Below are 72089 nucleotides of genomic sequence, written 5' to 3' on the forward strand. Positions count from 1 at the left end.
TACAAGCGGCGCCCCCTTCTCCTCTTCCCCGCCCTACATAGGCTATTGCGCGTTTTGCAATTACGGCATTGGCCCATGATCGCTTCTGGCATGCAGACACACACACACACACGCCAGGATGGACAGATGCGTGGAAGAGCACGTCACACAACCTCGACTGCTTTTTCTCACTTTCATAAACACATTCACGCTCGCACTCATTGGCAGTCAGTTAGAAACACAAAACAACACCACACACACACACACACACACACACACACACACACACACACACACACACACACACACACACACACACACACACACACACACACACACACACACACACAGCAGTTCAAGGGCAATTGATTTAGAGTTTAATTTCTCTCCTGGTGCTATTGACGCAAAAGGATGCGCCTCCGTCTGACCTTGACTACAGACAGACAGAGAGACAGGGGGAGTTTTGTCTCTGTCGCCAGGCTTTCTCTAAAGCCACTCGGGAAACACGCAAACGCACAAACAAACACGCACGCACGCACGCCTCACCTGGAAACGTCAAAACTTTCCATGTACTATTATAAATGAAACACTTTCCATCTGCTTTCTAATTATAGCCAACACAAGGCTATTCCTAATTTTAGCTGCAGCCGCGAAATAGTCATCTTTTCAATAATTCATGAGTTCAGACACGGAGCCGGCTCCTACTGGCACGCTTATTGCAGGGTGTTGCTCAACCGACTGAAAAACAAGACGGATAGGCCTGTTTTCGCAAAGTGACCGGATAATGGACCGTTTTCTATGAACTTCTAAAGTTCTCAATAATAGGACTGTGAAAACAATCAGACTCACTTGGTGCATTGACGAGAAAAAAGAAAGATTTGACTTGACTTTACCGTGTTCCCAGCTCGACTTAGGCCTAAAGAAAGAAAACATATCATTAAAAAACAAACAAACCAACAAAAAACAGAAAGATGTATTCTTGGGTATTCGACAGTTTGGAGATCAGTACCGCCAGATGCATGACCATGTGCCTAAATTATTTCGTTGAGTAATCCTCACCGGGATGCATTCGTTTTGATCAATGCGGATCTGAGTGAAGCGTGATTTTGCCTACAGCGCTTACATCAATCGAGATGAACAGGGGTTAAAAACGAGTGACTCTGAAGATGTGTTTGAAAGCTCCTCTCATCTCAGCTCGCCATGTGCTCTCACGCACACACATGGGCCCGCGTGTGTGTGCTTGTAGTTTGTGGGTTTCTGTCTTTGTCGCACTTAAAAACTGGTTTGGTGAAGCCTCTTTGTATGCTATAACTAAAAATCTAAATACTAACAATAGTGTGTGTGTGTACTGTGTAGTACTTAACTGTTCATATCTTAACAAAATATCGAGGTTATAGTCCTATTGCATGGTGTAATATTAGCAAAGTGTTTCAATGATTATCTGTAGTCTAAACTCAGTAGTTTTGATTTGGCAATTTTTTGAAAAGTTTGAAAAAAAAGCTATACGCTATACTGTTTAAGTGAAATGCATCTAGAGGCATATTTCAAGTTTACTGATGGGGGGAGTGTGTGTGTGTGTGTGTGTGTGTGTTGGGGGGGGGGTGTAAGGGTCATGGTCGTCGAGGACACAAACACACACCTTGGATCAATGGGAGGCAGGGCAGGAAGGGGGTTGCTCTCTGTTGCCATAGAGACGGGAGGACAGTGGTGTTGGAATCTGTTACTAGGCAGGAGAGGCTGCCTCTGAATGAGGTGAGAGAATGGTTGGGTGGTCTGCTGTGGCGGGTAAACAACATCAGTGCTGAGATGAAGTTATCGGGAATGTCTATATTCCTGCTTGGATTTTTTTTTCTGGTCAAGTGGATTATTGTAATTCTCGCTTTGGGTCAGAAATTCCAATTAGAAACATGTTAAGAAGTATGTTTTACGTGATAGTAAATAAATGATATCAATACACTCCCGAATCGGATTTACTTGAACATTTAATCCAAAACTTTTACGGGCCACTTATTGTGTTATGTTAGTCAAATAAATCAACAACTATTTAGTATCTCACAAGTCTAGTGCACAACCTAGTGGCTATTGTTATGAAGTGCAGCAACATGGTAGATTGTTATTACTTGACCAATTCCAAATTACATCTCTGTTCTGTTTGTGACTGTTTTAATACTCCACCATAAGGCAATTCAGTGCGTGCATTTTGACAGCTTGTTATATTATACAGTACCACATTGACTTTTTGTGTCTGGCTGTATGGTCCAGGTTAACTGAAGGTCATGACAAAACACACATTTCCTCGGAAATCAAAGTATGATTCACTGGCCATAAGCTTAATTCTGGACAAGAAATAACGTCATTGCTATGACGAAGATGTCAATAATTCAAACCACGAGGCCACCTACTGAGTTTTTCCCAGAACAGCTTCTTTTTTCTCTTCTCACCAGTCAGAGAGGCGGATCACTCGCGCCATCTCCTGGAGTAAATCTGTATACCTTCTCTGCTGTAAATAAACAAACCAGGAATAATGAATGGTGTTCAAAAAGTGTGTTTTAGGTATAATAAATAAATTCATATCATGAATGCAAATTCAATCCGCAATTGAACCTCACATGTAGCCTACCTAAATGATCAGACCATTTTCATCTCCTCTTCCATACCTCTGAGCGCCCATTCGCCTAATAGCCTATTTTTTAAACCACAGATGCACATTACGGCGCTGTCCGTGGTGCTTTCCTTGATAAGCGCTCAGCACCGCTGTTCTCTTTCAGCACCACGGAGAGCTCTTTAACAGCAATTTAGAAACATGTTCAACACTGCGGCGTTCCTTCAGTACCACGGACAGCGCCGTCCAGCCAGTTTCATAAGTAGTTCGACAACACATGCCAAGCTAAAGATTTCTGTCTGGTGAGGCAAAATGAGGCAGATTCTGCAATTAACTAACATACTGAAATGCTCAGGCTTTTTGGCATAGCAAAATAGTGACAGCTATGTGCATTACAAGCTTTTGCCATTTTATGAGCCAAAACATGGACACAGATATAGTGTCTTTACTGGTCCTTTAGTTCCAAATAATTTATGGATGTGACACCAAATTATAGTGATGTTTAGGCTATATTCTGGAAAAATATTATATTTTTTATTTACAATTGATCTGGAAGGAAATGGAAATCAGGGATAAATAGTCTATAGATCACACAGAGAGACCCAGAGAAGTGCCTTAAAATCGTCACATTTGTTGCATAATGGGAAATCTTCTCATTATTTGATGTAAGCTCACAAACAGTGCATGGGCTCAAATTAAATGAATAACTTTATAACATTTTACAATTTTCAAAGGAATAGAGGATGAGAGTAAAAGTAGCTCAACATGCAAAATGCTATGTGTTTTGGAGAGCATGCAGATTTGACTCACCCTTTGGGGTCAGCAAGAAGACTTTGTGGAATATGTGAGATGTGAAACCTTGTGATTACTACCAAGTTACCCCAATCTGCAGCTAAGCCAGTGGAACTAGGTCTATCCCTTATGAAATGGTATTCACAAAAGACATATCTGATGTAAGTGTATGCATGCAGTGTCATGCTCTCATGTTAGAGGTTAAGGGGTTGTGTTTGTTTTGTTTGATTAAGACTGCCTGCATGTGACTAGTTAGACTAGTTTTAGTTAGCTAAAAGCTCAGAGTGACAGCTGGATTGTCTTGTGATATTCTGAGGCTACCCACATTGTCTGGAAAGTTTTGACAGAAGTTAAGATTGTATTTCTACTGTGTATTGATGATTCTGACAACAACTTATCTGTAACTCCTTAAACCAACACATACACTCACCTTCACCCATACATGACCCCATGGAAGTGCAGCCACCTACACACTGAGAATTTTGTCCTCACTTTTGTTTTTTATTGCACACTTTAATCATTTAGTAAACAGATCTTCACAGTAACAATGCAACAGCAGAAAACAGAAGCAAATCACTGTGCGGTGCAGCTTGGTAGGTCTTCAAAGTATTTATAGGTATTTACACAGAGAAAATGAAAATCAAAGAGCAGAGCCCGAGGTTATCCCTATTGTGGGATGAGAAATTTTAACCCCTGTATCACCCCCAAGCATGTCTCACACTTGAGTCAGGCTTTACACTGTTTGTAGCTCTATGAATCCTGTCCATACTGCCAACCCAAAAACATTCAAGTACTGTATTTCTGTCATTGCACAGTTACCGGGTTAGCTAATACACAGGACTCTTAGGAGGAAACGGAAAATTGCACTGGCACCACTTCAACAACTTGATGTCCAAAATCGAAAAGCTCTGTTGTTTTTCTATCATCGGTACATAGAAAAACACTCAAAGAAATGTCAATTTAAATAGTGTTCAAATGCTAAAGTACCTAAGGTAAAATCTTCGCAATTTATAACGCATCATGAAATAAAACCATAACCTAGAATTCATTAAACCACTCGCAGTTTTTGTGACGCACCAATAAATAGCCGTTCGGACATGAAATCTTATAAAATAAAACAACATACAAACTATAACATTTTGCATTGCATAAACTGTTAAATTATATTATGGCAGACAATATTTAATATTTCAGGTCTGCATGTAAGAATGACAGTGAATGAACACTAGCCAGCACATATTGTAAGTCTAGTCTCCAGTCCTTTACATTTAACATATTTTTGGTTTGGAAAATAATATTTCAATGTTGTGCTGTCAAACTGTATGTGGCGCAACTTCAACCTGCAGGGCAGATGGAAAACATAAATTAAAAAACAGATACAAAATTGGAATAAGGCAAAGTGAAGGTACTGTTTGAACTACAGTGTGAAATATACTAGAACTCAGCTTTATGTTGTTTAGAAGTATGTATTAACAGTTTTATTCGGTCTGTACCAAGTTTGTGCCAAGACAAAAAGCATATAGAGAGAACACACACACACACACACACACACACACACACACACACACACACACACACACACACACACACACACACACACACACACACACACACACACACACACACACACACACACACACACTATTTGGATACTGTGTTTTTCTCCTAGGTGTAAGTGGTTCGTAGCAAGCCTGGCTTCACTTTTTCTGCTGATGTGGTTGATTGCAAAAGGTGAAAACTAATAAAATATGCAATACAAAAAAAACAATATCCTTAAATTTCCACACTCTTTCTCAACCTTTTTCATATGGTGTGATTATTAATAAAGCTTATTTTCTGACCATATGCTGCCCAGTCAGTCTAACTTCTCATTTGGTTATAATATAATAAAACACTTATATGAAACAGATACCCTCCATATTCAAAACAAACAGGATAAAATAAAAACACAGCAGTGGTTCCTTTATGTCTTATACAACATCTGATAAAAGAAAAATACATTTTTATCTAACAAATACTAAGCCTCTGTTTGAGCATAGTCTTTCATTGTATATGTGGAAAATTTCTCCCATATAAACACACTTAAAAGCAGTTTCCATAGAGGCATTGATGGCAAGTCTTGGAATTCACTGAATTCAGCTTGATATGAGAAGTGGGACTTTTGGTCTGATACCATTGGTTAGACAGCCACAAACGCGGTCCATTGTCCATGTGTCATTGGTGGTTCCTGTCACCCTCAAGCCTCGCCCCCACTACCTGTGGCCTGTGCTCCTGTGGGTGGTTGTGTCCCCGACTAGATCTTCCTCCACAACACCATTGTAGCCTTCTTTCTCTATGCAGCCTGCAAGGACTTGCAGCACCAGCCGGAGCCTGCGGTCCATGGCCTGGAGGTGAGGCTGGATAAGGATGGGAGACAGGCGGTCACGGTGCAGAGACTCCTCCATCAGGGAGCTCAGCTGGAACTCCTCCTTGGCCAACAGCTGGAGACGTAGATAAGTGGACTTCCTCACTCTGGAAACAAAGGACAAAGGATAACTTAGTTATTTTAACTTAAAGCCAAACATTGGCCTGTATAATCTTAATATCATGTAACACCAAGAGATTCATCTGGAGTTCATACGTTTGATTAACTAATGAGCTTATTATTCAGAGGCAATGATGAAAATGTGAAATTTGTCCTAAGGAAAATGGAGAAAGGTAATGGGGTCATTAAAAACAGTTACATGTCCAAGGGGTAATAAAAGCTTATGTTGTGACCAAAATGAATGGGATTAATTCTCTGTGTAGCAATATTTTACTTAGAACATTATAATATAATTTCCCCTTTAGACTTCAAACACCATCCCCAAAGAAAATAACACAACTACAACTGACTAAAACCAACCAAAAATACGGTTATTTACTGAAATCCATACACAAAAGTCTTACCTGCAGCACTGACTGAGAGGTACCAGGATGGACAGCTCATCATGGGAGTGTTTTCCAAACCTACAAGAGTAGGGATTAGGATGGCAAGATTTACTAATAGTTGTTGCAGACATATCCAGACTATGTTGAACATGACTCCTATTCAAACTAATGCTTCAGAGTATATAATATATACTGTAAGGCAGGCCTGTCATGATAAGTAAATAATAAGTTAATATGTATTAGAACTAGATATTAAGAGTGTAAGGCATCATTTTATTTACAGAAAAACCTGAGTCTTTGCAATAAGTAACAACAAGAGAGAATTAGACTATATCAAAACATTCTGGTTGCTATAGCAGTTCAATGTCTTTACCCTCTTCCGTTGTCAAGGTGGATAATGAAAGTGTCATTTCCAAACTTCTCAAAAGTTTCATAATGATGGCGATCCATATTACCTGTGCAAGAAGAGTTAATAATAGCGAGGAAATATTAGCAAAGGTAAAGACAGCATGGTAAATTGTTATTAATAAGAGACATAAATATGACAATTATTCATCTGTAAATGGGATATATTGTTGTGTTGGCACACACAGTTTCTTTTCCTCTTACCCATTAGGAAGTCAAAGATGGTCATGTCCATGACATCCAGGAGTCGAGTGCCCCGGTCATATGGAGGTGTCTGCTTAACCTCATCACAGTAATCTTGGTCCACCTCCCACCTGAGGATACCAGAGAACACAGACAGGTGGATGAGTATATACACTGCAGATGTTAAACTGTGACTGTGTGTAAGCTGTTTCCTTACTCTGCTTTCTTGCGTTTGTGGTAGGAGCGTCTCCAGGGGTTTCTCCAGGTCTTGCGTTTGGCCAGGTTCAGGTCTGGCAAGAAGGCTGCTAGCGAGCCTTCAATCTGGTCCGGTTTACCGCACAGAGCATGCTCAGTAGAGCAGTAGTATGAGCATTCACCGTAGAAGCAGACGTTATTGGCTGAGAGGAATAAAGAAAACACACTGAGGTTTGCGTGTATTGTGCATTTGACGTGTGAATGTGAAGTAAATATGGAGACACTGAAGAGAGAAAAGAGCTAGGCAGGTTATAGAGATGGAGAAGGGATATAATACAGATCAAAGTGGCTGTTCAGGAGGAAGAAAACATTTGAGTTGTACATGTTGTTTCTTCTAATATTAGCAAAAACAAAGACACATAAAACCTTCCATGTTATTTTAAGGAACATTTTTGCATCTACTGCTGTTACATTTTGCCTTTGTAAAAAGAGCTTTGTGCAATATCTCCTGAAGAAACCTAAAGCAGCACATACAGGCAAATCTTTACATTACATATTGAGGAGCTCTTCATGACACTGTGTAAGTGACAAATGTTCTAGTTTGTATAGTATGCCTCTATTGGACACACAATCAGAAATGGTCTTAGCTCAAAAGGAGAATTCAATGAGAGTTTTCCTGTCACTGTATTGCCCATTATCTTGATTTGATTTAATCAGTGGCAGTTTACAACTATAATCTATTAAAACATACAAAAGGAAAATTACATAAAATCAGTGCACCACAAATTAATTGCATTCAATCTCTTCTCTTTAAATCCGTAATTTGAGAACACTAAACTGATTGTTGCTGCACCTGCTTTTCTATTTTTTATTATTTCTGTTTCATCTAATACACGTGGTTACATAAAAGGCCTTTTAATTCTTGCATTGAAGGGTTTTCAAATGTAAGCTTGTCCTACAGTGCCATCATGTGGCAAGTTTTGGCCATGGCTTCATTTATCAGCTCACATACTATATGCTTGCCATCTTCGACCAGGACATGTAAACTCAGACCGCCCTCACTTACAGGTACACACCCACTTTGTAAATTATCCTAGTTTACTTGAAGCAGGGGTGTCTTACAAGTGAAGACAGTGAGATATGGTTTGTTTTATGCTCTGTCCAAGTTGGTTGAGTGATGCAGTCAAGTAGCTACATCACTCTGCCAAGCTGCAGAGAGTGGCAGAATTTTTACCTGGTGAGATGAAGAAAGTCCTCCAGAGCTTCTTATCATGTGTCACATCTCTGATCTCCCTCGTCATGTTGACCAGACGTCCTGCCACTGGGGGCACCCTCCGGAAGTCAAGGACCCTGAAAGACAGAAACAAAGAGACGTGCAAACAAAAGTAAACACTTTGTGTTAAAAACAATGAGGTTATGCTTTTTTTAAAGGACAATGTTTTTTGGCGTTTTTAATTTTTTAATTTTTAATTTTTATTACATATAAATAACTGTGATTAAACTGTTTGTGTGAAGCCCTGAAAATGACCAGTGACATCAAAATTACTGTCTAACACAATGTAGGAGGCCAAGAGAGCTCTGAAATGAGCACCTGCTTGATTTTTGTGAGCTGCTCTGGATTTCTACACTTCACCTGCTTGCATTATCTTCATACACAAAACATATTTTAAACATTCTGTATATGAGATGCATTTGCTGTTATATAAATACAATCCTGTACTGTCAACATAATCTCTTGTTTGAGACTGAGGAGCTAATTTTGTAGCTCAGTACATGTCCATTATTGTATTAAATAAGGATAAAAACAATTCTAGTCATGATTTTCAATCATACCTGTAAGAACAGGGTGGGATGGGATCTGCATTATTTTACAAAATGTATTAGTAATTCATCCACTTTGAAGCTTTTTCTTTTTGCTTGTGTGATTGGCATTCAAAGCAGCATTTATTGTCATCCCATATTCACTTCTATGCAAAAGAAGAACAGAAAGGTCTGTGTCTGTAATTTCTTTCTACTATGAGACTGTTCCGCCAACACACACTCATATGCAGATGGAAAAATACACAACCACACATGACTGTGATTGATTATTAACCTTGTGCCTTCATTCAGAATGGTAGGGATCAGAATAATTCTGCTCGTCCTGGTCTGAAACCTGCATTCTCCCATTCTGTTGCTCTTTTTCTGTATCCATCTGTCTGTCTATTGTCAGAACACTATACCTATTCAGCCCCTGTTTAGCCTTTCTCACTGTATGTTTGCTGTCCAAATGACCCTCACCAGTTTGGGACTAAAACTAAGCCTCCTGGGAGCAGGCAGACACACAGACAAACAGGCTAACTGGAAAACAGTTGGCGAAACTTTAGCCTACAGAGGACAGCATTCAGGAGCTGCAAACTGCACCATCATGTTGGGCCCTGGTGACAAAGGAGCACCTGTGCGTGCGTGTGCATGTGTGTGTGTATTTGAAAGTGAGTGCACACTCAAGCATCTATTTGTGTGCACTCTGCCTGTTGCACACCAGCGGGTCACAAGGAGTTCACAACAGGTGGCTAAATAGGATCACTGAGATTTCTATGTAATTTCTGGAAAGCAGTGATGCTATCTCTTCCCTTAAATCTTCACAATATTTCGGTACATTTAATCAAAAAACAGTCTAGAATTTGACATCAAATTAAAGAAAGTTTTATAGGACAAAACATCCTCCTACTCCACATTCCTGAATCAATATGAAGTCATAAACTAGCAATAGCTCAGACTGGTATCCTGATCTGGCTGAGGTTGGGCAACTGGACCATAATTTATAGTCAGCCCCGCACGTTGCATACAAACTGCGCTTTAGGGGTAACAGGCACTTTACTCCTGCACTAAAACAATGTCCTGCTAGCAATGGCATGCCTGTGATTTCCTGTTTGGCTCCATCTTCCTGCCCACGCAAACACATACAGCACTGACCTCATCTGAGCCCTCCACTAACACTGAGTGAGATTGTGTGTTTGTGAGCATGTGAAAAGTAATTACTATGCCCTCAGCACTACAGACACTACACACTGGTTATCATCCTCCTCCAAAATCCCACACCATCATATTTGAATCTTGTTAATGTTCCCCTGCTGAGAAGTGTTTGTCATCTGAAGTCCATAGAGTAAAAGGATCATGTTGAAATCAATATACTAAGCAGCAAGCAGAGGAGATGATCCCAACGCTCAGTCTCTTATCTAATCCCTCATGTACTAAATCCCATTCAAATGTTAACGGTTTTAAATCCATTATGGCACACCTTTAGTTTTAATGTGTCGCTGTCTGTATGAACGAATATGTGTGACCTGACATTCTTGAAGGGTGATTTGAAAATGCACCTGGAGGGGGAACAGATGGGTCACAAAACATCCCAGGAGTTTGGGAAAATAAAGATGGCAAACCTTACCTGTCCAAATGAAAAGCAGCAATCTCAGCGTTATGCCTCTCAAAGTCGGAGAAGTAGAAGAAGTCTGGAGGGGTTTCCTGCTCCCGGGTCTGCCTGAAGAAGGAGGAGGAGGAGAAGAATAAGAAGAAAACCATAATTAATAATCTTTTTTGTGGTGTTGCCCCAAAACAGTTCTTAATGTTTGAATAAACACTGTCCAATGTATTTTTCCACCTCGTAGCACATTTGATGTGGTATTAAAATTTCAGGATATCTGCATGGTTAAAATCACTGGCTATGACATGGGCTGCTTCAAGATAGGTGCTCTGTTGTGAATTTATACAATCAAGCAGGTAGGCCAAAGCTATGCTAGCACTCAGTGGAATGTAAACAGCTCTGACTACAATAATGATAAGCACATGTAGAAGGTAAATATGCCTGAATTTAACTGTCAGGTACACAAAATTAGAAGATCAGTGTCTGTCTGTGATTTTGGTATTAGTACACCAGTTGTTGTGCATGTAAATGCATAACCCCTCTCCTTAAAATCTGCTAGCTCAGTGGCTACGTCTGGGATAAGTGAGTGTAGCTACGTCTCAGTTTGTTCGTAGAGATCTGAAGATTCTCTGACTCACATGAGTTGGTTTTTTTTTGGCATTTTGGGGCTCTGTCCAGGAAACATGGCGGATTGGAGAATTTTAAACATCCACTTCTTTTTCAGTGATTTCTATTCAATCTCCTCCCTTGAGTACCAAATCAAATGAAAAGTAAAGACAATGGTTATTTATCTTTTAAAAATGTTTTTGCCTTAATTGGATAGATGATAAAACAGAGGAAGACATGGAATAAGGAACATGCAACAAAGGTCCACTACTGAAAACGAACCATGGGAAAAACTTTAGTAAGGTCCTTCAAAATAACGTCTCTACAGCTACCTGGAGTGTTTCTTTAAATCAAGCATGTTTTAATTTCAAGTATGCCGTCGTCTGATTTGACACGTTCTTCCTCCTGTCTATGCAAATCTCTCCAGCTTTCGTCAGATTTTTGTTTCCGGCAGCGTGAAACTCAGCATCTGCGTCCCTTTCTAGGACAGAAGCTGACGCATGAGACCAAAGCCTGTGTGGACACGGTCACTAAAGGGAAGCTGGATGAGATTCTTGTTAACATCCTGCAGTTCCTCCCAACACACACACACACACATAGATGCATGCTCACAGACAGGCATCCAGCAGATGTGAATCTCTGCCAATGAATCCACGGATCTGAGTCAGGAAGTGCTAGAAGCTTCTTTGTGTGTGTCTGTCTGCTTGTCTGCCAGTAGGATATGATTTCTCCACGTTTGCACACTCTTTCTTACAAACGTGCATATATGTAGACACACCTGACATTAATCAGCGCTTCAAACTGCTCTGCTTGCACACAGTCAGCTAAACCATACACACACGCACACACACACACACACACACACACACACACACACACACACACACACACACACACACACACACACACACACACACACACACACACACACACACACACACACACACGTATATGCTGCCACACACTGTATCCCCTCTTGCTCTGCCCTCCTTTATCTTTCCTCCCCTCCTCCACTCCATTAGTGTGGATTGGACTTCAGGGTGGTGCATTATTTTTCCTCCCCCTTCTCTCCTTTTCTCCCCTGTTTTCTTGAGAAAATAACTTGTCCTCCTATTCTTTTCAATGTCAACGAAGCAGCCATTTACCCATAAATCAATTGCTGCTATTGTGATTCCTCCTTTCCCAATGTGAGCAGGGAGGGGGCTAATGGTACTTTTATTTTCAGGGTACAGGGGAGGGGATGAGGTGAGAGCAGAATAAAAGGCAGCAAGAGTTGTGGGTTTTAAAAGGTGACCGTACAAGCTGAAGCACTCAAAGCACCTGTGACACACCTTGTTATCATTCAATATGCCATTACCAAGGTGGCACCTTATCATGTGTAGATAGTCATCTTGCTAAAAAGCTCAGTGGTACAAAAAGATGATGAAGACTGCCATGTTAAATGGAGGCATAGGACAATTTTCCTTATGTGTCTGCCATGTGTGGTACTCTCTGTCCTCAGTCAGTTGCCATAATGATGTATTTTCTTCCAAGCTATTTGGCAATTTATGATTCCCCTGTAACATAAATGTGACTGACATTACAGGCATTGCCTGCTTTGGTTGCCATGGTCACAAGATGTAAAACGCAATTTCCTGCCTAAGAGGAAGTTCCTTAGAATTTTGAATGTGTGCAATAACAGGTTAGCCGTAACACACACTCAGGCTATGAAAAATCAAAATGAACTTCCGTACACACACACACACACACACACACACACACACACACACACACACACACACACACACACACACACACACACACACACACACACACACACACACACTGGTAACAGGGCAGCAGAGACAAACCAAGCGAGAAAAACACTTCTATATTTCCTTTTTGAGTAAAACGCATTCATCCTTTATGAAGGGAAAAGTGAAAGTAAAAGTTGCACGTGGAATAAAAAAATAGAAATAGAAATTATAAAGGAAACCCTATGGTGCATACTCCCATTGAACTAGTGCTGTGATGGCAAATAGACAGACAGACGGAGAGACAAATAGACAGACAGACAGACAGAGAGAGAGAGAGAGAGAGAGAGAGAGAGAGAGAGAGAGAGAGAGAGAGAGAGAGAGAGAGAGAGAGAGAGAGAGAGAGAGAGAGAGAGAGAGAGAGAGAGAGAGAGAGAGAGAGAGAGAGCACATGGGAGATCTGTCATCTATTCATAATCCACAGCAGATTTTAGCCCCCCACTGACAGGCTTCTTTGTTTCTGTCTGGCCCCTCTGTGTTGTGTGTGTGTCAGTGTGTGTGTGTGGCTGGTTGAAAAGACACAGGGAGGCTTTGCCATGAGTTCTGAGTATATGCAATTGCAACATAAAGAATAATGAACATAAAATGTTGGTTACTGGTGACATTAACTTTAAAAAATGTCAGCACCTAACCTAAGATTTATTACAAGGGATAAGAGAAAGCTGCATGTAGCTTACTGTACCTGGAAAGCAGGTTTTCCATAAAAGGAAAAAATAAAAAAGACTTGAGAATATGAGACTCTTTTTAATTTTTTCCTACCTGCTTTGATTTACCAATTTTGTTTGGTTACCATGCAGCCAAATAAAATTCCCTCTCGCCAGCCTGACCCTACTTAACACCAATTATCAAACATCAAGCAGTTTCTCTCCTCTGCTCCTCCTCCCCTTTTTCATCCACTTCTCTTCTGTGCCCTTATCCATGCACGCATCACATCCTCTTTTATTCCCTCTGCAATTTTTCATTTTCCTCCTCAACGGCAGAGTGATGTTTTACAAACAAATTTCACTCAAGTATACCCCCCCCCCCCTCACTTGACATTGATTGGGTTTTCAAAAGACAACAGTATTCCATTTCTGCTGTGGAATAATCCACAGTCTTTTGTTTTTTGTGTGAGTGATTAATATATTCAGGACACTCGAGGGAAAATGGTACCTTGTAGAGTACTCACAATGCCTCTCAAGGTGACAGACAGGTCCTAAGATGGAGGATTTGATAAAAGATTGTGAGATAAAACCTCTTCAGCCTGGTGATTTGTGTCAGAGGGTGCTTGTCTGTCAGCAGCACTACATGTAGAAGTATCAAACAGAGCACTGGCAAAGACTCTGACTATGTCATGGCTGTACCTCTGAATGTGTGTGCTTGTAGTTACATCAGCAGCATACTGTGTGTGTATACATTCTGTGTGTATATTCCTGTCTCCCTGTCTGTTTATTCTTCTTTATTTTTCTCTGCTCATGCCACTTTTTTTGCGTGCTTCCTCCAGCTTCGGTATCAGAAAGGGATCTAAGAATCGGCCCAGGGCCCCAAGGTAGCTGTCTAGATTGAATTTCAAATCAATGTTACACAAGTTGTGTTCTAGCCTCAGCTATTTTCAACACACAGGGTGAGACTTTGCCAGGAGGAAGAGGTAAGTTATCTGCATATGTGGCAAGTAGTATGGGCGATATATTATCACAAGAATGCTAGGAAAAAGACTTGAAGAAGACGATGGCCTATAAATCAGTGCTTCAACTTTAAAGTTATTAGTTACTCATGATTTGGGAGAATATCTATTGATTGATCCTTTATCAGAGGGTGCCCCAGACAGTCTTGTTGTGTCACTAATGATCTGCTTTAAAAGATATGAGTCATTAAAGTTACAGCACATGAAATTATACAATTTGTACCACTATGAAGGAAATGTACTGCACATTATATGTTGGGATGGTTATTAAAAAAAAAGTTTTGTTAATCCTAATTGCTGAATCTGCATCAGAAATCATTTTGTAAGGATTAAAAAAAGTGTATATATCTGCATTGAATATCACATTAGTAAGCTTTTCCTCTTCTCCTCCTTTACTGGTGCATTGGTACCTTGTATGGTCCTTTCTTACCACTGCAGTCTGCGGTTGGCAAAAACGTGTATCACATACGATCAGTGCTCTGCAGAGTTACTAATGGTCAAAAACTCCACAAAGTACCTCTGACTGGTGACATTTTTTTTTTACATTACCAGTGGAGGAGTTTGCTTGTATTAAGGAACTATAAGATAATCAAAGGCAGTTGGCATCCTTGGAGGTTCTTGTCTCTACAGTTATATGAATGCAATTAGGCTAAGATGATAAATCAATCAACAATAAAAGTAAATAGTAAATCATCAGACTTTCTAAAAAAAATAAACTGTAACTAAAGAAGTTACAGTGTGATACAAGCTAGTCTGTAAATTATAAAGAAAGTACCAAACTGTCAAAGGTCAGTGTTACCTCTTTAACCTGACTTTCTCTTTTAAAATCATAGAGTGTTGTGTTCGCTATCTGCTAATTATCTCTTTCACTTTATCGCACTTATCCCTCCTTTCCCAATTAACTCCTCTTCCCTCACTATGTCTTGGCTGTCTGACCTTCTGTTCATAATAAAAGCTGCAGGCAGAAACTGAGTCCTTGAATTTAGAATCTAAATGGACGGCTTGGAGGGAAGCTGCATAGCTGTGGGCTAGGTCACTATCTGTGACCACCAGACCTCTCTGGCAACCCTTGAGATAGATGACAGACACCCTCAGAACCAGTGTAAATTCTGTGTGTGTCTGTGAGTGTGTGTATGTGTGTGGTTGAGTCATGATCGAGAGAGAATGTGCCTATCCAACTGTCTCATCTGGCCAGATGGCTCTGAGTCCCTGTCTGTATATGTCAGGGATCAGACCATGGCTTATGGGTCCACACAGCCTTACTCCTCTTTAACTATCCTCTGTGTATGCAGTTTAGTAGGGTGCTGGAAGCAAAACACAAAAAATACTGTGCGACTACTGAAAGGGTGGTCACACAGTATTGGACACACAGAGGGTGAGATATGGAATCTAAACCTCAATATAACAATATGAACAATGAAAGCTTTGTTCAAATTATGACTGTCAGTGATTAAAAAAACATTTTAATGCACAAAAGAGGATTAGTGCACATACAATAAAATAGATGTAAATCAACCTGCAGGATTGTGTATGTATTTTTCTCATGCTGCTATTGAGACTGAATCTGAATCAGTGCCTTTCGGTCTCTGTGTGTACTCTTCTCTATTCTGCTCCACATTACTCTATAGAGCTAATTTTGAAATGGCTGTGATATTATTTGGCCTTAATTGACTGGTGTGAAATATTCAGCCATGTTCCCCTGGGCTAATCACTACATAGAGTGTAGTGTTTTAAAACCTAAAATCACTATGAAGACCTGATGCAAAGCTAGAGAATTATATCTGGGCTTTTGGGATCCTTCCCCTACAATAATCTTAACATGTTCCCCAGAGTTGCGAGCACACTTCAAATATGTATGAAAAAACAGAAATCTTATTGGTGTTATGGCATATTTTTCATTTTAACAAAGCCACATTTTGTTGGATGCATTAGCGCTTTCCTGTGTCAAAATAAGTGTTGTGCTTGTTACTCAATAAATGCATTCACTGGTGGTGTTCAGCAAGAAGTGCAACCAAATGTCAGCTTTCTGATATCAATAGACTAAATGTTTGATGACTCAACCTCTTTTCAGTTGCATTTCATTCACTCTGAATAATCAGAAAATATTCTTTAATATAGCTTTTGTGACTTAATTATTTTACTGAATATAAATATGGTTAGCATATTTCCCTTTTAAAAATGTTCTTCACACTTTTCACATTAGAGGTATTTTTAACACACACACACACAAACACACAAACACACAGGCACACACACACACACACGCACACACACACACACACACAACACACACACACACACACACACACACACACACACACACACACACACACACACACACACACACACACACACACATATATATATAGAGAATGATAGAGAATACAGAGAAGAATTAGCTCTTACATCTTTTATAATATTAGAAAACAGAAATAACTTACATTTAAATGAACTTTTTGGGGTGCCCTTATAACCTAGTGGTTGAAGGTGCAAACTATGAACTGTAACTTCCCCAGTTTGAGTCCATGTGTCACATTCCTTACATTCCTCATCTCTCCCACCTCATTTCCCATCATCATTATATTATAAACCTCTACAATTACTGAAATATACTTAAATAAAACAAACTTGCATAACAAACTTGCATGGAACTGACTACGGTCTGTGTGTCTCTTTTTTGCAAAATGAAAGAAACAGGGAAAAAAAGCACAACAAATCTAAGGAAATAACAACTGCCATGATGTGCTATCTGACAGTAAAATGTACTGACAGTAAGTAATTGATATGTGACTCATAGCAGAATACTTTCAAGGGAATTCAATTCTGCACATTTCCGTAATATGCATGGCATGAGGTGAAAAAGAGCAATGCAAAGACACAGAAATAGATGATCAAAAACAGTGCAGCATAACAGTGCATAATGTGCATTGACTGTATGTACTTATACTGAAATAACACTGCTGTTTGCATGTATGCACTGCATGTTGTGTGTGTTCACTGAGGGGATTATCTATTCTTATACACTGAATGATGAGACAGGTCTTGATGCTCACCCTTCTTTCTCTCTCTGTCTCTCTCGCTCTCTCCCACACCATCACCCACAACAAACAAAATGCACATTGGTTTATCCTCAACAATCAGAAGTGTTCCAGCAACACACAGCCACACTTGGTCATATTTACATATCTATCCACAGAGGATTAACTGTTTTCAAAAGCACAAGTCTAAGGCAATCCTTCACAGGGGGCACAATTCATGACAGGCTTTGCACAGGATATGAACTATGAATTATGCAGAACACACTCAAACATCAAGGGTATTCTCGGGTCAACAGTGATTAGATGTCAAAATGCACAAGCTTGGGGATGTTTACAACAATAAGCTTCAAGATGTGGCAGAGAGTTTACGCCGACGCTGCATTGGCTGATTGTATTCCTCTCCTGCAGCCTTTCTCCATATATTTGATCCTCAAACATGTTGTATCTTGAACGGTAGTGTTTAATGCCGACCACCTGACTTAAAAACGTCTCCAAGAAATTGACAGCTATACCAAAATGTACATCCGTTTGATGCAATCCACCATTAAATGAGGAACAGTTTGGGGATGTCAGAATGTGGATTGTTGTTTCCCTCTACCCCCCCACCCAAGACTGTCAAAAACGACATTCCCACTACAAACTATTCCAGCAGGAAATTCCTCCAGAAAGCCTCTACCAGTTGTCTCTATCCCTCACAGCTCCACAAGTAGAGAGCTAGAGAGAGGAGGAGGGAGGAGCAGGTGGGGACTAATTCTTCAAAGAGCCTAAAGCCAGATTTGAATTGAATAATGTGGGAAAAAGCAAAATATGGCATCCACTTTGACACTTCTGGACTCAGAGAGGCAACAAAAGATCAACAAAGTCTGCAGTCAACATTACTTCGATAATGAAAACAAACTGGATAGCTTTCAGCTGGGATCAAAGAGGATTTTATGAGATTTCCCTGTGTATGTGTACACAGCCCAGTATCACACCAAAGTGTGTAATACACCCTCTGATCCACTAGAGGATACCATGTCAGTGTCACGTTTTGCCTCGCCTAGGCATGAAAGTACACGCGTATATTCTCAGTGCCAACAACTTTATCTAGCAGCTGTACTAATTACGACCCCGAGAAATGATGCAGTTCAGATGATGTCTATAAGGGGAAACATTTCCATATTAGGATGTGGCAGGTTGAGTTGATGGCTAGATAAATTTGTGGCAAAGAGTGGACTGCAGGAAACTGCTGTTTGCTTCACATTTCCCAACCAAAATTGGGGACAGTAAAAAAAACAAAACTATAACTACAAACTGGTGTTTACTGTTGCCTTAACATGAGGCAATAGCAACCCTAACTGACACCATGTTTCAACTGATCATTTAAACCTAAATCGTGATCATTCCCTATCCCAAACCAAGTGGTTTTTGTACTTAAACATAACCAATCCTTAACCACATCATAAAGAAAAATGTGTTTTAACAGTAATTTGTAATGGTTTTGGAAAGGTGTTCTACACGCTTTGGTGGGATACTGGGTTGTGTTTTTTAGTTTCTGGCCATACAGAAAATCAATGGGCATTACCATGCATCTTCATCTCACAGGGGCTGTGTAACAAGCCCTGATATGTAAGCTGGAGCTGATGAGAGGAGGGGTAAAAAATCCCTGTCTGACTGTGTCAGTAAACTGCAGAACAGAAACTGCAGGGCCAGCAGAAATACACAGACTGTGGAGGATTATGGGAAAGATACTGAAAACAGCTACACTGTAGGGAACCTCATTTCAATCTGCATTCTTTTATTGCCTCAAATTGCTCTATTTTTTCTTTACTTTCCATTCTTCTGCCTGTCATCCCAAACATGTTGGGTAAATAAAAGGGCGGATGCTGCCACGGCCTTAGTTTGACTGCTTACATACCATTACATTGGAAAACTCTTCAAAGCTGCAGCAAGGCTAAGTTTCTAGGACTGCTGCACATTTTCTCTTAGTCATAAAATAAATCTGAGGTTGTAAAAGGCTACACGAAATCTCTGACCCTGGTGAAAATGCAATCATGGCTGAAATCATGTTCTCTTCTTGGGAATCAATTCAAAGCAGATTCCCCAAGTGGAACCTGGCAGATGACTTGGCCAGTATGAGTGCTGAGGAAGAGAAGACTGAAATACCTGCCAAAACCATATAAATAATCCCTTTTTTAAACTGAGAATCTTCACTGAGAGGCTTTGGATACAGGTCCATCCTCTAAACCTTAAACTAGCCCACAGTACAGACCATTGAGAATTTATTTGATTATCGCAAGTAGTTGCTGAACAGCAAACACTAATTAGAGCAAATTATGTTAAATCCTGGGAAGCAGGCACGCACACACACACACACACACACACACACACACACACACACACACACACACACACACACACACACACACACACACACACACACACACACACACACACACACACACACACACACACACTCTCAGATAGGACATGGAGAGAGTGTGTCTGTATGGTTTGAGCCAAAATGAGTTAATTGGATTGTGAGTAAGCAGTTTGGGTGCCCATTATCTTTGCCCATCTGTGGGGGTGAATATCTTGAGGTATCTCATCCAAAACAATCCTATTATTGTGACCCAAAGATAAGACACACTGTACAGACACTCGCTCTCTTCCACATGCAAACACACATACATACACTGCACATATCCTGTGCTGCAGCTGGAGAGATGATCTCCCCATCTCTTTTTGCCCATCCTCAGACTGTGTCCTGAGTGGATGACCCTTCCACCTTAAGGTGCCTTTGCTAAAAACCAACCAGCTACATAAAACCACAAACACATCTCTGTCACTTTCCCCATCCCTCTTTCCTCCTTCTGCTTCTTCTTCTTATTTCCTTTTCCTGAAGGACACTATGGCAGCTAGCCAGTCCCTGCCTTCCCCATCTGTGTTTACTTAAAATTCAACCTGGACACACCACAAAAGCAGATAAAGACTGTCAGATGGAAACACGAACACACACACGCACGCACACACACACACACACACACACACACACACACACACACACACACACACACACACACACACACACACACACACACACACACACACACACACAGATGTAGTGCACACAGCGGCAGATCCAGAGAGGAACTTGGCGGTCGTTTATTTTTGACTATCTCTGAAGACTTTAATCTATAACAGGCCAGAACAGCTTGAAAGACCATTTTCCCCCAATTAGTCCAATGTGAGGCTTGCCAAAATGTCATATTCCAGCAGCCTATGACTGATGACAGAACAGAGTTTGATTCAGTAGAGCTGTCTTTTTCTTTGGCTCCCTAATGAATGCATTTATTAATTGCCTGAGAAGCTTTGGGGTAGTCACCACAACCTCTTCTGTTCAAAGCTTAGAGTTACAAGCTCCTGCAGTTTATACATGACCACATTCAGTTCGAAGAGGGAACAGCTCAATTTTAGCTGTCTGTCAGTTATTTTCAATGCTGCTTTTCTTCACCATCCCAAAATGGATTGCACACCACTGGGTGAAAGCTAACTACATAAAACTCAAAACTTCGATACCTCAACCAAGAAAGCAATCAAAAGTCTTTCCAGAAAGCTATTTTGCGGGCACAGCCCCCAAATCGAGGCTCGGGTGTTTGTGCTCCGCTTCTCCCACAGCTGAACTTTTCTATTTAGACCTGTCAACAGTCTTGTTGTGCTCGGTGGTTTGTGGTCAAATGCCGTTTCCTAAATAGAAACCATCTATCAGAGGCTAAGTGGTGGTTGACAGATATCATTGTGGTCATGAGTGGGTGATGGTGGTGAAGGAGGAAGTGGTGAAACCACTGGAAAAACAATTCTATGGGCTGCATTTATTCTTGTGTAAGAAGCTAGGTGGGATGGAACGAGTTCAGTGCATTTTAGGATAAATAGAATTAATTTGTATGTGAAAGGACTGAGGATGCCTTCATACTGGAACCAGAAATATATTTCTGACAAATGTCTGTATGTTCAGTATCTAAGGGCATCGCTGCAAAGATACATGATAGCACACTTGAAAGTGGTGGTCACAATGCAAGGCAAGGGAATAAAACATTTTTCTTTTCTCTGCACTATTATTGGTCATACAGCATATTACAAGGCAACATCCATGCATCATCTTGTAACGGCAGCATTTTGTAATGTGACCTTTGATGTCACTGCAGACTGTGTCCCAATGCATCATCATGTAATGATGATGTGTTGTTGTTGCATTTGGTTCTCCATCAGAGAGGCACAATAACACAAACATCTTACATCATAATGTAATCCAATGACACCACACCACAAAACACAGCCTCAAAAATGTAAGTAAGGTTGTGAGACTAGCTACAAACAAGTAATATTTATTGTAAAGCTGTTGCACTGTGTTGCATTACATGGCTGTAGGGTTGTCAGTCACTCAGTCCACCACTTTGGTCCAGACTGAAATATCTTAAAAGGATTGGCATGATATTTTGTACATGTTAAAGGACCAGTATGTAGGTTTTCCAAGAAATCTAGCAGTGAGGTTGCAGATTGAACTGAATACTATCCCCACCCTCCTCAAGTGTGTAGGAAAAACTACAGTGGCTGTGATATAATAGATATAAAGGGCTCATTTTAAAGTAATGGAAACAAACTATTCTTATTTTCAGGTGATTATACCCTAATTAAAACATACATTTAAATGTTATATTCTATTTCTGTTCCACTAGATGCTACTAAATCTTACACATTGCACCTGTAATGGTCCCCAGAGGATAAATCCTACAGATTATGTTGATTTCCTGACTCTTAATTTTGCTGCAACAGGGGGTTAACGTTTCAATTTATCCAGTTAAATATCTGAATATCTTCAAGACGGATTAGCATAACATTTTGTACAACTGCACAAGGTTCCCAGACAATGTACCCTAATTTTGCTCAAAGCCCTGCTACAGCCCCACAGAGCTGCTTGCATGGCTGTAGACTGTCTTGAAAATGCTCACCAAGTGAAGCTGGCTCAACAGAAAGGCCACCTCCAACATTTGGATAAAGTTGGATATCTATTCATACTCATGTTGCCAGACTCACCACCTGACCACAGGTTGATGGACAGACTTGAAAGGCTGCTATTACTTAAGATGGCCAGTCTTCTCCTGTCTGTAGATACACACATCTGTCCACATCTAGTAATGTTAGTGTGTTGTAAATCTACAGGGATGTAGAGTGAGGGAATGGTGTGCTAGTTAAACAATCATACAGTTCAAACATGTATAAACCCACATATCAGTCTGTGCTTCTTTGTATCACTGAGGTTCCACTTGTGCTTCTTTGTGAGTGATCTTCTCAGCAGAAGAAACACTGCCTGAGAGTCTCCCTGCACCTCCAGCACAGAGGCTCCTCTGTTTGCATCACTGCTGCCCATAGCTGCAATAAGAACGGTGCATGGGAGGGGAGGGGTGACCGAGGCAAACCCCTGGATCAGGTTCCGGCCTCCTTGGCCCAGTGATACCAGACCTGGCTACTGTAGCCCCCTCCCACATCCTGCCCTGACAATGAGTAAAGCCAGGGAGAACCCTCCTCTGGTTTAATTGGTAGACAATGATTGCATTCTTCTCCTCTCTTCTGGCCTCTGTCAGGGGAAGAGGGGAGTCACACACAGCCTAATTGCCACCTTGCATGGGACAGGCTTAGACAAGCACGGGCCTGGCCCACAATGGATGTATTAACCTCTGTGCATGCAATGACAAAAGGCCCAAGTTACAGAGCCACAATGCTCTCTTTCTGTCTCGCTATCGCAGAACTGATGTTTCATTCATTAGGCTCAGAGAGACATTCAGGTGGACTGTGATAGATCTACCTGGGAAAGGTCGTTATCTAATGACTGAGCTCAGTTGTACGAGGTGGTGTAGTGTGTGTGGTCCCACTGAATGAAGGATATGTACTCTGTCATTTTCAGTGTAGTAAAAGAAAAAAAAGAACAATCCCCTTTATCTGTCTTGCCAAAAACAATTATCGTACTATACATTCAGCAAGATTTTATGTTGCACAGCAAGTTGTTGTCTAATTTGTCACGATAAATTGCTAAAACTTTAACACAGACAGTGGATTCACCAAAGCACTTAGGTGACAATTAGCCATTGAAAAACCCTCTCAATTAAATGCAATGTTCCTGAGTGCTCAAGATAACCAACCTGGAATATTTTGTGTAATGTCAGCAGATACTCCAGCAGATACTCATTTTAGTAGATGCATAAAGCATACCTACTATAAGTCGAAGTTTGGCCCTCTTTCCTTGCCTCATAAAAACAAAGGCTCATTTGGGATGTCTAGAATTTACCTCCTGGAGGAAAAGGAATTTTCAGCATTCCAGACACAGAAACATTCCTAGCGGGAAGCTTAGGAATTCCCCCATATAGTATTTTAGTCTATAATGATATGATAGGCTGAACAACATAACCATGCGAAGCAGTGACAAAGACAGGGTCAGAAACCACAACAAGCATGCACAATTGCAAAAATATGATATGCTTGGATGTGGTGTAACATAGAGGAACATACTGTACATGCTCTGGTCCACACCCACAGGTACGGATACTAAAATGAATGCAAACTAAGCACAGACACGTCCCACACACAATATGTGTGATCATCCTTTCAGCCTACTGTACTGTATGTTTCTGAAATGTGTTTTGACAAAACCAACCCCAGGTACAAGATGCACATGTTTGATGCAAGATGGTGACCCATCATGTCCTCATCACGAAGTTACATAATTTCTTTCAAAGATACACACACACACACACACTCACACCAGTGTATTTACATATATCATAGTTTTTAAGTTTGTGAGTGAAACATTAGAAGAATAATGGCAAAAACTATGGAAATTAGACCAGTGTTGAAAAATCATAGCATGGTGGTTCATAGTATCATCTCCAGCAACTCAGATGGCCTGTAATCATATTATGATTAGGCTACTCACGGCTCTGCCACATTACACTGTGAGTGCATAAACACTTGTTAGACAGAGAGAGAAAATGCAGAGAATCTAAAAATACAGACCAGAGAGGCTCTGAATGGAGGCGAGGGACAAGCCAAGGATTAGTACCGCCTCAGCGAATCAAACAAACAAGTCCAGAAAGGAGCATTGGATGGAAGGTGGAGACGGAGAGAGGCGATGGACAGAGAGAGGGAGTAGGGGGAGGGATGGCAACGAAAAACACCACTACCTCAGGAGTTGACCTAGTAAAACATTCATGAGAGATGTCTTTTGTGAAGAGCGGGGAGGGTGGGAGGGGAGTTTAAGCCTTGGGAGTCTAAAATAAGACAGTCCTCTGTGTTTTTCAGTATCTGTGCTGGGAGTCTGTGTGAGTGCGCCTGTCAAAAAAAAAAAAAAAAGTTATTTGAGATTTGAGATGACATGCAGGCACGTTCAGCGCCAAATGCCACACTGCCGACCTCTCGAATCAAGAATAGACTGAGCCAGAGACGAGCCAGACAAGAGAGAGACAGAGAAAGGGTGGGGGACATAAAAAGATTGAACGTCTTTTAAGCACACCCAACAAATGGAACAGAAATGAGTCAGTGGTAATTATGACAGATGCAAATCAAATAAAATGACTGACTGCAGAATAGCCGAATGTGTGGCTGCACCCAAACACTCATTTTGATGAAAAGACAAAAGTAGATAATAAAAACACATACATGATTGACTCTTCAATTGAACATAACACACTGAAATTCTACAGTAGACTTTATTAAGACTTCCGTAAGATAGTCGTTTTAACTCAAATAGTGTGTGTGTGTGTGTGTGTGTGTGTGTGTGTGTGTGTGTGTGTGTGTGTACTGATAACCAGGCAGATGTGACAAACCACTGAATGCAGCAGGTTACATGACGGCTACAGCATTGCACTAATTAACTGGCTCATCTCACAGCCTACAAGAGGTTAACACATCACAATGCCCACACACTGATTACACTGGACACACACACACAAACACACACACACACACACACACACACACACACACACACACACACACACACACACACACACACACACACACACACACACACACACACACACACACACACACACACACACACACACAGGCATGTAAATGCCTGGTTACCCAGCTATAAAAACATCAAGTTCAAACACATGCAAACAACGCAGATTATTTGCCAACAGTGGTGGAAGTAGTACTCAGACCCATTACTTAAGTAAAAGTACCAATACAGCAATGTAAAAATACTCTATTACAAGTAGAAGTCCTGCATGAAAATCCTACTTAAGTACATGTTTTAGAAGCAAAATGTACTCAAAGTATAAAGTAGTGTTTTGGTCCTTCTGACTGATATATTATTATATATGAAATAATTTGATTATTAATACTGAAGCATCGTGTGTAAGCAGCTTGTTACTATTGTAGCTGATGGAGGTCGAGCTAGATTGAACTACAATTAGCTACTTTAGTCCAGTGGTTCCCAAACTAGGAGGTTGGGCCCCTCCAAAGAGTCACAAGATAAATCTGAGGGGTTGTGAGATGATTAATGGGAGAGGGAAGAAGAAAAAGCAAAGTCCCGATACAGAAATATGTTTTCAGTTTTTGGACTTTTTCCTCTAATCTGTGATTTTTGGTGAAATATTGGATCATTTAAACATTTATTGAAATTAAACCATGTGAGAAGTTTAGAGGGAAAAACTACTATTTGGTAGAGCTGTTAACAACCCATAGACATCTGAACACACTGCTTTTGGTGAGACATCAAAAGCCAAAAAGGTTGGAAACCACTGGTTTCATTGGCTTTTTTAAAAGCTTGTTATATTAATCATTGTGTCAAATCTTCATCTAAAATGTAACTAAAGCTGTAAGATAAAAGTAGTGGAGTATAAAGCAAAATACAAGTACAAGTCCCTCAAAAGCTGGGGGGGTTGTTTCCATGGATGCCCACAACAGGAAAAACATAAATCAGGAGAATACATTAATGCAAAAGATAAACAGAGAAAACTTAAATGCATAGGAGAAAACCACACTGAGACAGTTGAAATTGGACTACAAAATCCTTGTAGTGATAAAGGAGAAGGAGGAGAGATGTAAGGAGAGGATGAAAGAGAAGCATGGATGCTGTGTAAAATGAGCAATCCTCAGCCACATTAGATCAGCTTAAAAAACAAATGAATCCTAAAGACCTGCAGAGGGAGTCAGTAATGCCCAGAGCCTAAAGAAGAGTTGCTGTGCCTGGCCATCTTCAGCTGTATGAGAAACAGATGTTGTGAATGCGTGCGTGCGTGTGTGAGTGTGTGTGTGTGTGTGTGTGTGTGTGTGAGAGAGAGAGAGAGTGAGGGAGAGAGGCAATATAGTGTGTAAGATATCAGTCTGTTGGGTAAGATATTTTAAATTTAATTTATCTGAGTACTACTCCTATACACAACTATATTGCCTGACAACAATGTTGATAGAGGATGATTATACAAAATCTGGAATTATGTTCAATGACATATTTGTTCACTTTTGTCAATGTCCAAATTTTTACGTCTCATTTTCTGCACTATCTGTGCATGCAAGTATGGTTAAGATTAGTGAAAGATTATGGTTATGACAAAAACTCCATCAGTCTGCTTAAATTGCAAAATAAAGAGATAAAATGTTGTGCAAAATAGTCATGTGTAACCTGGATTTCAGTGCACCCAACAGTCAGTTGGTTTTGTAGTGAAATGTTGCACAACACTGTGAGGCAACATTTTACTGTCAACATCCATCAAATACACCACAGTCAGGTTTCTTTTTCACTGCTTCATGCATCTGACATTATATTCCATTTATATCCCTCTTTCTGTTTTTTGCTCTCCCTACACACAAACATATACAAGACAAACAAAAGCATAGACAAATGCTTGAGATACGGACACAGAGAGAATCAAAAAACCCTTATGAGATGAACAGACACTTAAGAGAACATGTGTGTACACACACACACACACACACACACACACACACACACACACACACACACACACACACACACACACACACACACACACACACACACACACACACACAACACACACACACACACACACACACACACACACACACACACACACACACACACACACACACACACACACACACACACACACACTTACTTCAGTTCAAATTATCAAATTCATCCTCTTTTCCATCCCTGCCCACTTGTGAACAAACAACACCTGGTCTGAACAAATTGTCATTGATTTCAATGGCCAGCTCAGACAGATTGCTTGGCATCCTGAACAGCTCTTACCCTTGGCAGGTGATTGATCCTATGTGTGTCTGTGTGACCTGAATGGACTCAATGGGACGACTTAGAGGCCTCTCTGATGCCAGGACAGCACATCAGGGGCTGCTGAAAACCTGAGGAGTCTCTCCTCCTCTGCCAAGCACCGTTCAACCAGAAAAGCTGATGAAGCTACAAAGTTGCACTGCCAAAGTTTACGTAACCTATCAGCATGTGAAAAGAAAGATGTGACAACTCAGCTGAAGGTTTTTATTATGAGTAAGATTCGACTCTTCGTCACATTTTAAGTGGCTTTATATGCTTCAAGGCTTTTTTACTTGTAGAAATCACAGTAGAAATCATCAGGGAAGTGTTAAATGGTGAGTGTCGGGGCTGAATAAGATAGTTTTCTATTGTGTGTGTAGGCAGAGCGTGGGCTTGCAGTCATCACCTTCTGTGTAATATACCCACAGCTCTGAGTGAGCAGCTACAGCTGCGGCTTGGCTTGCTGCTCACAGATATTCCAACACCAGCCCTGGGTGATGGAGGGTGCTTGAACTTCATAACCCCGACAGCATCCTATTCTCTGCAACTTGTGTGTGCATATGTACAGTGAATGTGTGTGCACCACAGCTGTGCGAACAGCTGTCTGTAGTAACATGCTTCATCTGTGTCTCTATACACACACACATACACACACACACACACACACACACACACACGCACGCACGCACGCACGCACGCACGCACGCACGCACGCACGCACGCACGCACGCACGCACGCACGCACGCACGCATGCACGCACGCACGCACACACACACACACACACAGACACACAGACACACACACACACACATCCTAAGATGAGCTCAGACGGTGCCTCTCAAAAGTGTGTCCAACTCATGAGAGCCAGCGGCATTCTTACGGCCCTCGTGGGAGATCTTTGGGGAAACACTGTTTAACATATAACAACCAAAGAAGACGAAAAAAAAAATCCCATCTCAACAACATCTTTTCCCTTCCAGGCCTTATAGTGAAAAAGACATCAGATAAGCCATTGTGAAGAATTCAGGAGGGGATTGTATGTGTGTCTGTGTAATGTATGCATATATTTACTTGCTTATAGTGGTTAATTTACATGAAATGAGACGTTCGGGTTGTTAACAATGGCAGTTGTTTGAATCATCTGAAGCTCAATGTGATTCGGCTTTCCTTACACAATGTGTGGCCATTATTCTTCTACTCTTTGGATTTCACTGGGCTTCTATTCACGATTGTCGCTGACAGAGAGCTTGTGTGACAGACAGGGACAAAGCCATCTGTGGACTTTTATTGTCATTTGGTCCACAGATGCTTGTTATTAGAGTCATGAGTCTTTACAGTTGTGATCATAAAAGTCTTTATGGATGAAGAAGATTAAATGCCAGTGCTTGTATATATTAGATATTTGTACACAGTTGGTGAACTCTCTGGTGTCAAACTCAACATAAAAACCATAATCCATTAAAGACTCTTTATGAATGGCTCCATTTCCTCCTGTCCTTTATATGAATGCATGTAAATCAATAATAAAATCATAAGTTTTTCATGATCAGATCAATAACCAGAGCAGGAAGAGGCTTTCTCCAGGGACATTAGATTGTTTTAGTCCTAATAGAATTCCTCACTACTGAGAGAGGATCCATGGAGAATGTCAGTCAAAACCCAACTGGGGCACAATAGATACAATGAGCCCTCCAATGGACTTGTGGTTATGAAATAGCCTGTAGATAATAAAAATGAAGCAGCCTCTTGGGTATTGCAGGCTGAACGACCAAACCCACTGGCTTTACAAGCGCTAAGAGGCCAGGCTTGTCAAAACCGATCGGGTTCGTCCAGATGAGATACAAGAGGAGGACATATCCTGATTCCCCCACGGTGAATAAACATGGCACGAATGCTAAAGGATGGGAATGCATGCCCTACATATATGTTTTAGCAGACTTGTTTACATGTAATGAACCCTTGGTGCTGATATAACAGCTCATGGCAGGACTGGAGCATGTGCACAACAAACAGGGGCAATCAAAGTCATTCCTGTTATTCTTGCAATGTATAAACCATTTTTGAACCATGAAGCTATCAACAAAATCAGAGCAAGGGGGTTGGAAACAGTCTTGTCAAACAGTGTGTGATGGAGAAATTAATTATTTCTTTGCATAAATAAGACTTCTTACACTTCCTCCCTCAATCTCTCAACCCTCCATCTGACAAATCCAATTAGCATGACATGAACATTATGGTTCTGTGTACACACCACAACCAGGATCTTGGCAGGGAGTGGGTAGGATGGGTACTGGGGACATGAGCCAGACAGACATGGAGGCCTGGCATGGAGGGTCTCCACTCGGCTTGCAGCCTGGTTCCAGCTGGAAGACCCAGTTCCTTGACAGGTTGGCAGTGCTAACTGCTCCCCTGCCCTCTGGACTATCGCTGTTTCTCATCTGTCTTCCAATATCAGCTGTCTCTCTTTTCTCATGCCACATTTTGAGCCCCCTACTTTCCCTTCAATCCTTCTTTTTCAAAGCCATCTGATATTCCTGTCTTTAGTTCAAATTGAATCTATTTCATAGTAATTTCGATTTTCCCACTTCACTGCAAGATTTCTCTGTTTTTCACTCTCATGTAGTCATGACATTATAATTGGTGTAGATACCTGTAGTTTTGCATACCTAGAGGAACCTCCCAAAGATAATTTACAATACCTACAAGTAAAGACCTACAGTTGCATGTTTGTTTGTCAGATTCTTGGAAGGCAATGGATCACAAACACTGAGATATTTTTGTGGGGGAAAAATTCTACTGTAATCTAAAGCTCCAAATTGCAGTTTGAAAAACTAAACAAGCATTTTCTACCTCTTTGTAGGCGCACATCAAACACAATCATAGAGTTAGTCAGACAGATGAAAACAAGCGCCAAACTTTTCTTTCCCAGAGCTGCACAGAGAAAACATAGTGTGGAGGTGTCTGGCAAGCTGTCAGCTTGTGCAGTCTCCTGGCCCATGCCAGTGTACAGATTTGCATTTGGCTCAAAGGAGGCCTGAAACATCAAAGCCTCTTTGAAGCACCACTTGATGCTGCACAGAGGGACAGGTCAAGAAAAACAATACAACACAGAAACGATCTGAACTACTGTACCCAGAATGCACCACCATTCCTAAAATAAAAGTGGGACACATCAAATGCCAGTATAGATGCAGCAAAACTTCATGATGTGCTTTAACAAAAGTAGAACAGAGGTTATTTTTCTACATTATTTGTCTGATATTTTTGTATTTCCGCTCTGAGGACTTTTGTATAGCATCTGTAAACACTGAGACAGATGATTGTGACAGTCAAAGGAAAGGAATTTCAATAAAATATGACAGGCTAAATAAAGAGCTGTGGGAATCTGTAGCATATAATTCAGAAGCTGATGTGCAATTACTGTCAAAATGTTTTTTGACAGCAACTGAGAAAGACTGCTTTACTTATATCTGCTTGAAGAAATCAGACTTTTACATTTTCAAGTTTACTGGACAGTGCCACATATTATACAATCTATGCTGGGTTTACACCATAATTTAAGTTTTAAAAATGAAAGTCAGAGCTCATACCTTAGTCTCATAACTCTGAATTAATCTTTTTTATCATCTGAAGGTAAAACTGGAAAATGTGGCATACTGTTCTATCACTGAAATTGTGCACTGTCACTGAAAAGTTCTGCGATTGCACATATACTATACATGTGAATGATGGAATTTATGAATGTGTTAATGGCTTGTACTTATTTTGTCATGCAGACATTTCACACACAAAACCTTATTCCCAAGGGAGTCATTACCATTATTGTTGTATTTGACAAAGCACAATCTAGCCTACATGTCAAGAACAAGACAATACATGACTGTGGTACCAGCCCAAGACTACACACTCACACATAACAATAATACATGCATGCACGCATATTGTCCAATTGCCCATGTTGCCTTGAAACAGCCCCTGAATGTCTAGTCAAGTCTAATATCAATTCAAATTTACCCACACAAACAAAGGATAATCTATGGTGACTGTGCCTGCTGGGTGCTGCTACTGGCTTGAAAGGTTTGCATGTATGAAAGTGGCAGTTGATGCTCAGATTGCCATAGTTTGGACCGCATTCTCTGAGGCTAATTTTGTAAACAATACTCCATATTCTAGCAAAATTCAGTCATTGACTGACCTTGAAATGAAATGCTGGGTTAGGACACAGAAAAATGACTTTTTCCAATCATGTCCAACTCTGAACTGCCACTGCTTCTGCTTTTTGTATATATATATATATATATATTAAAGAATAAAGGGCCATTGAACTCACGCTAGGTGAATAAACTCTGGATAAACTTTGCAGCCTCTCCATAAATCAAACCCTGACAGTAAAAAGATATTCAGTTGCAACACTTCATCATTCATTTTCAAGCTGATGTAAGACTCACAAGCCTGAACTCTTTATACTCCCACTAATGTGACTTTGGCTGCCATGGTAGGAAAAAAATCATCACAAACTACACCTGTGCCTCTATCAACAACAGACACTTCCCACAGAATCACTCACCCGTGCATGTATAGAAATGCAAACAAACATCCTTCTGTCTGTCTCTACCTTCTCTCCTCTCTCTCTCTCCCAGAATCTAATACTTTCCACTGAGGCTCTCATGTAAAAAAAAACTGCATTTCATAGGAATCAAACCAGGCTCCTGAGCAATTACTTTTGATTGCAGCCCAGTTGGCCTGGACGCTGTTTATCCGTGTTGGCATGGGAATTGGTCAGGCAAAACTCAGACAGCTGAGAGGGTGGGTATTTCTTTTTCATGTGCAATGCGCCTTTGCCAGCATATATGCCTCCCCAAAGACATCTTCACGATGGCTCAATGCTCATTTTAATTAACACATAAGCCTGTTGATGTTAATTAAAAAGCAGACAGACAATTCCTCATCAGAAAAAGATCACATAGAGGAGAGAGCTGTGTATCTGAACGCACTGAGAGATGCAGTGGCAGTGCTTGGCACTAATTCAGATGAGATTTCCTGTAGCCTTCTTGAAATATGTGCATTACAAGTGGGCGCATCAAACCAAGTGTATCAAACAGATTTTTGATGTTAGTTATTTTAGGGGGGAATGCAAATTTGCTGAAATCTGAGGAATGTGTTTATAGCTGAAAAACCCCTATTAATAACGGCACTCCAACAATGGTAACATCTGAAATACCCAGACACTGTGGTGTAGACTAAAATGTAAATGTAGTCTAACTGTGTTATCATGCAGTCAGTTCCGGCGCCACTTACTTCATGGGCTTGAACAGCGCTTGTCCATAGTTCTGGAAAGTCATGATCAACTTCAGCTGGGTGCCTCCTGATTTCATGGCTGGGAGAAAAACAAGTGAGATGTTAGGTCACCATCTAAACTGACTGAAGCATGAACACACATACACACACACATACACACAGAGATTAACATAAACACACACAAATGCACTCGCACGTATGCACAGCTGTTTCATTATTTGCCGATTTGGAAAACACAATTTTGCATGAATGCATAATAGAGCAATCACATCTGCTGACCAGTTTGCCAGACACTATACAATCAAACTGCAATTGTGGTAGTTAAGAGCTGGGGTGTAAGTAAGGGCAAGAAGTGGCATGAAAAGCATCTGCTAACACCTGTGTCTAGTTCTGGTTTGATGGGGAGCTAAACATGGTAATGGACAGAGTGACTGTGAGTTCTTGCAGCGAACATGGTCTTTAGGAGGGTCCATGATGCTTTGAGAAAGATGAGTGAGTGTAGTATTTTAGTATGTAACATCGACAGTGTACAGTCTACCTAAATACCACTTCCCTCTCACTCCCACAATCCGACCTTGTGTACCCAGGAAGAGGAGCCAGGGCACATGTCTCTCTGACTATCAGTCATGATGTCTCCCTGAGGCTGATGGAGACTCACTGTGAGCTCTCTGCCTGCCTCTGTCTCAAACAAAGGGACCGCCAGCCCTGTATAAATGCCTTGTGTTTCTGTCATAATGGACAGGCTTTCGGGGGATTTGCCCATTTATTACAGAGCATTAACTTGAGCATATTACACAACACCGCGCTTCTGCCTAACCCCAATATCAACATAAGCCCCCTGTAGTGGACCCACTTACTGGCTGGCTTGCTGGCTGAGTAGCTGGTTGCACACTACCCCCTGCGCAGAGCTGTCTTTTCTGTTTATTTATTCTTTTTCTGTCAGAGCTTGCTCAGTTTGTTCACCTGCTTTTTCCTCTTTTTTGTTTGTATATACCATCTCTTTATGTTCTCTGTCATACTCTCTCTGTCTCTGTTTGTCTTACTCACTTGCTGGCAAGTCTTCTCATTTATGTTGACACGTTTTCAAACACTATTGGATTTTACATGCACTGTTGTATGAAGTGCAACCTATGCAGCCTCAGGCCAACGCCTTTTCTTCACCAAAGAGGATGGACATTGAGTGAAATCAAAGCCAAAGAATACACTGAGAGCATTGCGCCTACACATGTACCAGATTTGCTGAAGCCAGGTCAAGTGGATAGTGCCCCAGAGTAATCTTTAAACTTGGTACAGCTATACCGCATGCTTAAAACCTTTAAGAGATTGCAAATGACTGAACTATGTTTTAATGCTGCGACCTTGAACCCATAAGCCACAATCCTTGAGGAACTGGCCTCAATTCACTGCTCTGTGCTGTTCGCTTTTAAAATGTTGTTTCTAATCGAAAACTACAAAAGCTAATCCCCCTGTGAAAAACCCCTGCAAAGCTCAGCTGATTGTTTCTCTGGATTGTATCTTGTGCTGACATACAATCAAACATGACTTGCACGACACTAAACTTCAACAATACATTCTTTTGATTCTCCTTAAGACTGTCTGTCTTAGTATGAGTGAGTGAATGTATGTGTTTCTGTTGATCTAACTATATATCTCTTGCTCTGTTTCACCGAGCTGTCACATATTAATCATATGTCCCAAGTTTTCTTTTCTACACCTTCACATTCTCTGGTCTTTGAGAAAACTCTGGGCCTCACCTGCCACCATCAGGTCCTCCTTCCACACCATGATGATAAATCCACCCTGCTCTCACCTGTGCCACCTCACGATACAGTGCATATGATTTATGAGTCCCACTGAAGACTGAACAAAAGGCCACAGCCTGCCCCGACACACAGACAGACACAGAAGGGAGGCAGCCTGAGAGGGAAGTAATATTGCGGAGAAAATGCTGAACAGGGAAACTTTCTAATGTCTGTGTTTTGTAATTTTAGTGAGACAGATAAGTGCTAAGTGTGAGCGCCAATTAGGGGGCACAAAAGCTCCATGCTTCCAGGCACACACAAAGCCTGCACTGCAATTTCTTTTCTGCAGACAGACTGTGTTTTTATCGAGTCTGGGTACAGATTGATGGTTTATACATTATAAAGAGAGGGATACAAAGCAGAACATGCACAGTCTGATATGTGTGGCATGAATGATTGTGGGCAGTGTGGGAACGATGAAGGGATTAACAACAATGAGACAGTGGAAAAAGCTTCAGAAAGAAGTCTTTTTGGAATCACTGACGCACAGAAACATAGATAAGATACCCAACATGCATCAGTGGAGGAGAACAGTAGACTATAGCAAAAATGCTAATCCTAACTATATTAGTTATTTTGTGGTCATGATTATTAATCACAGTTCTTTGTCTCACTTTCTTCCACACTTAGACACAATCTCTTTCACAATAGAGCTTTAGTCAAGATGACACCAATATTACGAGCAGTTAATTTTCAGTGCACACTAGTAGCTTAAAATCTTTTCACTTTTATTGCCTTTTTTTTAGTGAGGAATGTCTCAAAGCAGTAGCTACAGTATAGTCTCTCTCATATCTAATGTCTCACTCTAACTGTAGCAAACAAACTCACATACTTTTGCATAGAATTTGCACATATTAATCATCCTGTAAAAGCAATGCATCTCAAAATGACAATGTTTAGACATTCACACTATAGAAGGAAGGGTTTTTCTGATGATGGAAGGTAGCCAGGTTTTTCACGTCTTTCTTTTCTACAATTAACCTCATTCTCCATCCTTACTTGTATTTGTGAGAACACAGTGCATGTTCTCTTTTAAGTTGTGATTGGACAGATGAAATGCAATTGCTGAATGGGGACTTTAAATATAAAACATTTAAAGAATGTTGAATTAAATCATAATTTTACAGAAACAAAAACTTCACGACACACGATTAGTGATTAGTGATTAGTGAAGTCATTTTGGAGCCGTACCACTTAATTAACAAATATGCTGGTCTCAACACACATGCCACATGCTCTCTCTCACACACACACACACACACACACACACACACACACACACACACACACACACACACACACACACACACACACACACACACACACACACACACACACACACACATTAAAAAAAACAACATAGATTGTTAGGATCTATATCAACCTCCCAAGAGAAAGGCCAGCTGAACACAGGCTTATGAACTTGCACACTCAAGCAGAATTGCAGATAAAGGGCCAGATGTGTATGATTGAGGCTTTTTTTTGGCCTCTCCCACACACATGCAGTCATATTGTACAAAGAAGAACACCTGTATTGTGATTCATTGTACATTCAGACAAGTCATTTGCACAAACCTCATTACCTTGGATGTCTTAAAGTTGAAACTATTAAAATAGCCCAGGATTTTTTTTCGTCGAGGTGGAAGAGCCCCTGAAGCTGCAGCTAAGCCAGCAGATGCAAGTTATGTGAATACATATTTATCAAAAAACTTTACAGGCTACACAGCCTGTTCATGCCGCAGTAATGAATGGACATTACTGCTGAGCTGTAGCATAAATAGAGCTGAACAACACAACAGGCCAATTAACAGAAGACAAATTATTAATATTGGCACAGTACTTCAACTCACACATGCAACATATACCAACAACCTCTACTCTTCACACTCACACCTTGGTAGCAAAGCTCTCCCTGACAGACTCACCCACACTGGTGATCCTCTGTGTGACCAGGTCCTTCAGTAGGGCATCAAGCACAGGATTGTGTCTGGAGTACAGCTCGTAGCGGTTGATCCCGATGTGGAAACGTAACCAGTTGGGGTAAGACTCTGCCGTCACCTCTGCTGTTGGAGGGAACTCTTCCTCCTCTTCGTTCCCATCCTCGTTGTGCCTGAAAAGCAAGGAGAGGAGAGGAGACTTAACAAGACGTTGTGGTGCAAGTAGATTAATTTTAGTCTGTGTAGCAGATGGTTAGTTGTTGCAGGGTATGAAACTCGCTTAATATAGTCCAGCTGTATCAGACTAATTGATGCTGAAGGAATTGGAACATAACACTCTATCTTAATAGATTTGTTAATATTATGAATACACGGTTATTGTAATGCAGCTCCACTGACTGAAGATAATCAAAGAATATTAATAAAAATCCTGAAGGATGATGAATCAGAAGTTCCCTGGCCAAACACAGAAGACGGGAGAAGATGGCATGACAATGAGAGATGGATGGATGCAGCAGATAGATAAGTGGACATTGCTATCAGGGCAGAGGAGAAGTGATATAAGGACCTGTCTGCTATTAAACACATAGATAGATAGATAGATAGATAGATAGATAGATAGATAGATAGATAGATAGATAGAATAGCAAATATGTAGCCTGTTATCACCAACTTTTTGTCACTTACGTGCATCCCCTCATCCTTGCATCACCAGTCAAATACTGTATGTTTAAAGCAGTCTGACTGTTCATGGTCCCACTTGTAACCCTTCAAGTTAAACAGATTCCCTTCCCATCAGCTTACCATCCTTGGTTCCCTGTTGCTCTGGGATAAAACCTGATGTCAGTGTTGACGTTAAATAAAGTGTCAGCGTCTGTGAGAGGAGGAAGATCAGTCTTGTATAAGGGATGTTCAAACAGAGCAGACAGTCGGGAGAATCCGTGGGCAGGGACGGTGCGACCCCCGCTCGCGTCTCCAATGAGCGGCTTGTGGTCGTCCGCCTTCCCCGGTCTCATCCGCTTGATGGACTCCACTCTGTCCCCGACCGCTGTGATCTTTTCCAGGGAATGTGATGTGAGGTTGGAGCTCGGCTCATTGCTGAAATCCTGCAGGATTCTCAGTGTGTGCTTGTTAGGCCAGCCCGCTTCAGCCGCCGCCGACCTGGCACGCTGCTTCCCCCAGCCCTGCGCCTCGCTGCCCGGGTGGTGAGCGCACTGGCAGCCGCCGTCTCCGCTGTCCGCTCCAGTCGCCCTCTTCTCCAGTTTTGGTAACAAGTCTATCATGATGTGCATGGTGCAGGCTACCAAAAACACCATGAGAATCAACACTCTGAATTTACGAAACAATATCATCTTTATCATGTTTTTTTTTTCTTTACACAGGGGAAGCTTTAAGCGCAGCGCACCTTACTGCACCGACATTGATGTCCAACAGTGTTATGCGATGACAAAGCAGCAACGTTAATATTTTCTATGATCATTGCACACATACTGCGTGTGAGCCTATGTTAATAACTCCATGATGTGCTCAGTCTTCTTTATTATCTTTATAATAGTCCCAATTCTTCATTCCCAGACAGGTGGACAGACCGATGCATTGTGAGCACTGGATACTTCACTGGCAGCGGCTCAAAAAGTGCTCTTCATTCATTGCGTTGTTGAATAGGATACAGTGTCAGGAGGACGGACCACTACATAAATCGTTAAGAGGTAACAGGAAGGAGGGGAGTCCTGTTATAAGCAAAGATATTCTTCCTTCTTTGTCATGCTGCCAGCACGGAGTTAAGATGTCAAATGTGTCATAACTGTCTTCTTGGGAAAAAGTGACGAGAGATTGATATAGTCCACAAAAACACAGCCTTAGAAAATATTTAGGATATATTAATAATCAAAAACGAAAAACAAAATCCCATGAAAATAACAAGTGATGCGCTGCAAGATGCTTGCTTGCATGCTGTCCCGCTTCTTGTCAGGAGCGGCTGCTTTTCTGCGAGCCTCGTTGAAGTCGAATCCGAGACTGGCTGGCAGGTGCAGGGATCCCGGTTGTCATTTGTCCTCTTAACACCGCCTTGTCTTCCTTCCAAGTGTTCATCCAGGGTGGGTGTGTTAAATATTATGATCGAAGCCCTCTGAGCCCAGCCTCGTTGGCGTCATGAGGAAGAGATTGGCTGTGTCTCTACATACAAGCAGCACTGGAGTGACATGAAAGGCGAGATTCAGTGAGGAAGAGTTTATGATGCAACTCCCCTGTACGCAGCCAGAGGGCGTTGGCACAACCCAGAAACACTAAATTACCCACTTAATAGATTATCTGAAGGACAATGTAGGAAATGTACACTTTAAGGCGTACAATAAGCCACTGGTTCTCAAAGCTTGATGCTTTACTGAGGACAAGCCAAGGGGTCACCAGCAAAAGGAAGATGCTTAAAATCCATGGGGTTAGCAGAGTAACACATGACAGTTATTCTCTAGTACAGAAAGATGGTTATGTTGGTATCCAACACACAACACAAAAGTTCTCATCTGTGACTCTTTTCTGTCAAATAGGGCAGGTGACTGAGAACTTGTTTATGTGGTGTGCTTTGACTTATGAACAATCTGTTCGTTAATTGATAATTGGTTAAACCAATATAAATTCTGTAATAGTGAAAAATGTCCTTCACGGTTTCACAAAGCCCAAGAGGAGGTCATCCAACATTTTCCTTATTTGTCCAAAATCCAAACGTATTCAATGTATAGTGCATATAACACAGAAAAGTAACAAATACACACATTTGAGAGGCTGAGCTTCAGTAAATGTTGTTTTAAATTGATCATTGTTGATTAATTCTCTGTGGATCAACTGATAGATTAATCATCTAATCTTTTTTACACAAAATCTATGTAGCACAAAACTAGAAAAAAAACATAATAAATAAAAGTATCTGCAAAACAAATGTAATTTGTGTTTAGTTTTTTACGTGTACATCCAGCAAAGTAACGTGGAGCTGTCATCATTTCTGGCGACCTAAATTTAAGTCAAACATTTATTTATCTATTACTGCTGGATCTGTACCAGCACTATATTTTGCTTTCCATATATGATTGAGCTTCTTCACCAGTGTCTTCTAGTACAAGCATGTCTGTGCTTGTTTGCTTTGAATGTCTGTCTGCAGTTTTATTTGACGGTTTTATGAGAGACGTGAAGATTGTGACCATAAAACATACAGTACATGCCTGTTAACTGTTAGTGGGTCTGGCACTAAAGAGACTTTCAAATGACAGAAATTTTAAATCTATAATGACACTGATTTGTGGCACTGACTGCACATACTCCATACATCTGTAAGTGTGAGTGAGTGTAAGTGAATGGCTCCAAACTCTGCCTTCCCTTGCCACATTTATTACGATATTTATTACTTTCAAAACTTGATTTATTTAATCTTAATCAAAGCCTCTCTGATCAGGTTATTTATCAGACATTATTCCTCTTCTATGTACGATCTGCAATTAAAAGCACACCTACTGTACCTGTCTTCTCAGAGGCTTGTTCTGTATTTGCTGATAAAATGAAACACACCTTTCATTTAAACTGCAGGGGGGGCAAAACACTTGCTGTAATTACTGCAGCCTGCTCTTATAGCTAGGCTGGATTAGATTTCTCAGAGACTTCACAGGATTAAATGAATAACAATTTAAGTGCCATGAAGTTCACCCAGGCTGCCAAATGCAGGCCTTAAAAACAAAACAAAACAAAACCCCCCCCCAAAAAAAAACACAAACGATTTTATTTAATATTTCTGTCCCCTGATACACAATGTTAAATAGGAAAAAACACAATGCACATATGGGTGAAATGTCTTCAGATCAGTAGAATTACACAAAGTAATAAAATGAACAAATTATACATCTTCTTTTGGCTTGTGTGTATTTGTGTACTGCAAGCAGGCTCAATTGGAAGAGCTTCACTTGGCTTCTGCCCCTCCTCCCAGAGGCACTGAGTTCATGCCACTGCCAGATTTGTGCATCTAAATAAAACAGGATCTTAAAGCTAACAAGCAAACAAATTGTTCTCCCAAAGGCAAGCCTGCTGTCCCGATTCATCTTGTGCGCCAAACAAAACAAATTGGCACGTGCAAGCATGTTAAAATCCACTGATGCTAAAAAGGTATTCCACATGTCGCTCTACATGAATTACATAATTTGCTTCAGTTCAAAGAGAAGTAAGGGGTTAACCACATATGAGACATTTTGTACATTTTATTGTAGAAGCCTGAGCCAATAGGCATGATACAGTCGCTTTTGGCAACGTGCGTTGCCAGTGAGTGTAGACCTAATCTACATCTGCTGATGAAGCATTTTTGTAATTGTTTGCTAGGAGCTATTTCAGTTGTATGCTCTCAAAATCGGTGATTTTTTCTATAGTCTTCAACTTTTTTCTAGAATTTTGGATTATTTTGATGGTAAATAAAATGCATCAAGAAAGAAAGGCCTTATTTTGACCTATTTTTTTGCAAATGATGACTTTCAAAATGAAAAAAAAAAAAAAAAATTCCAAATAGGTTGATCATGAACGAATGTTATCATTAATGCTTTTGGCAGCAAAGGCATTAAGAACGCTTGTGGAGAAGTAAATCGAGAGATGCCATTTTCATCCAAATGAATGTGGAATTATGATGTTGAGAGGGTAACAAAAACTAATGTAGCCAACAGAAATGATGTGTCTACTTTGGATTCACACCAAGAGGTTGTTAATATAATTTTCAGTGAGTATCTCAATATCGAGGAGAAACATTAAAGATAAAATTGCTGCAGAATGAACCATCACAGCCATTATTTTGACATTTTATAAAACAGGAGAAATGAAAATATCAGGTTGATCTTTTTTACATCTAGGAAGATCAAGTGTTGTACAGCCGATATTAAATGAATTGTTCAAACAATATCAAATTTGCAAATTTAATTTCTGAGAAATAGTTTGTTGTAATTATCATCTGTCTGTTACCTGACCAGCTAAAAAGCTGCTAACTACTTCAGAAGAATAAAAACGCTTTGACATTTTTATAAAAGGAGATTTGCAGTTACATGGAGAAATGATGAATTAGCACAGCATACATTGCTATCTTACCACCGCTTTTGGGCCATTGGGGCATTAATCTTTACAGGTAAAGAATCAGCCTTAACTGCAGCAATAATCAGATAATGACAGATATAAAAATATACTACTGCATATTGATACTGACCGCATACATTGATTTCACCAAGACAGTATCCAAATACTGTAACATAATTGATGAATTAGATTCACATTGTTTTAGTTTTTACACAACCTGTTTTGTAGGTTGTTAAGTTAAGTAATATTTTGAATATGATTTTAACCAAGCTTAAAAGGAACCCCGATTGAGACTTGTAGGCCTTATTAGATTGTGATGTGATATAAAAACACTCTTGGTGTCTTCATTTTTCATAAAATTGGAAAAATAAAAATCCCTTCACTTGTAGGTCACCATTTTGTTTACGTTGCAATGCAGTCTGGGTACTGACGTCAAATGGTTAGAACGGTCTTCGGTCCCAGTCTGTTTACCCTACAGCGAGATAAACATGTCTTCTGCACAGACGATCGGAGAGGTGAGGAGGAGAGGAGAGGAGGAGGAGAGTAGGAGAAGAGAGAAAAGAAGGAGAGGGTGTCTGTGCAGCAACATCTTGCCTGTGCTAACCAGAAGGGAGAGTGTCTGTTGTAAAGAGCTCTGCTTTCTTTCAGCAGCTTTTCAATTTAAGCGTTTGGATCAAACTATCGTTGTATGAATAAACTGCGTCGGTCTTACTTGGAGAACACTGTCTGTACACTTACGGATTGTAGAGTCAACGGTGAAACTGGTGGACTGTCATGTTCACCTCCAGAGTTAACTGCAGGAGCGGGTTGTTTAACGTTAGCGTCTCCTGTCTTTGATATTTCTTAGAGTGGATTTCACATTCTATCGGAGGGCGTTTAACATAGACTAAATTGTAGGCACGGCATTTGGTTTTAGTCTTCGCTTATAACCAGCAGCACCCATTAGCTCTTTTAACAGCTGTGGTTGACTTAATGCATCAATGCATCAAATGCATCAGGACTGAAGTGGCGAAAGTCTTTAGGAAGTTGTATTCGTCCACAAGCATTTTCCCACTTCTTTTTCTTCTTATTGCCAGGAAAGGTGTGAAGACTGGCATCACCTCTCTTGTTTCCTTTAGACTGGAAATTACAACCAAAAGCTGCACAGTAGCCTCTCAAATCAACCCAGAGTTCATTGTGCATGTAGTGTAATGGTGGCCTCCGTATGTTAAAATATGTATTAAAACGTCAAGGATTTTTAAATAATGAAATGTTTAATGTATTTCTAATGACGTATTTTAATAGGAGAGTGGAATTATTGCGTATTAAGACATATACGTCTTAATAGTTGGGGTTCCTTTTAAGTCAACACTACTTCACGGTTACACATACAATATTTCTTGGTTTCGAAGCATCTTTTTTCTCTGCATCAAATTCATTCTTTTTACAGCTGCAAGAGTTTGGTAACCTTAGCACCATAAAAGTAAAAATGACTGAGGATGGAATAGTTCAGCTTCATGGGGAAACACAGTCATTCTCCATTATATAGCTGAAGCTGGTCTTATACCATTTTGATTAGCCTTGGGTATTAAATAATGCTTCACCTTCTGTTTAAAATAAGATGGGAAGGGTTGAAAGGGTGAAACAGATGAGCTGGAAGTGAAGATAAAAAAAATCAATGCATACTCCAGATTCTGATTTGGTTTGGCCCATTGGAATCCACTGAGAAATATTTGTGTGTCTGTCTGTGTGTCTGAATGTTTGACCTGAGGGCTCGTCTGTTCCTCAGGTAGGAAGCAGACTTTGCAAAGTTCAATTTGAACTCCCAGACCTCACTAATGTCAAAGTAGTCTGCAAGAGTCAAGGTTATATAACAATGTAGACAAAAGTATATCTGAATCAAATTCATTAAATATTCACAATATCTCTTTGGAGAGGAATAATAATAATAAAAAATAAAAAATCCGTTTTTATAGCTGCGCACCATAAAAGGCCATACACCCAGTCACATAAAGCCCTGTTATACAGTTTTATGAGCCTGATGATTTGTTAACAGCTAATTTCAAGCTGAGGGATAAGTGGTTGTGCAAATGTCACAAGAGTAGAAGTTATTATTGGAGAATAATGTGACCGAGTAATAGCGATAAAAAGGCTATTTTGGCAAATGGCTTGTCACTGGGCACTGCTGGCATGGTAAAAGAAAGGAAGATGTGGCTGTTCGAGGTGTGACGGAGAAAGGAGTGAGAGAGAAAATGAATGAGGAGAGTGTTGAGTAATGGCACATTTATTCACTTGACTGAGAATAAGCTGAAAATGGACTTCTTTGGCAACATGTGAGGGACATTGTGTGAAAAGAGTCCATTATTGGCTATAGGTGTGTACTTTAGGCTGAAATAATTCCACATTCTAACTGAGTAAAATGTGTTTTTGCTCAAACCTTATTATAATCAGAACTATTTTCCCCTTGTTTTCCCCTGTTGCTTTACTTGTTTTGCTCCATGTGGCAACCTAAGTAATAGGAACAGTTCTGGTGTGTGGTGTGGCTTAAATTTGTGACGTTAAATTTGATTTTATTACATGCTCTCAGTTTCAATTACTGTACAATAGCATCAAATGAAACATGCTGAATACATTCATGTTATGGCCATACTCCTTTTAATGTGTAATATGAATTTCAATATGGTGCATCAGTCCAGCACATGGACTGTATTATTCTTTCATTTGGACTCTCTGCCTGTCACAGCAAGACACAAAGTTAGAATAATGAGACTACTGGTGTCATGCTCAGCAGTGCAGTGGTCCTGCTGTGTTGATCTCTTTATCTCATAGACTAAAAAATTGAGCTCTGGGATTTTAAATTAGTAGGATGTGACCTTGGAAATTAAGGTACAGAAAGAATGGTTGCATGTGCATTTTGTGATTTGGTGTGTGTGAATGGACTAAATCTAAAAGAGATGTGTCAGGCACAATGACAGTGTTACAGCAGCCACTGGAACTGTCTATCATCAGAGTGCACTGGTGGTTGACTCATCTGTCTATCATTCACTGCCAAAGTAGTTGTCACCTTCTACTCACCCAAGGACCCACTTCATGCCATTATTAAAGCAGGTAATAGATGTTTGCTGTTTTCTTTTACTGACTTTATTTATATCAAATGAGCTCAGTTTTCAAGATGATGGATGATGACAAAAAGTCATTTTATATGCAAATATATTTATGACCATACTGATTATTTATGTGGAGCTTGCTTAGCTTCTCTTAGTCCAAGTTTCTTTCCACAGTCTGAAGATGTAGACGTACATGTGAGTGTTAATATGTGTGTGTTTTTTAGCTGTGAGATTATTTAGTGTTCCCCTGCCTGCACCAACGGCATGCTGGTTACCCAAATGTAACAGTTCCTGGTATTTTTTTAACACTTCATCTGAAGGTACAAGTATATCATACTCAACACTACAGTTTTATTTGGACACATAAGGTGAATCTCAGGTATTGACTTGGCAGCACAAGAAGCTCTCCTCTGTTGCAGCGTCTGTTTGAGATTTAGGCTGATACCATCACATTGCCCAAAGTATTTTTTTTCACTAAGCGACTCACCTTTAAGGATCGTTCAAGATGTTACACAGCTGTTGATATATTGGCTATTGCACTTATAGTACATTGGATCTTTCAGTAACAGGACAGTCTTACTAATGCCCTGAATACCAGAAACACTAAGGATGCTTTCAAACTTTGTGTTGTTTAGCCCAATTGAATTAGAGTCTGGTTTGTTTTCCCCCCTGGGAACAATTGTCCTGACACCCTTTGAAGAGGTGGTCTCAGTCCAGTCCCAAACAAATTCTGGAGTGGTTTGTTTGCAAAGGTAACATGATCCGACCTTCCTCCAATGCAACTACTAGGCGTTATGATTTAGGCATGTAGGACCTTCTTTGGGACCCTCTTTGTCTGTTTAAGTTCGTACTCCTGCACCAGGCTCAACTGACTAATGATTGGACTGATATTTAAATGATTTTAGTGATACATTTTGGTTCAACTGCTTTTTTCTGTTTAAAAAACACAAACAAAACCCCTCCAAAACAAACAAAAAAACAAAAATGGTTTATATATGGTTTTATTTATATATACACACAAGCACACACACACAAAAAAAATAGTGCTGTTAAAATGAATCTGTGTTAACACGTTATTAACGCAGGGAGTTGTTATTGTGTATATAAACCATCTGTTGATGGCAGACTGTCTTGACTGAACATGTACCTGTACCTGACTAATACCTGACTACAACAAAAGCATCATCTTTCCTCAATTGATATCAGATGTCTTGGAAGAAGAGCAGATAAATGACTGAGTGGGCCATGTATCCTCTGATTGGTTTGACAGTGCAGGATTTGCTCTCTAGTGTGGCGGGGAGACTAGAGATAAGCCTGTCTCAATCCATCCAACTGTGTGTCAGGGGTCAGATTTTTATCTTCCCAGTTCTTTAGATCTACATGTTTTAGTATGTGTGTGTTTGTGTGCGCATGCTTATGTGTGTGTTTGTGGTAGTAGTCTCTAACAACAAAGGGCTGGTGAGTTTCTACAGAGCAGACAACCTGTGCCCTCAATTAAGCAGTTTGCAAATGAACAATGAACAAAAGGACAAAGGAATATGCTTTCAATTTCCATTTGACTTATTGGTCATTATGCTTATCACAGGCACTGGTTTTAATGACTTTGGACTTGGGGACATAAAGGAGAAAGTGATTTATTATTGTTGCATCTCCAGCTCCTTGTTCACAATGCATACTGTTAACATGAAAATAACAATTGCTGAAGATCACATTCAGTGGCTTGGAAGGTTAAATTAACACCTTGTCCGGATCTATGACAACAATATCTTAACAGTGAGAGAGGACAAGACTGTGACAACTCAGTGTAGCAGAACATAATCTTATATTTCAGCAAGGTTATTGGTAAGCTGGGCTGTAGTGGTAATATGCTGTCATATTAGCTCTCTGCATGTGAGAATGTGATGCCTCAGAGGGAGATCATGGATTGTATCTCCTCCAGCAGGGCTAAAGCAGGATCACTGCTCAACCAAACAAAAGTAATGCGCATGAGTGAATAATGATGATATTGTTAGTGAGGTGTCAGTTCCTATAATACATGTTTTGGATATTGCCTTTAGCTTCCAAAACAAAAAGACTTCAAGTTGCAGTATTTGTGCTTTGGTTTTGGGCTTTGGGAAAAAAAACCCAATACATAAAATAAAATGATGGATTGCTCCCAATGGCCAATAAGCAGATCAATGTCAAATCAATGGTTATGTGAGATACGGGTAGTTAATGGATCGATCAGTATATAGTGTGCACTCCAAGATATTGTGAGTAAGGTCTAATCAAATCAATAAAGTCATATACATAAAGTAGCAGTGCTAGTTTCAAGACACAAGGCCAGAAGGACTAAAATACTCCAGTGTCTGATGTTTTCCAATATATAAAGCAGGTCCAAACTACAATACTACAGTTTAAGGAAGAACAAAACACAAATTAAAATGGCCAAATAACATTCCCCATAGTACCAAGATGCTGGGCAGAGCAAGTAGTATACTGATGGTTTTGCTATCACACAGAATTACCAATTGTAGAAATAAAATGTAATTTTTGTGCTGAGGTTGCCATTAAAAGAATGAAGATCAGGTCAAGATCAAGCAATTACATTTTGGTGTAAAAGGGGTAAAACTTTATCAGAGACCAAAAGTTAGCCACGGTTTGTTGGTCAAGCTTTTTGGGCAGTGTAGTTGCCAAAATAAATGGGAACAATCTCAGGACCATGAATATCAATCAATCAATCAATCAATCAATCAATCAATCAATCAATCAATCAATCAATCAATCAATCAATCAATCAACCAACCAATCAATCAATCAATCAAATAATCAATCAATCAATCAATCTTTATTTATATAGCGCCAAATCACAACAAAAGTCATCTCAAGGCACTTTACACATGAGCAAGCACTTGGCGACAGTGGCAAGAAAAAACTCCCTTTTAATGGGAAGAAACCTCAGGCAGAACCAGGCTCAAAGTGGGTGGCCATCTGCCTTGACTGGTTGGGGTAGAGAGGATCCTAAACATATTTCACAGAAATCTCAACAGTATTTATGAAATATCTTTCTCTGGACACAAGTGTTAAAGATGGATTAACCAACCAACTGACTGACTGACAAACCAACAAACAATGTCATCCCAGGCTACTTGTAGGCTCTGTTAAAGCAACATATTGGATGTACTTGATATGCTACACTCTATACACTAGTGGATGTACGCTAGTTGTGTGGTTCTAAGGATGGCAGTACCAGTCATTCAACTACCTTGGTGCAAACTGCAGTATGTCAACAACTACTCTATGGATAGCCATGACATTTTGTATCGGCATTTGTGTCCCCCCTCCACCCTCCAGGAACTGAAATAACTTTAGTGATCACCTAACTTTTTATCTAGCACCTTCATCAGTCAAAATTGTAATTATGAATAAATACTTGCAAAACTAATGACATTCCCATCAGCCTTAGTAGCTTTTGGTTTGTGCTAATGCTACATGCTAAAATGCTAAGATGGTGAACATGGAAAACATGTGAACATGTTAGCATTAAACTCAAAGTTTACTTACTTATGCATATTTTTCAGGTTCTTTTAACACGCAAGCCTCTCTGCAGCATATAAATAAGCTATAGAATCTTGTTTTTACTTAATTTGTACTTTATGCTCTGCCTTCTGTTGGGGTGACATGACCTGGAGATGGTCTTACCTGCAAATCCAGGTTAGCATGACATATTACAGGTCATCAGATGGTCATCAGAGGGCCAACCAACAGAAAAATGGTTTGATGATGTGGCAACCCTCTGTGCTGATTTAACTGTGCTTGCAGGATATGCCTACAACAGGACAGACACTGGCCCTCACTTCCTCCTCTTGGCTCTGGCTGATTTAACAGGCTGTTTGTTACACAAGAGTTTGGCATGGCTCTAATCCTGCTGCTGTGTCCCTCATGGGCCACATCCTGTTACTGCTCTGCTCCCACTCGCTTATTGACACATAGGTCATTGCAGGGCGTTGGTTATGTTTCCAAACATGTAGACATAAAAAGACATGGCAGACATACAAATAAAAGAAAACACACACACACACACACACACACACACACACACACACACACACACACACACACACACACACGCACACGCACACGCACACACACACACACACACACACACACACACACACACACACACACACACACACACACACACACACACACGCACGCACAGAGCTTAGCTTGTCAAATGAGGAACAGGCAGACATTTCTCTTTTCATTACAATGCCAGTGTCTGTGTGTGTGTGTGTGTGTGTGTGTGTGTGTTTGTGATGGTGGCTCTCCTACTTGTGGGATAAGTTGTGTTTGGGCCATGACTTTTCATCCTAGAAGCCCATAATTAGACAGGAAGGATGAGGTTAAGGAGTGGGAGTGTGTGGCCTTGTTTGTTCAGTGGTTTTAACAAGCATGATGAGGAGAGTTGAACCTTAATTATAGGTGTGACAACCCCGCTGGACCTCAATGATGGATTTACTATGATTAGAGGAAATTATCTGTATTGATTGTAAGAGCAGAGGAAGAGTCATGTTTAATTGCATTAGAATAATATAATTGCCTATTGATGGCTGAGGTGAGTCTTGTTGCTGATGATGAGGCTGTAGTGTGTCAGGTGTGAAACTTGTTTATGCCACAGTGCCCTAAAAGTTATTTAACGCTACAATGGCACCAATACATTTGAGAGATTTTTGGTGTTTTTTGTAAGTTCTTACTCGGTTAATGGAAACCAGATTCTTTGTGGACATACGCAATTATATAATGTATAAGTGATTTGTTTTAAGGTTACATGTCCCTGAATAATTTATTCTTGTGTTCTTATTTTATAACAGCTGCACCTCCGTCTCCATGCATCAGGTTAACTTCCTCCAGGTTTTCCAATACGAGCCAATTAGGCTTGAGTTAGAGTATGATCGATACATTTCCTGGTGACCTTTGGGTCACCCTAGGCAACTGTCGATACGTATTTGAAGTTGCAATGTCAGGGTCGGTTCTGCAGTTCCCCCTGCACCATCACTCCATCGATCTTCCACCTTCCTCAGGAGAAATATAAACAAAACCTTATGCTAACTCATACAAAATATACATGTTCTGCGGACTCTGCTGTTGATCACAATATTTATCATCCCACCCGTAATCAGTTTTGCACTGAATACCTGAATCACTGCTTCTAACTCATACTTATTGAAAAGAAAAGCAATAGAGGACAATAGTATGAAAAACCATGAAACACATAATATCTCTTGCGGGATGTTACTATACTGCACCTGTAATATACATTAGTATATAATTCATCAGAAATAATAGGGCAATTTTTGGGAGCTCTCAGACAAGGCCACAGTTACAGATGTGGTTTTTCATATGTGATTTGTGCTGTTACCACAGGCTTGTGTGCCTGCCTGTTTCACTTGCTCTCTCCTGTTTGGGTTCTTGTCTCTCACTGGTTGTGTTTTGAGTGAACCCAGACAGCCTTGATCTTCAGCCAGGGACAGTGGCTACAGGGAAGGCAAGGCCGCAGAAAGTTACCCTGCTCCCAGGTCACTGTGGTCTGGAAGCCAACAGTGGATCACTGAGTAAACAAGTGGTTTTTGTTAGGGGGTGACTCAGGATAGCAGTTACAAGGGCGTGTGTTTGTGTGGGTATGTATGCATGTGCATGTGCCAAAAAGTCTTAGATGGGCCCATAGTGCACTGGTTCCTGGAGCTTTTTTAGAAAATGTTGACTGCTTTGTGTATCAACTGGGGATGCTTGTTTGTGTTACATGTTGGAATTAAATATTCATTACTGGAGAGAGTCTTGAGGCCAGCATGCTCTGAGGGTGGGAGTTCTGTTTAAACACATCTCATCAATATAATTTTTCAGCATTGCCACTGACAGGAATTAGTGTACTGTCAGAAGAAATTACTGTAATAAACTGTCCTTCATGTATACTCATGCTTGTATGTTACAATGAACAATAGATAATGTGAGCTTGATATCACCAGATTAACATGCAATGCAAACAGACGTAATGATTTTGATATAATCAGCTTAAGTATGACACTGCCGACTTAAAGCATTGCTGTATGATGGCTTATTTGCATAATGAGTGTACTCAATCAAATGTCATCTTTTCAGATTATGGCAATCTGTTTGTTAAAACATGTTGACGATCATGACATGCATCATCGTGACATGTCTCTTAAAAACTTCAATATACACTTTTTTTGTTATATACTATCCATATGTGGCATGACAGCCTTCTTTTTCAAAGGTGCTACTGATGTGTTGTTATGTGTGTGTTGTATATCTGTTTGTGTGACAATAAACTTGAATCTCATTCTGTTTTTACTATGTGTTGTTTATATAAATATACTGTAATAATAATAATACTAATAATAAAACTTAAAGTTTCAAGTATGTAGACAGGCTAAAGTTCATTTGAACCAGAAAAACAGAAACTGCTTCATGAAAAAGAAAGTGAACAGAAAAATGGAGAGAAAATATGCCCTTAGTGCCCCTCAAAAGTAATAAAATAAGTCAATAACTTAACCCCCCCCCCCCCCCCCCCCGGAAAATAGCATTTTATTACAATTCACTTAATTTTGGAGTCCTTAATATTGATTTTTTTATTAATGTTTTTGTTTGATTTTCACCTTCAAAAAAAATAAAAAATTGATTATTGCATATAAAAGTAGAATTGAACCAACAAGTCTAGTCAGTCCAGGATGGATTTTCTGATATTATTTACATAAACAAACAAAGGGCTTTACTTTAACCACCACCCATCCTTCTCTTGACATTTGGTCTTCTACATAGTAAATATCAGGGCCTGACTGATGTTTAATTTTCTCCCACAGCCCATGTCCCATATCAACTTTGACTTGTCTTATCTTATGTCTACATTAGATTAAAGGTTTCATAGGACCACAGCAACAATTTAAGCAAATGTAGAATATCCTCCTGAGCTAATCTGACCACCCACCTTCACCAGTTTATGGTGATGTTCTGCCAATTCTACACTTCCCAAAGACTGGAATACATTTCCTGTAGTGAATGAAAACAGATTATTCTTCCTGACCCAACAATACACAGTTTTCACTGTGCCACAGGTATGCCTGGTGCCTGTGACCACATAACCAACCAATGTTTAGTTGCTGCACATTTTTCTCTCACGTCTTGCAACTGTAATTGTGCTCCGCAGAAAAACCACAATTATTTGCGGACATGTGTGGACTGCTGCACAGTACACTACAAATGACCAAATTAAAAAGTGTGCAGGTTTGTTGACATATTATGGTAGCTTAATTTAAAGTCCAGTGTATAAGATCTAGTGGCATCTAGTGGTGAGGTTGCAGATTGCAACCAACTGAATACCCCTCCCCCTCCCCAGTGTTTGGTTTGTCCATTCTGGGTTACTGTAGAAACATGGCAGTGCAACATGGCAGCCTCCATGGAGGAGGATCCGCTACTTATGTAAATATAAAGGGTCCTTAAGTAATGAAAACAATTATTAGTTTCAGGTGATTGCCAACTGTCATGCATTGCCCATGAGATTCGCACAATTCAAACTTTTCACATGCTCTCATGCCACACATTTCTGATGCAGTCAAAAAAAAATCCTAACTGATAGCATCACAGCACTAAAAGAGGACACTGACAGACAAGACAGAACAGCACAGTGGAACAGCAGCATCAGCAAGTAATATACACCAGTCTGTTATATTATATTGTATTCCCATGCATGCTGCTCAGAGTAATCTCAGTAAGGGGCTCTTCTGTCAACATCTCTTGGGATGTGCACATGTAGGCAGGAGTTACTATGGTTACGGAGACGCTCTGTGGCTCCGTCCTTCTGGAAACTTTCTTGCAATTTTTAATAATAGGTTATTAGGCTAATATGCCTATGCAAAGTCATGAATCTTAATGCTGCAATCTATAATTAATAATAACGTAATTCCACATTTTACCACATTTGAGTATGTTGCCAACATGCTCTAATCTCTCTGTGCTTCACCACAACTGGTTCAAAACAGTGCAACTCTCAGCTCAGCACACCAGGTTAGCTAAGGCTGTTTCTCGGGTGGATCAGGGTTGGATGGGATGAAAAACATTTCATATATGAAATGATCATTCCTTGTCGTGATCCACTCAGTTAAATACTGTTCTTGAATAGTGCAGCTTGCCGTTTCTTGACTTAAGAGGTTAGATGGTTAATTCTGTGTGAAAAAAACAATTTTTAACCAGGTGCATAGACTATGTTATCACCCACTGCACCACATTATTTTGACATGATATATGGGCTATTCATGATATGTATATTTAATATTTCATACAATTACTGCATATCATACATATTTCATGTACATCATTCAGATGTATGTGACTTGCTGACAAAATGGGAAATGCCCTCCACCCACAACCACCCCACGAGGTTGTCCTACACGAACGTAACCCTAAATGCCTTCTTTCACCAGCACCGTAGGCTGTCCTTATGCTCTGTGTCCCATCCCTCCTACAGTATGCTGTCGCCTTTGGCTCAAAGCTGAGTGAGCTGTACTAATGTTTCTCTAGTCCACTGGGAGTAAATTTGATAGACTGCACAATGAGTCAAGCTATAAGAAAATGTGTTTATGTCCACTCGAGAATAGAGACGGGGATCTTTAAATATACTTAATTGAACGAGTATTTCATACCATCTAGTGAAGTCATGATTCTTCATAAAGAAGCAAATAAAATATAAGGAGAGGGAGAAAAGAAGAGATTTCCAATCCAGATACATTTGTTCAGCTCACATTGCACTTAAATTGTGCTGGAAGGCACATTAAATTCTGTTTTTCTTTTCTTTTTGAACATGAAGACTTTGATGAGTCTAATTAGCATTTATAGATACATTGTGGAACTTGATTACAGTTTTTAAACTCCGCAGCTGGTCATTATGCTAATCCAGTATTCTTCAGTGTGTACTTATAAAACCATGCCACACAATGAGTGCTGTTTCATGAGAGGGGAATAACACACAAGTGAACTAAGTGCTCTTTAACCAAAACTCTCATGATGCTTTGCTGTGAGACTAAAAAACAACAGGCACTGCTGGCAGAGCCCAGGTACAGTCAGGCCACGAGTCAAGAGTTAATCAGTAACTGTAAAAATCACTGTGGTGGAGCAGGGGCAGCTGATAAAACAGGTGGCTAAGCTAAACAGTTGCCAAAAAGATTAATTGATGATTACATGACTTAATATGCAAGGCATCACCACTGACCATCCACTTTACCACAGGCTGCGATTTTGTGAATGCAATATATGCTGCTCTTAAAAACAAATCTACACTGAAAATTTGTGTTGGCCACAAGGCTCAAACATTGCAAAATCACGAGCATAAAAACTGTGTCTTAAAAAACTGGAAGGGCATTCCTAAAAGTCATACCCTGTTACATCCCCACTGTGTCCTGTTCTTTAGTGATACTGCACATTCATTTTGTCTTTGTCTGTTACAGCAACCTAATAAAGCCCAGTACGGCTAACCAGAGAACAAGGTCGTACATGCACTATGGATATGTCTTCACCCCGGGCTAATTTCTTTAATTCTTAAACAAGATGTGCATGACAGAGAATTAATTTTCTGCGTAAACAAGTTACAGTTTGTTTCCTGGGGTTGTTTGGCTAGCTTTTTGTTGGAAGCTGCACATGATTAATAATGCTGTCCTACACCTTCTGCTAAGGGAATTAATAGAAAATTGTGAAAATGAGTGTGGGCATGTGAAAGTGGACTGGGTCATGTGTGATTTGTGTGTGTGTGTGTGTGTGTGTGTGTGTGTGTGCGTGTGTGTGGTTGGATAAAGATGGAGAGCTTTGTGCATATACTCGTTGTATGGTCTCACATATTTCCCTGCGCAAACACGTGCCTTTTTCCATTGTGTCCTCTTGAATGTCACTGGTATGCCACAGATGATGTGCCCCTCCACATTGCAGATAATGAGCATATTAATATGTACATACCCAGCCAGGTTAATGCCTGCCTGGCACTTCAATTTCACGGCCCAGTCTCAGGTCTAGGCAGTTTCCGCAGCACCAATAGGCCGTGATTTCTCTCTATCAGATGAAGAAAAAAATATAGTTCTGAATTATTGAACATATACATGACTGACAGGCTGGCTGATGAAACTGAAGGGGAAGGAAACAGAAAAGGAAGAAAGAGCAAAAATTGCTATGGTGAAATTGATTGATGCCAAAGATAACTTTAGGTGAGGGGTTGATACTAAAAAATGCTAACACAAAATATGGCTACAAGAGTTGCGGTAGAGGGGACAAAATTGATGAAATTGCTCTTCGGAGTTATGTATCCTTTCTTCCAAAGCCCCAAAAGTTATTCCAGGCAATCCATCAGAAATGAAGTCGTATCTTCATAACTTACAATCTGACTCATGATATCTATTTGGCAGGTGATCTCATAACTTTTGTGTCTTAACCTGCTGCTCCGGGAAGGAAAACTTTGTCTTAAAGAAGACAGAGTAGAAGAGCTGGCTGTCTATTGAACACAGAATATTCCATAAATGGCAAATATTTTTTGAGATTAGCTCATTTTAGTAAAATCTGCTGATATTTGTCAGTCCATTAAACGTCAGAGAACATTTTCAGCTAAAAGCCACTGCAAATGTCAGACAGATAAAACAGCTCCTATCCAAGGAACCGTTTGACAGACAGTGTGAGCAAGCTAAATGGTGGGATGTGGTAGGAGCAGGGATTTTATGACAGTGTATGTGTGTGTATGTGTGTCCTGTCTGGCTCCGTCCTTTCTTTACAGTATGCCTGTGTGTTTTCTGAAGCTGAGACACAGACATACCTTATATCCTTTTATTGGCACTTTAAGTCTGATGTCAACACAACCAGTATTTTACCCCAGTTGTCAGTGGTAGCTGCACTTTTTTAAAATCTGTTTACTATGAAACAGAAAGTACAGTGATAACTTCACTGCTTCTGCCATAATTTCAAACTTTTCACTTGATTTAGTTTCCCATTTAACATCAGCCCAGGGATTTTCTCATAATCATTTATATGAAATTGAATAGCAACTGTGCTACACCAGTTTACTTCGCATGCAGGTTTGTTTGGAATGTTTAAGTGTTCAGGTGAAAAGCTATTTCCAAGCACTGTTTTGTATTGTTCCTACCACCCCTGCACAGAGTTTTCACAATATCTCAAGGCTACAGTTTGTCTGGATGAATACAAACACAACTATGTTTACAGATCATTTTTGTCCTGCAGAAAAAGAACAAGAAGCATTCGGAGTGTTTTTGAGTCAACAGTCAAATTATGAAACAGGTTCTCCTTACATTAGATCAGTAAGTCAGAGTTATAGTAATCAAGTCTGTGTTGGTGACTAAAACCTTCCTCAAATCTGTCCCCAGTTTCATCACAGTGCAGTTATTTCAGGTAGTGATAAGATAATATAAAGCTGCTTTGTTTCAGAAAAAAACACACAGCTGTGTCATGTTACTGAGCACATTTTGCTTCACAACCAGAGAAGTTTGAAAATAAAGCTTATGATATTTGTAAGTATACATAAACAGCATATTAGTCCAGACTCAGTGGGTGGGTGAAAAAGTATTTTCTCCAGTACAACGCCTAAGCTGTGCATCCTAATCAAGAAATGCAAAAAACAAACATCACTGGTGATGTCCATAACTACACAAAAGTTCAGAGCAGCACCTTACAAAAATATAGACTGCACTGTTGCTGTAGCAGACAATGGCACACAACAAAGATGAAGACTGGTAATGTGAAACTTAAAAATCTCTGTACCAGACAAACATGAACAGACTTCAGATATATACTGCAGTTGTTTCATAAGCTAGTGGGCAACTAAAAAGTAAAGTGAACAAATAATTGGTGAAATTGTTCCCATGAATCATAAAAATTGTACTGGTGAGAATATGTCTGTGGCAAATGGGATTCAGCCTTCTTTGGCCACAGTACTGCAGATACGCAGTGACAGAACACTTAGAGAATCTCTGAGGCGGCGTGTCCAGCATTTCAATGCCTGCTGAAGGACAGTGTGGAATTGGGTTTTTGAAAGCACACATGGGGATTTCTACCGTCCTTGATCAGGTTACATGCATCGACTTAACTATGGTTCATGATATTTTCAGTACAGTTCCAATCAAACTCAAGTACTTCATTATTCATTTTGTGTTTGTCACGTCACATATATGTATTATTTATTTGTGTAGTTTGGTTGTATCTTGTGTGCTGCAACAACAAAACTCACTATAATAACTAGACGTATGAATGAAAATAAGTACATTTATGGATGACTGTTAGTGGGTGAAATGCAGTTGAGTCTGAAATATGCTAATTGACTCAACAGCTTAAAAAATAATTTTGCATATTTTAATAGATTGCTCACATGTATTACACACCAGTCGTCTTTAAAGTGTCCTACCTCATAGTAAGGAGTACATTGAGGTCAGCTCTCATACTCTGTCCACTTGGGCCCATAACAAACTAATTGACTTACTTGTGACTTGGCAGGCCAAGTCATTGAATGTGTCTTTTATTTTCCACCTTCCCCAAACGGACTGCCCATTAAAATGATTTTGATAGAATGACAAGCTGTTGCAAAAACAAGTTTATTTCTTCCTGTGTGGACAAGATTTCCACTATCCAACTAGCTCATAAGTTAACTGTCATGTCAGAGTTTCTTTGAGTAGTCAGATGATGTCATCGGGGAAAAAAGTTGATATAGGCCACTGCTGTTAATGGAAGACACATCAACACTGTTTATGGAGAAAGACAGTTTTCCAAGACGCGTGTGAAAAATGCTGGCAACAGTGACCAAAGTTTGTAATGGTTCACAAAGCACAGGTTCTCATCCATTACCCAGAGGGACATTTTTATACTGTACAGCATAGACAATATTTATATAGTGTAACTGTAGTTGCAACTTTTATTCATCAGTTGGTACTCATTTATTCTAATTTAGGTAGTGTATCATAGTCATGGTAAGTAGTACATGATCAAGCTAGATGGATATTGGTTCCCAAGGCATATACAGAGATACAGGGATAATATCAGAATTTTTATTTTGAAAAATGTATATCCTGACATTTGCAAATCTGTATAAACATTGTGAAGATTACATGTCATGGTTGTAAGATGTGTCAGTTGATATTTTCAGCTGTGTTGTCTGACTTGTATGTAATTGTGCAAACTCTTACTGAGATCTGTGCTGCATATGTGTACCTACAGTAGATAGAGGGAATTGAACTAAGATCTGAAAATATGGTGCCCTAGATTTGACCATCACCAGGCAAGGGCACCAAATTGTTTTGTTGCTGACATGCTGCCCTGATGATTCATGTTTCAGATCAGATATAGCACTGGTTTTATTTTCTAAATCAATAAAAAAGCATTGACCAGACAGGATGTTTAATATTTGCACAAATTAATTTATTTAAAATCAATGGTTTAAGTCTTGAGGTGGGCCCTTTTGAAAAACAATTCAGTATCAACACAGCAAGCACAAATAGTTATGAATATAAGAGGTGAATTTTGCAACAACTTAAGACAAATAACGATATTATCTGTATATGCCATTCAATAGCTCAAAGCAGCAACGTGCACTCCCTCTAGCACTGACCTTTCAGGAACCTCTTCTCAAGCACACGTATTTTACACTTCAAAGTAAGCAGTTAAATTATTCCAATTAGGCCTGCAGCGCTGTTCTGGTTGTACCAATCTGCTGATGAAAGAACTCAACCAAGCCTATCATCCTCCCTCAAAAACTCATTGCAGTTGTACATTATACATATTCATTGGACTGTTTCAAGAGAGGTCTGGTTGTCTTTGCAGTGCTATATACACAATGCAGAAGATCATCAATTGTTAGATGTATTGCTTTGAAAAGACTGTTTGTAAAAAGAAAAGTACCTTAAGTGGACATTACTAACAATTATTCACACACATGTGCAAACATAAACGTGTATGGCCTGTACAGATTCATGATGCTGTTGTGAAGCTATGGCCTCACTAATGGCTCCTAAATGAAACACATCCCTGTGATTGACAGCTGACAGGATTTGTACTTATGGTGGCAAACGACCTGGTAAAAGAAGCAGCCAGATGGGAGCTTATTGGAAGTGTTTTAGCCCTCGTGGATTTTTAGACTACTCTATTGATTTTGTATGCATTGCACCACAGCTGGCTGAAATAAACAGCATGCTGCCCGTGCTAGTGGAGTAGGTCTCCTCTCAACAGCACTGACTCTACCCCCATCCGGTGAGCGTTTCATCTGCCTTTGAAGGAGCAGTACCAAAGGAATTATACAGGGGAAAATTGCTGATAAAGGCTATTATGTCCGCAGTAATATCCATTTCCCAAACAATAATGTCGGGAAAGGAGAAGTAATGAGAGCAGAGCAGTATTACCCGACCATCTGCTCTATTCCACCACTTGGTCTGTCTTTTCTCTCTGAGCTGCTTTCTATTTACTCTATCTGGTTCATGTGCTCTCTCTCTCGTTCCACACCCCTATGCTGAGCTTTTTCTCTGTTAACCCTCTAATTGCCTCCATATATTCTGTGGCCAACACTATCTATTCAACCATCCGAGAGTCCCTTTATTGTCTAGCCCTTATTCACCACATTCGAGTATCTTTCGCACATATGAACAGAAGTTAATACATCTGTGATCCTGCCTGAATCAATTTCTCAGTCACTCTTGTGGGAGTGGGAATGATGGAACATCTTTCCTGCCTACTCATATGCCTCATGCTGTAAATGAAAATGGCTATCTTCCATCTAAAGAGGTTTTGAGGTCCATTAAGGCAGTAGAGCCTCATGGAAGATTACAAATAGTATATGTAATACCATGGAAAATGCAACTTTTAATCTATTGATAGTTTTCCCCCCCTGTACGTTATATACAGACACACAGCCAGTTAAAGATGACAAAATAACTTTTAAAATATGCACATGGAACTATAAAGTGTAATGTTTAAAAATAAATGTTGTTTACTTTGGAAAAGTTGAATCCCAATGCTAGAGAATATGAATACGATAATATGTATACAATGGCTGCAAAGGCTGCAAATAATGTTATTATCATTATCATTTTCCTTTATTGATTATTTTCTTGATAAATGAATGAACTTGTCCATAAAATGCAAGAGAAGAGACTAGGCTGATATAGACTTTAAAAAGGATATTTGTATGGCACTTGGCATTGGTATTTTGTCTTCATATTTGCGTAAAAAACTAAATAGATACATTTTACATTGCAATAAAATGCAACAACTCTACAAATAACACCTAAAAATACCAAAGGAGTTAAATTAACACTCAAAACATATGCTTTCTTAAGACATAATTTTTTTCAGGAATATGAGGCTGCATATTTTCCAGGTGTTCATGGTATTGCACCTGCAACCATGGATCCAGAGATATTTATAGGGTGCCTTAAATCCTGTAAAGTTCTTTGGAGAGCAAAGTCAGTGTGAAAAAGAAATCAACTTAGCTTTGCGTTTTGCAGTTTTTCCAAAGGCTTTGAAAATATGAAGAATATGAAAAGCATAAGAAAAAGCTGTGTGACACCTGGTGTCATTGTGTTTAGATAAAATGCTTTTATGGAGTGTGCCACTTTCAAAGTTTCACGTTTTAAATGCTTTAATTCATATAATTTTACCATCCATTCTCTCCTCTAAAAGTGTTAAATGTTGGACGCTGAGTGGGTACACCAGCACTTAGGGTGCCCTGCTGTCTCACCTCTGTGGACTAGAAGGCGCAATGACATTTACAGTAGGCCTCTGTGTTCTGCAGGCCCAGGGCCAGGTGTGAGAATGGGCCAGGGATAGTTACTGAGTGTGAAGTGGAAATGCCAGCAATTAGGTTGGAGGTGTGTCACAATCTCACAGTCACATCCATTGAGTGAAAGGCAACCCCCATGACCACTTAACTTCAAAACGTTGTCTGATTCTTGATTTGATAAACTGACACACAGTCATGCAATACTTACTTACACATGACAAACTGTTCTTCAAATATGATTTGGGAATAACATTGTGTTCAAGTGTGATGGAGTTAAGATGACTACATCTGTCCTGCCATGCAACCTACACAGGAAATAAAGGAAACATTGACATGCTCATGTACTCTAAGAGCTTTTTCTTCTTCTTTTCCTTTATAGTGGCCAGTGTCCAAGAGCAGTCACAGTGGTTTCTGAGCAACCCAGTTTGGCCATAACCATAAAGGGGAAATCCACGTTTTTACCACAGCTGACCACACACACCCACATGTCTGAATTCCTCAGCTTGACCTCAAACACACATCAACAGTCACAAGTCGACTCAGACTTGTGACTGCACGTCACACAAGCTAACACAAACAGCACCAATCTGCCACCCACACAACTCTAAATACTCAAGGCTTTCATTAGGCCCTGTAAATGTCTAAACATACACTCGCTCCTGCAAAAGGTATGGTATCGATGCAATACTGTGCATTGCTTTGATTGTGTTTTAAATTTAGGAACTGAGTTGTGACCTCTAGTGGCATATCTGGTAATATAAATACGCACATATATTAGAGCTGAATGTAAGTTGATTATATGAACACTTAGGACTTTTCAATATATAATTGTTTCTAATAGAAAAAGATGCTATCAGCCTCTCCTCAACTTTCATCCAGGAAAGATTGACATGAATGTTATTAACATTCAACCTTAGTGTGCATCGAGGGACAAGACCAGCTGCTTTGTTCTGAGTCAACTACAGTTTTCCTAGACCCGTCTTTGCAGCACCTATCACATCAAGCCTATTGCATTAGGCAATAGGCTTGATGTGAAACTAGTTTGTTGGACTTGTTTGGTCAAGTGTGTTGTTAGAGAAGCAGAACACCTCTTTATAACCTCTCTATATTCCTCCCAACCAATACAACAAAAGTATATTTAGCATATGCCCAGCAGTTTACAATCTAAAATAACACCAAGAAGCTTTGTTTCTTCCACTTGTTCAACTACTACATTGTTCAGCATCAGATTCAGCTGGGGTCTAGAGCTCAAGGAAATACAATCCTCTTAGTCTTCTATATGTTTAAGACTAGTTTACTGGTGACCCATTCTATTTCTGCCTGCAACTCTTTATTGGGGGTTGCAATGATTCCATTATCTGAGGTTGCATACATGTATAATATTGTATCATCCGCATACATGGATACACCGACTTTTTAAGAGCAAGATCAGAATTCAAAACAGAAAAAGGATAAGGGCCAAGCAAACTTCCTTGTGGAATTCCACACTTTACATTTCTAGCTTTCCATTTATGATAAGACAGATGGAGCAAAACCATGCATGCGTTTTCTCAATAATAATTTGTGATCGACCACATCAAAAGCTATAATCTAACAGTACTGCTCCCATGATATTCTTTTTATCAGTTTCTTTCAGCCACTCATCTGCCATTTGTGTAAGTACTGTGCATGTTGAGTGACCTTTCCAATAAGTGTGCTGGTAGTCACTGGTAAAATTGTCAACATAGAAATAGCACTGTATCTTTTCCAATACAACTTTTTTCCAAGAGTGTGCAAAGTGACTAACTGATTGGATTGTTTATTAGAGCCTGGAAAAGGCAGCCTTAGCATTCTTGGGCAGGAGAAAGACTTTAGCTTCTCTTCAGATTTGGTGACAAACATAACTTTCTAGGCTCAAGTTAAGGATATGGCCAATAGGAGCTGCAATATGGTCTGCTACCATCCTCAGTAGCTTTACATCTAAGTTGTCAACATCAGGTGGTTTATTTTTATTGATAGACTGCAAGAATTGTTTCACCTCTTCTATATGCTATTCACTGTACACAGTTTAGAAGTACAATTCTTGTTTTTCATTATTTAGTTGTTTATTCAGACATACATACATATCATATTTATCTTAGTTTCATACCACATTGTCTCCTTCTTTCTGCTCATATTAGTCACATTGTTCTAATTAACAGTATGTCTGCCATTTAGATGTGCAGCCAGATTTATTTGCCACTACTTTTGCTTTATCTCTTTCAATCCTGCATTTTTTCAACTCCTTATTGGTGTGAAACATGATGGTGTCAATTTCCTGACGTGTGTGCTTATCAATAACTGGAAGCAACCATTTTATAAACGTGTCAAGTGTGACATCTGGGTCCCTCTCTTTACTCACATCAGACCAATACATATGTTTTATATTAACATGATTCTTATATAAATCACAGCAAAATCCCTGGTATGATCTCTAAAACACTAGTTTAAGCCTTGGCATTTGTAACTTTGGCTTTCCTGGATATAGTTACTAGATTGTGATTGCTAAATCCAGTGGGAACAGATAGAGCTTTGGAGCAAAGTTCTGCAGTATTAGTGTAAATAGATTCAATGCACTCAGATGATATGATTCCTGTACTGTTAGTAAACACTAACTGGCAGGTTGATTAATGACCTGGACCAGATTGCAAGCACTGGTTGCAGTGAGAAGTTTATTTTTCAGCAGACAGCTTGATGAAAGAAAATTAATTTGGAGGTATCCCAGGAAATAAATCTCTCTATTCACATCACATACGCTATCAAGCATTTCACACAAATGATCTAGATACTGACTGTCAGCACAGGCTTTACAGTAAATGAGGCAGGTGAACCTGCAACCACAACATTTCAACAGCACTTGACATTAAGTCCTCTCTGGGTTCAATAGGAATGTGGTTTTGAATGTATATTGATGCTCCCCCTTCAGGGGTATTCCTGTCCATGTCCCCATAGATGTTATATTCCTGTATCGCCACTGTAGCATCATCAAATGAGTCATCTAATTGGGCTTCAGAGATGGCCAGAATCATGTTGTCTGATGTTAGAAACATTCATATTCTGAACCTTATTTCTGAGGCTACATACATTAATGTAGACTATCTTTAGCCATTTCCTGGAAGTTTATCAGATACAGATGTGATATAGAAAAGAACAAACAAAGCAAAAAGCAACAATCAACACTATTCAATATTTTCAACATTCAGTCAAGTCTCTCTTTCTCTCTCTCTGTGTCTGTGAGCAAAGTTACAAATGCATAGGGGTCTTTCCAGTCTCAAAGTCTTTTGGAAGGTAAGGTGCCCAATGAGTCTGTCATATGGGGTTTTTGCAATGTTCCCTTTACCTCTTTCAGTTTTCATGGCCGGGATGAGTTTGTTTCGCCTCTGGCGTACAGCCTCAGTATAGTCCTTGTTGAGGAAGATGTTAGTTTCTTTCAGTTTATGGCCTTTTTCCAGAACTGCCATCTTGTCCTTGAATCATAGGAATTTCACTACTACTGGCCTGGGTCTGTCACCTGAATTAGTTCCCATCCTGTGGGCACACTCCACCTTGATTCTCTTTTCATCCATTTGTAGCTTTACAATGAGCATCTCACATACCTTGTCCTCAGATTCCTCCCAGCACTCACAATGGGAAGGAATGCTATCTACAATTATATTATTCTGTTTGACCCTCAAGGCAGTCTACTTTCCAAGTCATTCATAAGACCATGTCCATGCATCATTGCACTTTATAGTCAACTCCTTCCAAGTCTTTTTTAGGTCTTCCACTTCTTTTTAGGAGAACTGCAAACTGATCCTTTAATGATATTGTCCATTCTTTTGTAAGTGGATTCGTCCAAGATTTTGATGAAGTTTTTTTCTTGCTGCATTAGTAACTGCATGTAGCAGACATCCCAACCTGCAAAAACTAATCTCTAGGAGGTTCGGTTCCGGGGGGAAGCGATTGGTCTACTAAGCAGAAACACAGAGCAATCAGGATGAGTTGCTCTCGCACGCCCTGCATTAATAGTCACATAAACACACACACACAAACACACACACACACACACACACACACACACACACACAGTCACTCTCTAGCCATGGCCGTAGCTACCATTGAGGACACCGAGGTCATGTCCTCGGTATTCTTTTCTTCAAGTTTTCTTTCATTGTGAAGTGAAAATAGCCGACGAGACAATTATCCTTGCATCAACGGACCGTCACGTGACACGTACTTGCAGATACCGCTGCCATGTCAAAACGAAAGTAGTCGGCTATAGCCAGCGGTGGAGTGATGTCCCAACTTGTTTCCAATTTAACTGTTTTCCTTACCGAACAGCTCCAGCTGTGTTGCGCTTCCGTCAGAAGATTCTTCACAAATTCACAACTAAACACAGCATATTACTGGAGATTTTTAAGTCGCTGTTATATAGTGCTCACTTCCAGAAAAAATATTCGCTGCAGTACATGTGAACTGTGACTTGAAAATCACCAGATGTATGTTGTCTACTTTTGTGAATTGGACTTGACCCGATTTTGCAAACTGTTCATTCATTGGACGATGAGCCCTTTTCTCCCAGCAGGCCGTGCTCCATTCCACATTTTAAGAACAAACAAAGAAAATAATATATTGCAGTTATAATTTTTAAATATACAACCATGGAAGTTGTAGAATACTGAAATAGGAGTTGATTTAAGTTGCAAAATTGGAAGTGATGAGAAAAAACTGGACCACAAAAGTGAGCATGACTGAGAAATGCACAACAAGAAAGCGTTATAAATACATCATGGATAACACCATACTTATATAAGTCGTGGTCTTAATTTTGACCTCGGTATTTGAAAAATCCTAGCTACGGCCTTGTCTCTAGCACGTAGTCTTGCCCGCTCGCTCCAGATTCCGGGAGATCTCATTTGCGGGCGTCAGGGAGTCGCTATCAATATGTGGGAAACTCCTGGAACTTCCGGGAGAGTTGAGATGTCTGATGTAGACATCTTGCACCTGTGCGCCTCACATTTACATTGGGTGTCACGATTGGAACGTGGCTTAACGATACACCATGTAGTTCCAGCTGGGACAGGTAGCAGGACAGATACAATCAACAACGAACAGCAGAGTTTTGTATAAACAGCTGGCAGCCTAGCCTCGAGGGCTAACCGCATTGTTCAAACTGTTAGCCTGCTTAGCTTAAGAAGTAATGCCAGTTAGCAGTGCAAAACAAGATCCCGGGCATATAGTTGTGGCTTCAGCAATGCAAGTTTACCACATTGCAGGACTGAAAATCAACTGGATGATAATAAAACAGAAATACTTTCTCAGAAATCTTGTGCAGTTCAGACCAGATGTCATTGTCTGCTGTAACCAAAGACATGGGTTTCACAGTCATCAGGTCATCAGCCACATGGAGGACAGACACCACAGTCTCTGTTTATGCTGTTTTTCTACTTGAATGAACATCAAGTTTAAAGTTCATGGTAGAGTAACTCATGCCAACAAGTTTTACCACTGGGCTGCTATCTAAAAATGAAAAGTGAGTTGTAGAGAAGTACAAAAATGTACAAATCCAACAGCTGATTGAAAGGTTAGATCTAATACTGTATGCAGTGCTATATTGCTATATATGCCACATGCCATAAATATTTTGGATGAGTCAACATAATATGATTGAGTTGTGGTTCAGTTGTTGCCAATCAGCTTCTCTGTGACTGAGCCTGTCCTGTTTTCTGCTCTCTCATCCATGAGATTCACACCTTCACACATTTTTTCCAGCTTATTGAAGATACTAATGCTTTTATCACAGCTCAAGTGTTTTGTGCTCTTCAACAATGCCTCCTCGCCACCACCACCCGCCCCCAACTTCATCCTTCTCCAGTCTTTGAGCAGAGGTTCCTCCTGTGCCTTTTTGACTGAGAGTAATTTGCACACACTTCAAGAAAGCGATGAACGATGAGAGGAATGTTGTGAGCTGATGCAGACGGGGGCTAATGCGTATTTATTTCATTGAGTAGTGCTGTTTGGCAAAGCCACCGTAGCACATACCCAGGGTAATGACTTGACAAATCAGATTTGTCAGACTATCCACACTTGCCACTTCTCCTTCCCCTGCAGGTAAAGAGAGCCAACTCACCAGACTATGGCGAGAAGAGAGGCACCATGTACTACGAGTCAGTATGAGTTGAATATTCACATTTTATTATAATATATTATGTATATATTTTTCATCATATATTAACATTCACACATTAAAAAGTAGTACATTTTGTACAAGCAAATTGTTGATACGGTTAAAGATAAAGTGGCAGGTCTCTCTTGTTGCTGTGATTGTTAATATTTTACTCATAAAAATGATCCTTACATAAGAGTATTTGTGTACATCCCCTTTAGAAGAGAACTGATAATATTCTCTAAGGCAATACATTATTAGCGTTTTACACTACGCATTCTACAGAATGTATGCATTTGAAAATGTTTAGTGGTTTCAGTTTATTATTTAAATTTCAGTTCTGCATCACTCTCTATTTCTTTTTGCTGGGGGAAGTACAAGACGTTTGGGTGCTGGGGTGCTGTAGCAACACCGCCACCAGGTGGCTGGGGTATATTTGTATTGTTTAAGACTTTTTTTTCTTTCTGTCACGTTACACACCCCACCTCTCCAGGTTCCTGTCACTTGAGATATATTTTTTCTTTTTAAATTATTGCAAGCAGTGTGAGCTTTCCAGGTGTTTTCCTATAATATTGCAATGTCATATCGTATTTTGTTTGTATTGAGCTAGTGAAAAAGATTCAGATAGTCAGCAGCATTTATATGTGTGGCATTGTCGTGACTGATGACTCTGTTCTGTGCTAGTTTACTCCTTTTGATAACAAAATACCATTTCCAAGCTATGCTATTTTCACATTGTCATAATGTTAATGTGTATGGTGATGTTTGTTAGACCCAGTACTATGTTTTTTTCTTTTGCTGATGGTGTATATGCAGCAAATGTTCTATTTATTGCTGGAGGAGTAATGACATCAAAATTCACTGTAGATCCTTTTAGTTGAACAACTAACTGACAGCAGTAAAATTTTCTGGAACCTTGTTTCAGTTGTTTTGTCTTTTCATTACCAAATTTCGGCAAAGGGGGACAAACCAATCTGATCTGAACTATGCTACAATATAAAACATTAACCTGGGGTTTACATTAACTATACCGTTTCTTTCTCATTTTGAAAAATGATGAAAAATAGCTTTATACATTTTCAGTTGAATCATTTCATAAAGTAAATTTGAGATTGTCATGCAAGGTGTCATGTTATTTAGTCTCTAAGTCGGTGTATAAAGCGGTTACAATGGGATACACTTCCTTTGCTTTGAAAGAGCATTATGATAAGCTGGAGAGGATGGAGCCCCTATGGAGTGACTATATTTGGCTACCTCAGCATCTCCTTTGGTGCCACAGCTCAGCATGGTGTCTCCTCTGAGAGCCTGAACACTCTTTGGGAGGGGTCTATATTTGAATGTAGCCTGTCAGACATTAACGCAACACATGTGGTTCAACAAAAGCTTATGTAGCTGTGGCTATAGATGCAGTCATATTACAATTGCTTCTTGATAACAATTACACATTTCAGTACTACAATAAAATCTTAAATATACATTTGTCAGCATGGCTAAATAAATTGGTGAATGTTACCATTGTGTACTTGATACTGGAACTATAAAGTTGTTTCGGGGCATAAGGGAAAATAAGCTCTGTCAATACACTGCTGTATAAAAACATATATAGGTTAAGGTTATTTTGTATGAAACTTTTAAGAGGAGGAGGAAAGGTCAGTCTGGGCATGGTCTGCTATCCGGGGACATCAAGTGACCTTTTTGGAAGTCAGGAGTTACTTTCTGTGGAAATGGATTGGCACATGATAAATGTTTCCTATTTGAAACAGATAAGCCTTAGTCACATTGTCAAGATAGTTCAAAAATAGGTGAAACAAATCTGGTCCCCCTAGTTACTGTGGCAGGTTCATCCATTCCATTCAACATAATAGGGTTTTAAGCTTTCAAAGAAAAATTCCCGCAATTGTGAAATATCTGCTTGCATTCAACAAATCAAGATAAGAAAACAGCAATCTACAACATATTCATGTAGGCCACTGTTTAAATTGATGTACAGTAATAAAAGACAATGGCTGTAAGGCGCAATAGCTTTCCCAGGACCTGGTGTAACTGACAGACCATGGAATCAATATAACTGAGCTCCATGTCACATTACATTTTGTTTGTTTTGCCCTGGCAAATTTATAATGTTCTGGTTTCATTGTATGAGCATAAGAATGATCATTTGTATCTCCACTGGAGTGTGTAAAACCGAACTGTTGTTGATGAATGAAAATGTCACCCATAATGAACATCTACATCTCCATATAATGCATTTTTTTCTTTGCATATAATACAGCAACTGTGTTTAGAATCTCAAGCTTAATAACCTTTATTTAATCAGATAATCTAACTGATATCAAGATATCTTCTGTGAGACAGACCTGAGTACAGAGAGAAAAAAAACTCAGGTACAACAAAAGGACAACACTTCATAATCAGCTCTAATGACTATTGGCTTTATTTTACTCTTACACCTCGACTGGCATCAATAAAGTGAATATCTGTCTATCTATCTATCTATCTATCTATCTATCTATCTATCTATCTATCTATCTATCTATCTATCTATCTATCTATCTATCTATCTATCTATCTATCTATCTATCTATCTATCTATCTATCTATCTATCTATCTATCTATCTATCTATCTATCTATCTATCTATCTATCTATCTATCTATATATCATAGTCAGACAAACAAAAGCACATTCAGCATCAGAAAGAATCACATACATTGCAAAAAGACTCAAAGTAAAACATTTAACATTTGACAAAGAAATTACACAATCAAGTCTATTCTCTGTAATTCCTTCCATTTATATGGTGCAAAGGAAGTCATCCTTCCCAAGTTCAGTATTTACTCAGGGGGCAATTATAGTTAAAGCTTCCTTATATCTGGTCTGGTAAGTGGTGGCTTTGGATTGGAGAAGACAAGTGATATACTCCGGTAGCTTTTGCAGGACACATTTATAAATAACAATCATATAATGTAGTTGTGTTCTTGTTGCTAGTGAGGATCAGCTGAGTTTTATTACATTGTACACAATGATGTATCCCCTGTAATGAAATGCACAGCACAATGATAAACTGGATCAAGCTGTTAGTAATAAAGGATATCTCTATAATCAAACACAGGCATGATGGCTGAATGTACAATCAATTTCCTGGCCTTGAGATAAATGCATGCTATATTCCAATACAAATTTAGTTAAACAGAGTTAAATAGATTCCATATAATAACCATTCAAATATGTTTCCTTTATGTGCCAACTATTCCACAGCAGAAGGTGACTAATCTGAGGGAGGGGTGACTCTGATTTAATAGGCTGCATTGTACTTTCTCACCGGAGGGTTACTTAAGTTGTATTTATGCTTCTCCATCGGGGCTCCCCTCTAAATGCCTCTGTGAAGGAACTGATTTATTGTTCTGTGTAGAATTTACAGTAAATTGTTGTAGCACCAACGCAGCACTAGGTGGATGTGTCATATATTATGTGTCATGTATGCATACGTTTTGTAACTATGTTATAGACAATGATGATCACAGGAAGAAGATATTAAAAACAACAGGAAATGGCTTTGCCAAATCACAAAATTAAAAGTTGTCTATTTAATAATAAGACAAGATGTTTTCAATATCTACTGGATTTAAAAACATATAGTAAAGATGCAAGCATCTCAAGTTGACCAGTATCACTTATTGTTCAATCCATACAAAATCTTAGCCCTGTTGCATGTCATCTCCAGTAGAATCTTTGGCAGAGCTACAGAGCTACTTGTGTAGCCTTCACCGCACCTTGATGTAAGAGTATAAATCCAGTTATCACAGACTGAAAAATCACCACTCTGATTTGAGAAGTGAGAAGGCTTTCACAGCTGATGGCTAATAGTCTCCATGGAGAGAGCTGGCAGTGAATGCAGAGGACCTACGCAATGGCCTTGTTAACACAATAAAAGAGTAATGTGAACCACAGCACAATGGTTCAAGTTCTTGTTAAAATTCTTGGAAAAAGGTGTGTGCTTTTGTATATATATATATTGAGGTCAATGAATAAACCTAAGGTACTGTACGAACACAGTGTAGATATTGGTGTGGATGTGCCATTGCAACAAGAATAAAAAAGGCCGGCAGGCAAATGTGACTGTGAATCATCGTGACTGTGAATTGTAGCAGTCAATGAGTTTCCACAGTGACTGTCCCCTTCCATCAGATTTACTTGTCTTCCTCTTCCCTCTCTATATTCTCATCTCCTTTCATGAAGCATGAAGGTAATTGATTTCATTTGTGCTCCACAAGCTAATATTCAATCACTGCAAGCTTCTGACCTTTGGAGTGTAAAACACTAGCTGCTCTAATTCTGTCACCATCTGAGCAGTGTTGTATTTAGAAACCTGCTACTCCTCTGCCACCTCACAATAATGGGTTATCTGCTAAATGAGGTGTAAAATGAAATGGCACATGGTTGGCTTCCATTTTTTTTTGTAAAATGCAGCTGTGTTTGCTTAATGAATCTCAGTTCATCCGATCACTGTCATCGCTACCTGAAAGTAAGTCACCATTATTTTAGGACAGGATTGAGGAATGTGAGGCACAAGTTATACACATTTTAATATTATGTCTCCATTCCCCAGTTGATGGTAATTTGATTATTGGGACTACACATATTTAGATATAGAATGTTCTCTGTATAGATTTTTCACAATATCCAGGTTATTTGAGATTTGATTAGTTTTAATGTATGATTTCCAAATCAATGAAAACTTGTGTCCCTTACCGTTCCAGTAATCAATACACACAAGTGTGGCAAAGCTGAGGTGTAAGATTGCTGTCATTGAAAAACCTGCATGGTCAACTTTCAAAGGCCAAGGTATTTGTGACTGCTTGGGTCAGGTGGGGAACGGATGTGGTCAGTACTTAGAAGATACAATTCTTTTCTTTACATGTCAAATTCTATCTGGCAGGTTTCTGCACAGCAAAAATGAGAAACACCTTGTGCTTTTTGAAGTGAGATTTCCTAGTCATGGGTGAAAGGTTGCAATAAATTACTAATGTGGGCCAGTGACATGCTGAA

The 72089-nt window shown here is 39.8% G+C and overlaps 1 protein-coding gene across 1 annotated transcript; it reads right to left on the reverse strand.

Annotated features, from left to right (window-relative positions):
• Window positions 1-5129: 5129 nt before the first annotated feature.
• On the reverse strand, window positions 5130-38356 carry fam20ca (FAM20C golgi associated secretory pathway kinase a). The gene is made up of 10 exons (XM_062438719.1): window positions 37703-38356; window positions 36887-37071; window positions 33160-33238; window positions 10494-10586; window positions 8301-8416; window positions 7089-7269; window positions 6893-7002; window positions 6657-6738; window positions 6302-6361; window positions 5130-5884 (listed from the first exon to the last, which is right to left on the reverse strand). The coding sequence occupies exons 1-10, from the start codon at window positions 38257-38259 to the stop codon at window positions 5626-5628; spliced, it is 1722 nt and encodes a 573-aa protein (XP_062294703.1). The 5' UTR covers window positions 38260-38356; the 3' UTR covers window positions 5130-5625.
• Window positions 38357-72089: the final 33733 nt, after the last annotated feature.

The sequence above is a fragment of the Scomber scombrus genome, chromosome 18 (genome assembly GCF_963691925.1).
Source record: "Scomber scombrus chromosome 18, fScoSco1.1, whole genome shotgun sequence".
Taxonomy (NCBI): Eukaryota; Metazoa; Chordata; class Actinopteri; order Scombriformes; family Scombridae; genus Scomber; species Scomber scombrus.

Coding starts and splice junctions, on each gene's coding strand:
- fam20ca (XM_062438719.1), bottom strand. CDS start 38,259: ATGATAAAGATGATATTGTTTCGTAAATTCAGAGTGTTGATTCTCATG. Junction 7,003..7,088: donor CACAAACGCAAGAAAGCAGA/GTAAGGAAACAG, acceptor TGGTATCCTCAG/GTGGGAGGTGGACCAAGATT. Junction 5,885..6,301: donor CCTCTCAGTCAGTGCTGCAG/GTAAGACTTTTG, acceptor CTTTGTTTCCAG/AGTGAGGAAGTCCACTTATC.